The sequence below is a fragment of the Rhipicephalus microplus genome, unplaced genomic scaffold, assembly GCF_043290135.1.
Source record: "Rhipicephalus microplus isolate Deutch F79 unplaced genomic scaffold, USDA_Rmic scaffold_25, whole genome shotgun sequence".
Taxonomy (NCBI): Eukaryota; Metazoa; Arthropoda; class Arachnida; order Ixodida; family Ixodidae; genus Rhipicephalus; species Rhipicephalus microplus.
Window position 1 is genome coordinate 2,006,827 of NW_027464598.1, and position 72,089 is coordinate 2,078,915.

The following is a 72,089-nucleotide window of genomic DNA, read 5'->3' on the forward strand; positions in this document are numbered from 1 at the left end:
AGTGAGCTATTGACAGACAAGCTGTTTAAGGCAGCAATAATTTGGGTGGTCTATCCTGTGTGGCCTGCCAACTGCCGCCTATCAGTTATGTGCCAAATAAATTGGATAAACACCAATGCAGGCTTACCACTGGTCCCCTAACGATGAATACGCCAACAATTAGCACAACAAGTAGGTATTTGTCACCGAAACATTCGCCGTCTATCAGAAAGTTATCATCATGTATGTGGTATGTGCTGGTATGTGCCACATACGTGGGGAACGTCTTGTTGCTCACCACTGGTCAGTTAAAAAAAGGAGGTGATCCTTAGCCCTAAAATAGCAAACGGGAAAGGCAACGGAAACTGTAGAAACACCCCAGAAGCGACAGAAGGCTTACGACAATGAAGGCACAGCGAAAGCCATGTTTAGGCGCCCATGACTTAATTTCTAATGCGCGATCCAGTACCTACAGTGACCGGTTGTGGAGCACAAGCAGTCATTTTTTTATCTGTTTTTACATAATAGACTCTGCCAGTTTCGGCTTTGCGAGGCGAGAGAGGGAGAGGAAAGCGATAGTTTTGAGGGTGCCTTCCTGAGCCCACACGAGATGCGAGCATGCGTAGTGCGAACGGCGCTGCCGCCGATGCCGAGCGCGACATCATGCGACTAAGAAATACTCTGCACTAAAAAAAAAAGTTTTCAACTTATAGAGAGATTGAGAATAATTGATTATATTGAACATTGTACTTATTTAGTTACTTGTGATGAAAGGGTCTTACAGAATGTGAGTCATTTTATAATTTTGGGATGATTCATTCACAAAAAATTCGCCATGTCAAAAATAAGTCTGCATCGCTGTGGCAGGATCGTAAACTAGGAAGCTATAGTTCGCATTAATCTGCAGCGATTCATTTATTCCCAGAACATCAGTAGACTGGAACCGCCTTCCAGGATATGTGGCCATCTTGAGCAATCATCGCTTGTTTTGTTCTGCGCTAACTAGCATTTTATAAACACACTTACTTGTTCTGTTTGTACACAATGCTTATATTTTGTTCTTTATTGTTTGTCATTTATTCATTTTTTTATTATTAGCTAACATTGTATGAGTAAAAAATTATGTTTGACCCTTCTCCACAATGCCTTTGGCCCGGATAGTATTACGAAATAAAGAAATATATAAGGCGAGCAGCTGTTAATAGAAATACAGAAAAAAACAAAGCGTTGGATCTTGCCTCAGTGCTGCAGGTTTCATTCGAAGACGTGTTACGTGCGCGCAACTAGTCGCGAGCGCTCGGAAGTTATTCGCTTGCGCGTGTTGCCTGTTCATGCCCATTATGAGGGATGCTCCTTGCCGTCTTTAGGCTTTACCTAATTTTACAGCGCAAGAAAGCTTTATAGCAGCCATTAGCTGTAAAGCGCCACGTTTTACGTATGCGTGCAGACGTGAAACATCTCAAGTACTGAATTGCGCAACTTAACCGGCTCCTCACGTTAACGTTATATCATCTACCGTATTCACAGGCAAGACGTCGTGCGTGCTCTTCGGGTTTGCAAAGCGTACTCACCGAGTTCTTCAGATTGGGCATCCGCTATCACCCCACTTGATGACTATTCTGTCGTTCCCGACTTCGTTTCACTTGTAGGGTAGCATACTGCTCATAATCTTGTTGGCGTCGTCATTTTTGCTGCATTCCCTCTTTCTCTAGACAGCAGACTCGAAAGATCTGAAGTTGTAATTTATACACGTTGTCACCGTGGCAGCACCTAATCGTTGCCCGATCATTTGAATAAAAGAATCCTCGTGATTTGCAATCTTCGTATCAAACAAGTACCAGAACTGCACACTTCGAATGGCGTTGTACTGTATCATTATAGTGTATCACCACAACTTTATAAAAATAATATTATTTGGGTTTTACTATTCAGAACTGCGACGTCATTTCGAGGGCCGTCGCAGTAAAGGGCTCACGAAATCTGGTCTCTTTGAGTAGATCGGTCATGACCGATCTATACTCAGGGCTGATCGGCCAGGACCGACCAGGTCCGCTTTATTGCGCACTGACATCGCACAATACACGAGCATCTACCTTTTCACCTCCACAGAAATGCGACCGTAGTGGCCAGAATTGAACCCACTACCTTCAGGTGAGCAGCCGACCACCGTAACCACGGCACCACCGCTGCGACCTGCTTGATAGAAATACGTACGACCACATTACTTTTACAGTAACCATAGCTCGTGAAATACAGTGAAATTGAAGTATACGATACGTTGGATTTCTTCACTACTGCTACATGCAGCTACATGAAGCGGGAAAGTGGATTTCTCGTTCGTGCTCGAGCACTGCGCCTTCCACACAATCTATTTGGCGAGGAACCACAGAGCGCGAAAAGAACGGCGCTTTCTTTGGGTTCGTGACTTGGGTGCACGCGTATATAAAGCTGTCGACGCCGCTGCACCATGGGCACTTGTCTCACAGCGAGACGGGACGGGGGGTCCACCCAACTAGGGGACTACAGAACATCCGTGCAGCCACTCAGCTTAAAAAAAGGGGGGGAGGGGGATTCGTGCCATTATTCTACCCTCCCATCTATACACAATGGGGTGAGGGGCACGCGGCGTTTGCGCAGGCGGGATGCTGCCCTTCGGGATGTCCTGTCCTGGCTAACAAGTAACTGTGAATTCTCACTACACCCCCCCCCCCCCAATCTACATGCTTCAGTGCGTATAGCGCCCAGAGGACCCCACACGAACGTCCGGTGTGGGTGCTCCTCGATCATGCCAGCTTTCTCGCTTGCTCTTTGAATTGCTTTTCTTTTCTTTTTGTATTTGTGTTAACTTGCGGGCGTGTGGCGGGTGGAGAATGGAGGGTTATCTCTAGCCATTTCACAATAAACACGAGAACTGAGGGGGACGAGCTGAAAGAGAGCAGAAGAGGTGTTCCACTTTCAGCGAAGTTCTCGACGAACTGATGCGTACCCTTTACTGCCTTTTCAGGCGTACAGCCATGTATCATCGTGACAGGCTCTTTTTCAAATTGTACTTGCAACCTTCAAGGAACCATATATACACAAGAATTTGCTGTTGGACGAGCTGATGATATACCATTTTCAAAAATAGGTGCAACTTCGCGTTCTCCCACTCATATACGCATTCAGACTTGCAGAGTCGCTAGACGACTTTCGAGGGGTGTGCTCGTCAATAGGTGTGTGTGAGAGGGTGGGTGTCGTAAGAAGTGCCAAGTTGGGTCTAATATTCAAGATGTTTACCTACGTGAGCATTAAGACTCACGACCGAACGAGATGTTGCTTCCTTACGTGCGAGGTGTATGTAATGAGACCTCAAGACAAGATTAACACCAAGTTCTATTCTGTACTGCTATTCTGGACGCATAGTCTAGTTAACCTCCCTACCTTTCCTACATTCCTTCTCTTTCTCTTCTCTCTTTTCTGTGAATACGTGGTTGACCAATCCAATGGTGCTCTGCCCAAACTATCACTAGGTTGACCCTTTCGTGAACGATACAAGATAAAATCAAGTCAAACTACCATGGCGACGCTTTCATTCTGCCAGCATATATTCAGCTTTAATCGTTGATTATCTGAAGGAAACAATAGCATACAATTGAGCTTCTTTTGTTCAACTTTTGCGAGTAATTTTGCGTTGGCGAAAAGCAACGCAATTAAAAACATGGCGTCTACGCACTCTTGCCTTTACTACAAGGATAGCGGCTGTTACAGTACACAGAAAATAAAAGACTGGATAAAAAAATGACATAAGCGCCCCTTCGGGGCGCCACTCTTCTTGCTTTTGCTTCGACCTGCAACACAACGAGCGAAGCACAAAACAACTGAGCCTTGTCCTATCGGTGTCTTCACACCAGAGGGCGGGTTGGGCTTCTGTATACCGTTCACTTGTCTCGCTTGTCACGTACCTGCGATGGCTGACACATGCGCCGGCACGAACAGGCCAATTAGCGCTGAGAGCGCGAGGGCCAATCTCGAAACTCCGAAGTGGCACGATGCACGTGATAATAACACAGGCGCGTGCAGCATGCTGCAGGCTTCGTGGCCAGAGCCTTGCGGTTCTCGTTAGCGCTCCTATTGCATTTTCGTTTTATATGCAGGTGCTACATATGTAAAACAGAGCGCACAAGCTTTGGTTACACTGGGCTAAGTGTTTTTAGATTATGCGCAGCAATACACTATTGCGGCAGATGGTGAGCAGTCATATTCTGATGTTCGCCTCATGGCCGGTTCGAACGAAACCGTGCTGCTACCATCATTGCTCGTCAGTGGCGAAAGAGTCGGCATTCTTGGTACTACAGAAAGCGCACACTTTCGAATATTTCTTCGGGTCGCGGACAAATAAATGCGTAAAGCACTGAAAAAGACCAACCCGCTGTAGAGAAACCACGGTGAATCGAGGTTACGCAGAACGTGCCAGGGCACGATCATGCGTGGTGGTGTTCCTCAGTTTAAGGTCACAGATGGCTTTACGTATTCGGTCAAGCTTGCGTCACTAGCGTGACTCAGCACGGTCAAGGAGCAAATGGTGTCGCTAAGGGTACCGTTCATGAACATTACTGTTTCCTAGCACATGCTTCACCTTTCTTTTTATATCTGTATATATTTTAGATGCGCAGCATCTAATACTCGAGGCTTGTAGTGCGGCGCCGTCCGCAAGCTTCCTCCTCCTTCTTCCACCATCTGTGCATCCCTTCCTCCTCTACACACCGCGCGCGCTTCACTCCTCCACCATCTGTGCACCCTTCCTCCTCTACACACCGCGTGCGCTTCTCCTCTTCACGAACGTTCGCTAGCTGTGTAATGTAGCGCGCATGCGCCGTCACGCTTCGAGAAAATCGGCAGCTGACGCGCGCGCATGCGCCGTCGCGCTTCGAGAACATCGGCAGCTGACGCGCGCGCATGCGCCATTGCGCTTCTCCCCCTTCTCGAACATTCGACAGCTGACAGTGCATGCGCCGTCGCGCTGCATATATACTCAAGGTCGGCGCTCACTCGCTCTGTTGCCGCTCGTCGGTTGGTTTGTACGGCGCGTCGACGTCCAAGGTCGCGGTGAAATGAATTCCAACGAATCCACAAACACAATGATCGACGTCCCTTCGACCAGCGCCGCCCTTTCGCATACGTGTGTACGTGTTCACTCATAAAACACCCCCTCCTACAACCACGTTAACCAATTTAGCCATCGACCCAAGTAAGTCGCAATTTAACACCCCATTTCACAACCACGTTAACCAATTTAGCCATCGACCCAAGTAAGTCGCACTTTAACACCCCGTTAACCAATTATATGCTCCGCATCCTCCTCAGTCTTCCCCCGAGGGAAGCTACGGGCAATTTTTTTGCTTACAAACATGGCCTAGCTCTCCGAAGAAGGTTTTCCTTCCATAGTTTGGATTCAAGTGGCGTGTGTATTTTTATGTCTTTTTGAATACAGTATTGTTTCATGGGAGTATACTGAAACAACATGTCTATTTATGCGAATCGGTTGAAATAGGCCCAGTGTCGATTTTGCTCACTTAGTAAACCGGGTGGAATAATAAATTTGTCGAAAACTAAAAAAAAAACAGGAAAAGAAGTTGTTTTCACTCTGTCTTCTCAATTGATTTTTTATATAGCTAGGCAGCTTCAGATGGTTTAGCATAATATTAAGAACACTATTCAGGAAGGTTAAATTTCTTAAATATTTAAATACCGTAGTTAGGATGTTATGTGAAATGGAGAGACTGAAGTTTTTCACGCGAAGAACAGATCGCTGCGTTGAGATATAGAAAAAGCGGCCTCTAACAGTTTTGGGGGCAATGAAATTCAACAAAGTTAAGCGGTGAAACTTAAACAAAAGTGCCAATGAGCGCAACATGCACATTACCCAATAACGTTATTGATCAAGCAAACGATTATAAATGTGTATTTCTTCCATAAGGGCTGAAATTGCAAGCGTAGTCCGCACATCTACGCTCAAAAAATGCGTCCTCGTGATTGCTCTAAGAGGATCATTCTTTTTTGGAAAGCTGCTCCACACTGGTCTAGTGGTTATGGCACACCCGAAGGTCATCGGATCGGGTCCTGGCCGTGGCGGCTGAATTGTCGATGGAGACGGAAATGTGTCAGGCCCTTATACATAGATTTAAGTGAGCGTTAAAGAATTGACGCCATATAGTCGAAATTTCCCGTACCCTGCCGCTACGACGTTTCCCATAATAATATGGTGGCTTTGTTTTGGGACGTTGAACCTCAGGTATTATTATCATTCTTTTTCGACTCTTGGAATAATACAGAAGTTGCGCTTTGGCACGGTTCACTAGAGTATGTTTTTTTTTGAAATCCCAAATATTTGACTGCCTAACTCCACTAATTATAAGCGTAAATTAGCTTAACCTCTTTAATACTGTTGGAAAAAATTTAGTTATTGATTTTAGGATGCCTATGGCTAGATAAAAAATCGTTGTACAGGTATACAACTGAAGTTGCATTTGCCTGATTTTTATATTTCTGAAATTTTTTCAAAAACCTTGCACATAATTCCTAATAGAGATTTACAAGTCCTATTTCAGCCCGTATACAGTTTTTGTTTTGCACCTGTAGTGCTTATTTCTTGCCTAGCAGGCCATTCTTGAGAATTATTAACGCAACACATGGTTCTTATTGGGGCACATGGCACACCATAACTATACGGTTCACTTCCACGAGAAATGAGAGTTTCGCTATCCCGCAACAGTCGTTTTTTTTGTGGAATCGACAACGGAAAGTCTTTAGTTGAATTCCTATCGTCCGTTCTTTATACCACATATAGGCTTGCTTGGTGGGCGGCAGTGTGATTGGTCTGTGTGTAAGAGACCCTCTTATTTCTTCATGCTCTTAAAATAGGATGTAATGAAGAAAATCCCAGCGAACGGATCCCCAGTGTCCCGTTATCAGCAAAGAATGAGAAAAATGTAATGGAAAGAAGCGACGAGGGAAATTCGATTTAATCTCGCAGCTCCAAAGACAAGTGTAGAGGATGAAAGGGGGGAAAGGACGCCCTCTGAAACGCTGGGAAGTTAAGGCCTTTGACACGAACCCCGATGCCGTTCATGACAAGAGCCCACAGGGATTAATCTATGCCCTCGGTGCTCGCATCTACACCCTCCAGGGAGGTGCTCCAACTCTCTATTTTCCCCTCAACCACCACTCGGTGAAGCGCAATATGGGCTTTCAAAGCGCCAAGGGTACTGTTATCTCACGAAAGGTTCGAGTATGAGCACGACACGAAAAGCCCGCTTCAGCTTCGATATTTGGAAGCAGAGATTATGTCGAAAAAGTAATAATGAAAAATCATTTAGAAGCAAGTAAAGAGCAAGGTAAAGAAGCATAGAGGGTATTGACATTAGAGTCATGTTTTGAAGGAGGCCTAATGAAATCATCAACTTTCGCAGATAACTTTGAACCTGTTGTCTCTGTTTACCGAACGACGCGAAATTTCATACAGCCCCACCGCGGTAATCTAGTGACTAAGATCTAGCTGCTGCACCGCAAGTCGCGGCATCGAATCCCGGCTGCGGCGGCTGCATTTTAGATGGAGGCAAAAATGCTGTAGGACAGCGACACTCACACACGTGCTCTGGGGGTGTACAACAACTTCTCCCGATTTTACCTCAAGCAAGTGGGAGAGGTCCCTCAGGAGCTCACTTCTCGCCGACCAGCAATGGGCCGTCCAGCAGGCCCACGAAGCGGCCGCCAGGTACTCCCTGTCGGTCCCTACGTGGGAGACGCCCGCTACGCGCTAAGCGCGTCCTGCAGGAATGAAATAAAGTTTTTTCATTTCATTCCATTCCCCTGTGTTCAGATTTGGGTGCACGTTAAAGAATCCGGGGTGGTCAGAATCCGGGGTGGTCAGCCCTTCACTACGGCGTCTCTAATAATAATACGGTGGTTTTGGGAATTTAAACACCACATATCAATCAATCAATCTATCAATCTAAATTATGCACAAAGGAAGCGAAGGCTTGTGTTGATGTTTATACTAAAACAACAAGAATGTGTGTTTTTTACAAAGAGTTTTTTTGTGTTACTGTAGTCTGTAGTATAGTGTCCCGTGATGTGAATTGTCCAAAACGTGTGGCGGAAAATAATTCGGGTGCGTATGACAGAGAATATTTGCGCATTCTTGATTGATATGTGGGGTTTAACGTCCCAAAACCACTATATGATTATGAGAGACGCCGTAGTGGAGGGCTCCGGAAATTTAGACCATCTGGGGTTCTTTAACGTGCACCCAAATCTGAGCACACGGGCCTACAACATTTCCGCCTCCATCGGAAATGCAGCCGCCGCAGCCGGGATTTGAACCCGCGCCCTGCGGGTCAGCAGCCGAGTACCATAGCCACTAGACCACCGCGGCGGGGCTATTTGCGCATTCTTATAATAGACTTATAGGTAATGTGGCCGAGCCACGGAGAAAGAATTCGAGCTAATACAAATGTATTAAAAACCAACGGCAACTGCATATGCGTGCACACTGCGATTTCGCAGCCAGTTCTGCAGGGATTTTCAAAGGTTGTTCAGAAAGAAAAAAAAGGACTAATTTTGTTCGTGAGCTAGTGTTTAGGAACGACTCAATTGCATGTGTACCGGCAGCTCCGCCCGATCTCCAGCACTTCTCAGAGCACAGAAAAGTATATTTTTACTCCGTGTACATAACGCATTCTCTGCACCAGCATTTAAAAGTGCAGATGGTGCTTGGAGCTTCGTTTAAAAAGAAGGCAACGTTGCCCTGTTTTGAAGGCGAGTATGGCCATTTGGTTTAGCCCAAGGAGCTAAAGTGCGTGCTCGTTCAGTAACCACCCAAAAAGAAGCCCTTAAATAGGCGTCATAAGACACAAATAGCTCCTTCCTCTACAAACAGGTTGTACGCTCCTTCTTATTACTTGGAATAGTAGATTATGCTTTTATATACTCATATATACATGTACCCTGTAACAGTTTGGGCTGTTACAAAAATGAAAAGGCGATGCCGACCCACATGATCCACAAGAACCGTGTTTTTTTTTGTTTATTGACACTCTTGGAGAGTCACGGCTTGCACCTTCTGCACGTGCTTCCTTTTGAACAGATAAACATCCCTACATGCTGATTCTCTGCTGCTGCAGTCTTTTCGAGGGTGAGCGGGCACTCCATAAAGAGAAGGGCAAAACAAAACAAAAAAAAACATTGGGGTACTCTTAAGCTTCCCCTTCAAAAGTTGAACGTGATAGCAAAATCTGGCCCCTAGTGCGCCCTTCAACCGCTAAGTGCATACTTAATAATAGGTATTGTTGCGCGCGCGCGTGTACGCACGCACACACACACACACACACACACACACGCACACACACACGCACGCACGCACGCACACACACACGCACGCACGCACGCACACACACACGCACGCACGCACGCACACACAAAAGCGTGCGCGCACGCGCGCACGCAGTATATTGTTCCTGCGCGCGCGTGCGAATGATACATACAGGTTTTTGACCTAAATCAAAACTCGCATGGCCTTCAAGATAAACGCCGCGCGCTTGCCATAAAGGGTCTCACAATGCCTAACACAAGACAGCACATTATATAGCGTTTGCTGTTTGCTTGATCAATGCCTCCGGAGAGGCACGATATGTTTTTTCGCTAGATGGACATAGTTGTCCAGTTTAAGTGCTCTTTGAAAGTTCCTGTGTGTCTTTAGCGGCGATGGCTGCAATATCCCGACTTTTTTCGACGTAGTTTGATGACCTCACAAATGCGCCTACCAATCGCCGAATAGGCTCGTTTTCTTGGTGACACCTGTCGAACAAAGTGCTTTAAGGAGACTCCTTCCACTACATGGCATTTAAGTAGTGCTGTTTACCGAAGAAGCTCAAAACAGCATTGTGGTCTTGTGGTAGGACACCTGCAGGCCGCGCGAACAGCCCGGGTTTGATCCACAATAGGACCAAAATTTTTATTATATTTACTTCTTTCTCAATTTTGTGCTCACGGACGATTTTCTGCTCACAACGAACGTAGCCGACGCCGACGGTGGGATTTCTTCGACACGAGCTCTCTAACGGTATCGCGTTAATACTGTTATAGGTTTTGGAGTTTGGCCTCTGCCGATAGCACATGATCGAATGACACGATTCCAATATGAAGGACGGAGCTCAAGAAATACGGCAGACATGAATTTAATTAATAGCAATCCGAAAAGAGAGAAAGACCGCTTAATCACTTGCGTTACACGAGTTGAAATGTTACCGGAAGAAAAAACAACTCATACGTATCATATATGAGCGACGAAAAACTGTAACGTAAGAGTGATGGTTTTTTTTCAGCTAACACTGTTGATCACCTGCTCACTGAGCATTATTTTCAATTTCCATGAGGTCATGCTTATCCCTTAATAATAATATCTAGGGTTTTACATACTGAAACAACGATTGCTGAAATTAGTTTTTTGCGCCATCTTGCGGGTGATGTAAATCCGCTAAAATCGAGCACCACTAAAACTCAAAGGTGTACATTTAGGGCCGTTAGAAAGTTGGCAGATGTGTACATGCTAAAGCGGCTAAGCGCATGGAGCCGTGGAAAAAGGGATAGCAGGTTCAAAATCCTGGTCGCACTTGACCTGATTTTTTTTACTTTTCTATAAGGATCTACCTGGAAGTTTTGGTCACGGACAATGCTGATTTTTCGCTCACAAAGAAGGGCAGCGACTCTAATGATTGGCGTGGGTGTATAGAATAGGCGGCAACTTTAATGATTGACGTTGGTGTATCGTAATAGTCCTCGCCCGCAGGCGATTACGCAACCTTGTGTATTCTTGAAAAGAATAAATGTCAGGGCCCCAGAAGGAATTGAACCGACGCATTTTGCGCTGTAATCAAGCATTTTACCGCAGAGCCACGCGAGGTCTCGGAACTATTTTTCAAACAGGAGTTCGTGGAACGTGAACTGTTTCTTGCCGTGCTGGCTATTCAATTTTGGATGCATTACATAAGTACACCTACGAGAAAGCCGGGACGTTTAGTTAGCAATAATTGTAGTTGGGTATCCGTGCTCTGAAGTTTATTTGTGTAGCAGAGTCCAGGTCTACCATCCTCGCGAGCACCAGCACTTCACATCAGCTTATCACTTCCGGTGTTGCTGAAAGTTATGTTCCTGTTGGCATCGTTGCGCAAGTGCAAATGACTCGTTATGTAAACATCTGCAACTCTTCAAGAGATGTCTGAACATGTAATATATTTACACTTATAGTCGTGTCGCTATGTAAAATTTATAACATGGTCACCTTCCCTCCACATGCTTCGTTTAACACCGATTCCCAAGGTATGTGGGATCTGCCGAATTTATTTTCTGAAATATCTATCCTCATCAACGCCGCAGACCCACCTCTTTACAACTTCTCAATAAAACAATCAAAATCTTCATGGAAGAATCATCTGCAGAATCGCCAAATTGAATGTCTCGACTTATGCCACACAGTTGGTCGAATATGTATCAGTGAAGTGTTACACCGGAAACAATAACATGTGACGCAGCTTATAGCTGACTTCAATCCAGTGTGCGGCGTCCCAAGCACTGCCAGAACGCGCCCACGCGATAGCGTGTTCTGGCCTTTGTAAAGGGCTGGGTAAGACGCGGTGGCCTCTCCCCCGCACACTCTTTCAGCAATCATGTGATGGCGTCAGAAAGCGAGATTCTGCAGACGCGCGTTGAACGCATGTTCTCCCGCGTGGCGTGGCGATGAACCCACCTAGTGAGCTACAACAAGAGTACGGGACGAGTAACAGCCCAGCCGCGGTGGTCTAGTGGCTAAGGTACTCGGCTGCTGACCCGCAGGTCGCAGGATCGAGTCCCGGCTGCAGCGGCTGCATTTCCGATGGAGGCGCAAATGTTGTAGGCCCGTGTGCTCATATTTGGGGGCACGTTAAAAAACCCCAGGTGGTCCAAATTTCCGGAGCTCTTCATTACGGCGTCTCTCATAATGATATGGTGGTTTTGGACGTTAAGCCCCACATATCAATCATCAATCGGGACGAGTAATAGCAGCAGAAACTACAGTGAATTCATGGTGTGTTCCACTTTGAAAGACGCGTTAACATCGTGCAAACAGCGCGTTATAAACGGTACTTCATGTCTACCTAGGCCTGTTTGCTCAGATTTGGGTGCACGTTAAAGAACTCCAGGTGGTCGAAATTTGTGGAGCCCTCCACTACGGCGTCTCTCATAATGATATGGTGGTTTTGGGACGTCAAACCCCATATATCAATCAATCAATTAAGTCTACCTATGCGTTGCTTCACATGCTACTCATGGTTACTTTTATTGGGAATGGGGTTTTTTCTCCTGATGTGCATATTGATTTCTTCTCTCGCAGGGCCAACTACTACGTCCATGGGCGACAAGTGCGTGGCTACCACGTGGTCAACGTTGCCCTGCACTGCGCATGCTCAGTGTTGGTGGCCGTCGTCGCGCACCGTGTGATGAGGATAACTGCCCTCCATGCGTGCCTGTCCTCGATGCTGTTCGCTGCACATCCAGTGCACACCGAGGCAGTGAGTGTTCGCTGTGACGTTTAAGACTCGGAAAGTTTGAGCACGCCCTGATTCGCGTTACGAATATCGCATGCACTTCAGGTACTTGTATCGATTCTCGCACCAGTAAGGCTGTGTTCTAGAACAGCCAACCAGTTTGTTACCTTCATATTTAAAGAAAATAAATATGAGATTTGCCATATATTAAATGACTAAAAAATTGATCATTGTAAATCACGAAATATTGAAAAGAAATAAAAGGCTCTGTTTTTTTTTTTGTGGGACAAAACCTAGCGATACGAGCAGGTGACGAAGTGAAAGAACGCATAAGGTACATTACTTGTAGTCCATCTTCGGTGTGGCAATAATGGCATAAAATATGTAATTAAATAGGCGTACATGAAAACTCAATTTGCCGTCGGTATATGAATCGAAGTTAAAAGCTTAAGGTAACACGCCCTATACATTAACAGTTCAGGCATGGCGGCTGTCATTCTGCCGTCTACAGGTATATATAAATATATATATATATATATATAAATATATATATATATATATATATATATATATATATATATATATATATATATATATATATATATATATATATATATATATATATATGCGTGTAAACATGGCAGAGTTAGCCAGCGCCTCGTGTAAAGAGTGAGTAGTTTTAATATTTTTCTAAAAGCATCAATATTACTGCTATACACCGAAACCGACATGTCCAGTCCCTGGAAAAACACTTCAGTATCAACTCAATTACTTATGTGTTCTTCTCCAACATATATTGTTATCACATTTCCATTATCGTATAAAAAATATAAGATTGTAAGCCAGATCTGCAGAGTAATATTATGAGTGAACAGAGCAATGATCTCTTGAGAGTAAGCAAAGCCTCGTGTGAATCTGTGCAAGAAATTTTACTTTTTCGTGCGATAACGGATAGTCAATCTCTGTGGCGTTCTAAAAGATCAGTCAGAATCAATGCAATCTACGACCGCGTGTGTGCAGGTGGCAAAGCAACGTTAACCTATTATCCCGCCTCGCTTTTTCAGCCCCATTGAGTGTATTACGAAGTCATGCAGTTGAAACAATTTGTATGCCAGATACACAAAATATTTACATTTCACGCTAAGCCACACTTAAGGTTGAAACTATTTTTAGGGCAAGTGTCAAAATGACGATAGTTTATAACACAAACTAGTGGGGTTTGATGGTGACAATGAGATTCTTGGACAGTCAGATGGGCTATGTACAATCGGCCTATTTCTATCTGCCACCCTGTCGCAGGTGTCCAGCATAGTTGGCCGTGCCGAAGTGCTCTGCTGCCTCTTCTTTCTGCTGTCGTTCCTCTGCTACCACCGGTAAGACGACGTACAAAGGCCGAGAAGTCGGGCATTTGTATGAATGATAGTGATGCGCATGGTTAGTCTGCTACTGTAACGTTAGGCGATGCCATGATATCATTTATTCTACAATCAAAGACACATACATTTCAAAAGCATGTATGTTTTTGTCGTATCGAAAAGTGTTGAATATCAAAAAGGAGGAGCTTTATCTATATTGCAAAGACTTTGCCCGAACACACTTGCTTGTGCTCAGTTACACAGAATATCTCTTTTTCTTTTCGCAAGATAAGGATTCCTGGTGTTCGTGGGATTAAATTTCTCACGCAAGAAATTTAAGTGAGTTCAGCTGATGATGCTGCACGAAAAAAAAGCTCCTTGCCCGGTATGTTGACGCATGACGTAACCTGTACTCAAAAGTTCCAGTGGTGAACCTGTTGATAAGAAACACTTTGAAAGTCTACAGTGAACAGCAGCAAAAATAAAAAACAACACTGATGGTGAATTGTAGCCGATTAAGTGAGCACGTTCAGTGAAGTGTCTTAGGAAACTTCATGTTTCTGCCTATTACGCAGCATAAATACAAACAAAAATTTCCTTGGAAGAAAATAATAAAATTAATCTGGTACTTTTGCCCCGCCGCGGTGGTCCAGTGGCTAATGTACTCGGCTGCTGACCCGCAGGTCGCAGGATCGAATCCCGGCTGCGGCGGCTGCATTTCCAATGGAGGCGGAAATTTTGTAGGCCCGTGTGCTCAGATTTGGGTGCACGCTAAAGAACCCCAGGTGGTCGAAATTTCCGGAGCCCTCCACTGCGGCGTCTCTCATCATAATGTGGTGGTTTTGGGATGTAAAATGCCACGTATCAATCAATTATCAATCTTCTACTTTTCGGAGCGTTTTATGGTATTCGTTATTCTTTATTTCTATTCTAAGTTGCGGAGATCTGGTACATATTTCCTAGAATCAGTCGTTACGCAGCTGACTTAGCTTGTATTAGTGATTAAAAAGAACGCGTGCTTGAGACGTCTTTCTGTAGAAACGTTCAAGTCCAGCTTTAATAAATGAACTTCTTAGCCAATCTTTTACTGCAATCCGAAACCTGAACGTTTCAGGTTGAAAATGGTTCAGAATAGAATTGCGAAACCACTTTTAAATTGCTCTTGGAATTGCTTTAAGTCAACATGGTGTTGCTCAATGGCTTTTCAGTGTATTGCCGCAATATAAATGCCGTTTCTATGGATGTGCAGTTTAAGTGACAGATTTACTTACGGAAAGAATAAAACTCAAACGAGACAAACTTAAAAAGAGACGTTGACTTACTCTTCGCAAATTGTCCGAGTCTCTATGGCACAGTTATGGTAGAAATAAAGAAAAGACGATCAGTCTTTGATGCGGGCACTGTTTATATACTACGCAACTGATAAAAGATAATGCCCAATTTTTTCGCTATTCTTTGTAAGTCAAAATGCGCAGGCGTAAACCATCTGGTCGTACATCACTATAATAGGCAGTCGTCCCCGTTTTTGGTATTATTTTGGGAAAAAGGAAATTCTCTATTATCGATTTCCGATAGCCCATTGCGTGATAAAATTTTGCAGTGTAGGCCGTAGCCTTTTCTTGTGTTAACATTCTAAAAACTGTTTCCTGAAGTAAGCGCTAGATCAACGTAAAAAAAAGTGTAGTTGCTCATTTGTCTCACCAAAACATTTTTATTTCTAACGTTGGAACGTTTTGTGACTTGAAGTCTTCGTTTATGCGGAGAAATGAGCGAGTGAAAAATGGCTCGTTTAAGCCAACAGCAAAACATGTAGGGAAAATATTGATTCTCACAACCTATTGCTCAATAGATAGTTGTTAGGCATAAAACATTTCCCGATTTGATTTCATTTTAGAAGGATAATTAGAAAAAGTGTTTCCATAATACATCATTACCAATGTTAATTCAAAAATGCATAAAATATGCGTACTTTATAAAAGAGGTGACTACTAAAGCACGCGTATATTTCCAAGTATTTTTTGGTATCCCGCTAAATAAAATCTAGTTTATTGCTTTATACCCTTTTAATTGATTGTCACTCAACTTCAGCAGTTTTAATGATGTTGTTGAACCATTGCGCTACTGCTTGGCAGGCTTACTACACAAAAAGAGGGCAATGGATGTTATCAAGTTGTGCGCCTAAGACGTCCAATTTTTTATAAGAGTGCGACAGCCCAAGATGCCTGATGAGAAGGCAGAATTTTACTGCAACAAAATGTCGTCATTTCGCCCGTAACTGGGAAGAATAAATGTTAGTTCACAAATTACAATGGACTCAACCGAATTCAATTGAATTCAATTTCCGCACTGGGAATTGAATTCAAATCCCTGTTCGGTTGAACTAAAAGAAAAATTGCGTCACCGAGAGCGTCACTGTCAACATCACTGCAGTGGTAGCTTGGCCTTTTGCGTGAGAGGCAACACGCTATCACTGAAACAATTGTGCACGCCACTACTAATTTCATTTGAAAACTACGGTACGATTACGAGGGGTGCCCTAGAGGACTTTGTATATTTCCACTACACAGGGTTTTTTAACATCCAGCTAAATTCCAGCTCATGGGCATCACGCATTTTCCGCCTCCTACGAAAATAAGGCTGCCGCAACCTTCGGTTCAGCATTCGAGCACCATAGACAGACTTCCGAGGAGGGTTGGGATGCGTGTCTCAGAAGTTGCTTCTAATGTCTTTGTGAAACTGACTGGGCATGCGCATGTGTGCAACGTCACCCTCATTGAGGTCGTTCCGTTCGTTTATCTTTTTTTTTCTTCTCATATTTGCTTAATTTTTCATCACTATACTCATTCTACCAAACGGAAATTTAAATTCAAATTCCACGCGAAATGTTGATAATAACGTCTGACTTAGCTTCTGTAACGGGATGTATAATGACCATATGAGATTAAGAATATGAAATAGCGAGCGCAAGCCTTGCACCAAAACGCATTGTGGTGATTTCACCTTAAGTTTTAAGTGTTGGTCAAGCCCTTGCATTTGCGAACTGAATGCGAGTTGAGTGTACACACGTTTGTTAGCATTTAACTCGGGAAGTACGAACTGCCATAATGTAATCGAGCGACTTAGCGTTACTAACCTTATTAGTGTGGCTTTGCAGCTGTCAGCCAACAAGAAACTACGAAAGAAAACGTTAAGTGATAGCGTTCGCATATATATGCCTACGTGAAAATGCTTTCAAATGTTTGCATCAGCTGTGGCCTCATTGACGCGCTTTTGATCGCGGCGTAGTCCTCACAAGGCGTGGTATTGAAGGCGTACTCAGCATTAGGAGGACGATTGCCCAGCTACAATGTTGCCGATGTGAGCATACGTTTGTTTCGGAAAAAAAAAAAAGGTTACTGGCTTGCATGAGAGCTGCCTAGGCGCATGCTCTCTTAGCAGTCTTGTTAGTTGGCTGTAGAGGCTGACGCGCCACTTCACGCATTAGCGTTTACTTTTTGCGTTAAGTACAACTGATTTGTGGGAACACTCGGCGGGTACAGTGCAGTGCTCGTTAGCAACTGTAGATGTCGTGAGTATCGAAACCTAATCACCGCCTTTATTTAGAAAAGATACTTTCGGTTTCTAATAAGTGCCAAATCTTCAAAGTGTGTTATGAGTATTTTGCGAAAAAATAATAGTTAGCCGTTTACTCATTTGTTTTTTTGTCAAGACATAGTGATAGAGAGACGGATATGTGTAGGATAAGTATTAAGCTGGTCTGCTGTGATGCTTGAGATATCTACGTTTTATACTTCTGCACAAAAAATATCATAGCACTCGGAATAAGCTAACATCAAAATACTGGGAAGGGTCATGGGTTTTCATAAGTAGCCATTAGCATGATTAGCACAGTGGTACGGATGTTGGTGATTCGTGGTAATAAATGTTGCTGATGAAAATAAACATTGGCAATAGCTGTGTTCACATTTTTAATGACAGTCTATCGTTAGAGGACTCAATTTTCGACAATTACAACAAAACAGATTCTTCCCTGGCAGACTGCATGAACGCGCGAAAATTCTGAATTGCTGAAATTTGAACAGGCGACGTTAACCTGAGACTCTCAGAAATTCTATTTCCGATATAGTGTCTGCTTACGTTTTCCTTTCAAGTGTAAACAGGGTAGTTTCGGCGTTTTATCATCTTTCTGAACTTTGCTACGTGATTCTCAATTTTGCACTGCTAAAACGCTCTCCACACGGCATCTTGCTCTTGTTAAGCCATGTGGGTAGCGAAGCAAGTGAAGCTACATATATTGCATTTTTCATTGTCATCCTCACCCCCCCCCCCCCCCCCTAATTACTAAATGTTCGCTTTCCTACAAATGTACCTACGTGGGGAAAATAAACCAATTCTTAAATCTCATAGGTTAGGTGGTTGAGTTGTCCCGCAAACTTCTCCTCACAATTTGCATGTAGACAGCGTGCTGTTAACAAACTGTTTTGAAATACTCGTGTTGTTCTCGCAAACAGATATGATAGGGCAGAATATGAGGCAGTTTAGAGAAGTGCGCTCTATTTTATTTTTTCACCGCAACAGCTGCCAACTTTCTCGTGATGTCCAAGGGAGTCATGGACAGTCAAAGTGGCTCGCAGCTAGTGGTCTACTATCCTTATGTGCGCTGCTTTCCAAAGAGCAAGGCATCACAGTTCTGCCGCTGTGCATGGCTCTCAGGATAAGCACATTAGTGCGTGAATCTATGCACCCAGTAAAAGAGATGCAACGCCGCAAAGCTGGATGCTCGACGTGGTAAGTTCTTTCACTATTTACAGTTTCTTGCACTGAAATACTTCATGATGCTTTCTTTACCACATATAGCGCACTGTGATTACTAGTTGGTCATTTGCTACGCTCAAGCATGCAACCTTAATTACGGTATTCATAGCTTCACGAAATTTTGTACAAATCATTCGCTGCTCCTTAACTAACTCGTGCATTCAATCAAGTGTTCAGAGTTCACCTATAATTGACAGAAAAAAAATTTTTACGTATGAGAGATGACAGAAAAACCTTCAAAAGAATGCATTAGTGTTAGTGGGGTTCCAATTTGGAACTGAATCAAACAGCGCATCAGAGAACGTTCGGAAAAGGCAGCAAGGTGAGACTAATTGACGAGGTCGTTCTCCCTTTTGTCCTATCTGATGCACTGCTTGATTAAGCTTTATCACAAAGCTTAGCATAATGTTTTCAGTGCTGTTTTCGCACTGTGGTAGCTATATTCTTGGGCAACAGAACACAACCCTCGTGTTTTTGTAGCTTTGTTTCAGAGCTGTAAAAACAGATTAGTTGCCTTTGTTTCATACTGAACAGGCAGGCCTAAACTTCTGGTTGGCAGATTTTGCAGCCTCATGTTTTATGGAGATAAATCGCGTTTCCGTCAAACCCTCGACTTCAAGGCAAGCCAGTAGTACTTCCAATCGAAGTAGATATAATTGGTGATCTCAAACAGTGTTGTTGAATTGCATTACACCAGCGCCATTGAGCGTATCTTTGAGAAAGTGCAAGACATGTACGTATAAAATTTAACGACCACACTTTCGGAACCTGAAAAATACGTGTAACTGACTTTCAGGCCAGTCTGCAGGTACTGCATACGAGGTATTGCCTACCGATGCATCACCGATTCAGAGCTTATGGCTCTCACGACACTGGTAAGTGATCCATTGCTTCACATTTACCTGCGTGGTATAAAAGTTCTCAACGTAGATATCTGGACATCTGTAAATATGTGGTAACTATCAAACTAGCTAAGAGACATTTTGAAGTGTTCGACGAAAGACCATTACGCTTTTCTTGCCTTACACTTGAAAAACGTGAAAAGTTTTATCTATATTTACAACTGACATATCCAATGAAGTGCTGAAGGTTATAGGTCAAGTGAAGCATACCCATATTACTTGTGCCTATAACTAGTTCGTGCGTGGAGTGGTGTACTTGCAGCTATGGTGCAGAAAAATATGTAGTATAAACGTGTGCACGCGAGCACTGCTAGACAATACGAAGACGTTGAAACCATGAACGGCGTTTGGTCTGGTTTCTTTGCCGATCGATAGGTTTTTTTACTGTGTGGTGCCGAAACCGGGGACCACAGTGGGACGGCAAGAAAAAACGGATTGAGCAACACAAGCTATCAGCGTTTCGAAATCTACCTCACGTAAAGTATGAAAGTGGCGTACACGGCCTCCGGCCACTTTACGATATCACTCAGCTCAACGTATGCTTTCTCACTGCGCTAAACGTACCAACGGTCACTTTTTCTTGCTCATTGACATTCTAAGAGAATCTTCGCTACATGATATTGTACTGGCGTGCACACGAGCAAAGCGCGGCCACGCTTTAAGACACGAGCCTTCTACGAATGCCTTAGACGCAGCACTAACAGCTGCAACCTCTAATTCAAAATTGAAAGAGCTGCTTACCTTCACACGCATTGAAACAGATAGAAAGCCGGATCAGTGTCAGCCATTTTCAGAATGACCTCTCATTGACCACACTCTTAGTCATCATAAAGGTCGAGGTGGCAGCACCGCTTCGGTACCGCACAGCACATCAAACAGCTAGAGCTAGTGTTTTTTCTGCAAATCGAAAAAAAAAAACACGGCAAACGCGCCTATGATGTGAACCATTCGCTCGACTCTAAGAAAGGAATACTGACGAAAGACAACCGCTGCTATCAATCCACGTCCCGAGGCCATCAGGCACGTTCTTTTCCACGTCCAACTTACGTGCTCAGCTTGTCACAGAAGGCGCACATCGAGTAAGTGGGACCCTCACTGCGTAAGTAAATTGGCTACAGTAGAAACGTCGTTACAAGCAGAGGTTTCAGGATGCACGAGAGGGACGTCACACTCAGTGATGCTATGCGACAAGAATTCTTCAAGTGGTTGCGCGAAGACAGACATAGGAGTGCACCGGTAGATCTTTCACGTCTTTGTCGTCAACGGTAACACATGCAGCTACATCCGAGAGATTCTCGTTGGAGGAAGCTAGAGATCATACATCATCGAAGTTCTAGCTGAAAAAAATGCAACTCAATCTGCCTGGAAAAACTAGATCTTTATTTAACACGTTTGACATCGTTTCTACAACTTCTGCGGGGCAAAAAAATATTTTTTAAGTTCCCTTGCGTAGCCTACACCATTCTCAAAGACACACCATTCGGGTTATTGTCGTACCGTTTATCTGTGACGACATTATTTTGCCGACATGTGATGGCTACCTAACACAGAAGTCGCGTCACGAAGAAAAACGTATTGCTGATAAAAATAACTCAACTGAGGCGGAGACAGTGACTGGCATCAGCTTGTTCATTGGAGCTGACCACCTGTGGATAATGATTACAGGAGAAAAAATTAGAAGCAAGGATATTCCAGGATTTTCGACAATAAGCACGGCACTTGGCTGAAAAATTAATGCAAGGGCCCAGTCATCAAGGTACCTCTCTTAGTGATTCGATTTCATATGTGGGGCTCAACGTCCCAAAACCACCAAATAATGATGAGAGACGCTGTAGTGGACGGCTCCGGAAATTTCGAAAACCAGGGTTCTTTAACGTGCACTCAAACCTGAGCACACGGGCCTATAGCCTTTTCGCCTCCACTGAAAATGCAGCTGCCGTAGCCAGGATTCAATCCCATTACCTGCAGGTCAGCAGCCGAGTACCTTAGGCACTAGACCACCGAGGTGGGAAAAGTACCAGTTTTGACGGTGACACTAAACCTGTAGTCTGTGTATTAAGAGTCGAAACGATCAGCGTCAATGAATCAATATCACTGATTCCTCGATAATTCTGGCAGCTTGTAGCAGTGGGCATCAGAGATCCTGGAGAACGACACTGATAATAGCTCACTGCAGGCATCAAAAATGACCTGCACAGAAAAAGTGTCCCAGTTTAGCCAAAAAGGGCAAACCAATGGATGTGATAGCAACACATTGAAATGTTTTACGAAGCTAGGCTAGCATTTTCAGGAGCAATAATATTTGTAGCAAACATGCGCTTGCCAAGTAACCAAGTTTCTTGCGGCGTGGTCACAGTAGATGATCTCAACAAGAACCACGCGTAGTGACGGCATTGGCGAGAAGCGCCTCCCGTGGGCAGCGCATGCTGGCACTAAGGGCGATACGTCGCGTGTCACCGCTGGTGGCAGTTTGTTATGTGCCGGGCGCACCTTTATGTGAACGGCCACTCCTGGTACACTCTTGGCACCGTTGTTTCGTGTTGATCAAGGTGGACGATTGAACCAGTTGGTGATACATAATCTAAGAGTACTACGTGGTAGAAAACACGGACGGTAAAAAGACGCTTGTCCTTGTATTTTTCCCGTCCGTGTTTTCTACCGCGCAGTACTCTTATTTCGTGTTGATAGCAGGAGCTCCGGCCTACTGTGGGAGAAAGAGCGGCGTGCTGTTCACAGTTATTACTGAGAGGAACAGTGCAAAAAACGGGATGAAGAAAGATTAAACACACGACACAGCGCTTGTGTCGTGTGTTCAAATTTTCTCCATCCCGTTTTTCGCGCTGTTTTCTTCAGTATCATGTACCAACTCGCCCTTCAAGAAAAGCCCTTCTGCAAACAGTTGTTATGTGAAAGCGCATCTATTTTCATACCTATAACCTTGCCGCAACACCGAAGTTATTCCTCTGCATATAAGCCTTATATATATATATATATATATATATATATATATATATATATATATATATATATATATATATATAAGGGAGAGAAGTGTATAACTAAGGGCTCGTATTTCCGTGTTTCAACACAATATTAATGAGATATAACAGACAGTAATGCCAAGGAATGTACAGGGGAAGTTATTAGAACCAATGGAATGTAAATAAGAAGAAAGAAGAAAGAAAAGTGGATGAAACAATTACCAGCTGTGAGCAGGAATCAAACCTACGACCTTTGAATAACGCGTTCGATGCTCTAACCACTGAGCTATCACAGCGGCCGTCCCTTCATCCACTTTTTTGGGTTTATATGTGAATTTAGAAGTAGAAGTGACAGTCAGCGCCATCTATAAGCCAAACAACGAGTGTGAAAACACTTTATTCGCATGTTTGGCGTCACGTAGCACGTGAACTTATTATGAGCGGGCAGCTGATTAATTGTCCCTCTTATACAACCTAAACACACCAAGTCTGCCAGTACGAGACCCTCGTTCAATGAAATAAAGGAGAGAAGTGTATACCTAAGGGCTCGTATTTCCGTGTTTTAACACAATATTAATGAGATATAACAGACAGTAATGCCAAGGAATGTACAGGGGAAGTTATTAGAACCAATGGATGGTAATAAGAAGAAAGAAGAAAGAAAAGTGGATGAAACAATTACCAGCTGTGAGCAGGAATCGAACCTACGACCTTCGAATAACGCGTTCGATGCTCCAACCACTGAGCTATCACAGCGGCCGTCCCTCCATCCACTTTTTTGGGTTTATATGTGAATTTAGAACTAGAAGTGACAGTCAGCGCCATCTATAAGCCAAACAACGAGTGTGAAAACACTCTTATTCGCATGTTTGGCGTCACGTAGCACGTGAACTTATTATGAGCTGGCAGCTGATTAATTGTCCCTCTTATACAACCTAAACACACCAAGTCTGCCAGTACAAGACCCTCGTTCAATGAAATAAGGGAGAGAAGTGTATACCTAAGGGCTCGTATTTCCGTGTTTTAACACAATATTAATGAGATATACGAAACAGTAATGCCAAGGAATGTACAATGGAAGTTATTTGAACCAATGGAATGTAAATAGGAAGAAAGAAGAAAGAAAAGTGGATGAAACAATTACCACACTCGTTGTTTGGCTTATAGATGGCGCTGACTGTCACTTCTACTTCTAAATTCACATATAAACCCAAAAAAGTGGATGGAGGGACGGCCGCTGTGATAGCTCAGTGGTTAGAGCATCGAACGCGTTATGCGAAGGTCGTAGGTTCGATTCCTGCTCACAGCTGGTAATTGTTTCATCCACTTTTCTTTCTTCTTTCTTCTTATTTACATTCCATTGTCCATTGGTTCTAATAACTTCCCCTGTACATTCCTTGGCATTACTGTCTGTTATATCTCATATATATATATATATATATATATATATATATATATGTATATATATATATGTATATATATATATATATATATATATATATATATATATATATATATATATTTATATATATATATATATATATATATATATATATCTTTATATATATATATGCGTGGATGATGGTGGTGGCAGCGGCGGAAAAATTGAGCCGAGACAGTCCATTTAATCGCTATTGCAATAAAATGGGTGTACTGTGGAACTACCTCGAATAGACAGCTCGAAACAGCCACTTGAAACAAATTATGTTGGCATGCTCAGACGTCCCCAAAAACTGGCAGATCGAGTGGTTATTCATGGAAGGACTATTGGTGCAACAGGACACAGCCCTTCGGCAATATTTCAAGTTAAGACATGCTGAAGTGGTGCCTGAGAACGCTTTAATTGATCATGCTATATTTTATATGCTACATCGCAGAGTTATAGGAGAACAATCTCTGACTATGAAGTTCAACGTTATGGTCGACACATCGTCACAAGTTCAAGGCATCCGATTCGTCAAAGACTACCTTGATAAAAGGCTGATTCTTAATTTAAAGTTTGACGTTTCCGTCAGTGTGAACCTGAAAGCTCACGGAAAATTTTAACCTACCGAAACAGTGTACTATGAATTGTCAAGTGGGGTTTCTGCCAACGCCTTCTGGTTGCCACTGCGCAGTACAAATACGCCTGCTATGCTGTGCTTTAATCAAGCACTCCTACCTGAAGCAGGAGCAATATATTTCCAATACATTCAGAGTTGCCAACGATCTCTCAATTTGCATATTTTACTGATTGTGACGCATCGTAAAGATTTGAAGACTACTTGATACACCTTGCTAAGATCGTTGGTGGAACAAACTCTTCCAATCCAAGTCATTCTTAAGCAAGGGGCTGGGAAAATGAAAGTTCAAAAGTAATACAACTAGGACTGTACAACTGGTGGACGACTTCGCAGCTCCAAGTGCGCAGACTGCTCGACGTGACAGGAAGAAGCTGAGTTACCGTCAAAAGTAGCTAGATCACCGATGTATGGTGGAAAAAAAACAATGCCCACTGGTATTCATCTTTGCTCAGCATATCCTAAAGCGGCCTTCAAGCGTATCGTGTGGTGATAATCGAGGAGTCTGGCAGTTATACAAGTTTATGGTCTCTAGTCTAGTCTCTCTGGACTTCGGTTGAGGTGGAATTATCCAAGCTTGACGATGACAACTAGAGCACGCATGTTTTTTTAGGAGACCCATACATTTTACAAGCTATAGTTGTGACTGGGAGGAGGGAGTATTTTTAAAAATATGTAGTAGTATAAACGTGGGCAGACGTGCACTAGCTGCTAGCGAAGAAATTGAAACCATGAACGGCGTTTGGTCTAATTTCGTCGCCGATCGATAGCTTAAATTACAAGTGGTATGGGAAACACGCAAATTATCATCGCTCTACCACTATAAGGATTATATTTGAAGATGAAATATATATATATATATATATATATATATATATATATATATATATATGTATATATATATTTATATATATATATATATAGATTATGAAGAGGCAATGTTCTTTTCCGAGTCAATTGATTTGTGGGGTTTAACGTCCCAAAACCACCATTTTTCCGAGTCAATAGTATGGGCCCCGAGACTGTAATTGATGGAATAGTCTTGCCGATGTCTCAAGCAGGAACGCACTTATTTGCAGTTCACTTGCCGAATCGACAAGAAGTTAATTGAAAGGTGTGTCGATTTGTGGCAACTCAGTCCTTTAAGAGCCAGCCTTGTGTTACTCTCACGTTGATTTGAAAGGAAAATATCTCTAAATCTTGCTTCATAGGCTGTAAACCTATTTCATTACACGTCTTATTCCAATGATAACGATGACATTATGGGAGTAAAAAAGCTTTATATGAAGCCACCATTGGCGCTATGTATGATCATTGCCAGGACATATTTTTAGCGTATTGAGAACTTGTAATCTCTTCCACATGCATATACAAAATGATGAAACCGACAATTTATCCTGGCGCGTATGGACTTATCATTCTCACAACTCTCTGTTCAGTATGAATGTCATATGTTGAATTTTACGAGCGAGATCTACGAAATGAATGAGTCACGTTGAGCTCTGAAAGTTTCGATCATCTGGTGTTCATTTATATGGAACTGACATCACACAGTTGCCTATGCAGGTGCCAGGCGATTCGCCTGCATTGAACTGTGACGTTTCAGCCAGGATTGATCTTTCGTGTTAGCAGCCAATCTCTGTAATCCCTGTACAACCAAGAGAAATGTAATTACTTGTCACCAATACTAGCTAACAAACGCTACTCCCTAGCGTAGTACAAAAGGAATAGGTCCCGTGGCAGTGCCTGTGCCGATTACAACCAGGCAAAATGTCTTTACTGGTCATTATTACTGGCTAAAAAACTCTACTCAGTAGCCTAGTACAAAAGGAATAGGACCCCTGGCAGTGAGTATGACGATTTCTTATCGCGCATATGGCCTACACGCTTTTCTAAAGCAACGAATGGCGATCGATAAACGGCGCAGTTTGGAACCATCCGCGAGTAGATCTGCCTCGCATCAGAACAATAGCGTTGCCATGCTGTGCAGGAGTGATAGAACAAAGCGAAACAGTCGCTATTGTTTTAGTCAAGCTTCCCTCGATGAGTAAACGTCCACGCGTACTTGTATGCTCTGGATCTTGCTTTCTTGTATGGCCAGTATGCGCTAGTGATGCGTAGTCACTTCCTGAAATTTGTAAGAATAGCATGGCGATATCACAATTCTCGATCCTGTCTAGCTCGCCATATTTTCCCGTGTTTGCTCACTTTCCATTAACTCTACAGCGGGAACAAGATTGTTTCGCATGAAATTCCGTGTGTTGCCGGCGTCAATAGTTATAAAAAAACCGTGTTTTCTGGTAATGAAAACTTCAGAAAGATGCAGGTGAACGAAACAATGAAAATAATGATAATCACAGTGATTCCTATACACGTGCTGCCTCATAAAGTGCAATGTTGTCACAACCAAAATGTGACTGAAGTATCGGCTAATAGACGTAGAAGGTTTACTGTTTTTTTTGTTCTTTAAAAGAAATTATTAGGTTCTCTCAAAAAGAAATTAAGTATACCAGCAAGCAAACAATTTCTGCCGTATAACTCATGGCTTCCGACCGAATAGCGTCAACAAACCAAGGCTCTGTACCTTTATTTGTTCCTTCACATGACATATATTTATCAACTGCCCACCTTTTCAATGTGAGAAATGTCTACTAGTTTAGTCCATAGACTGGCGCAACTCCCCGGTGGATGGAAATTGTTGTCTTGAATGAACCCAGGAAATTTATGACGTTTTCGGAGCAATCACTGGCAGAAACTAAAGCAAGGAAAGCACTAGACAATAACATCTATTGCGCTAATATATTGTTTTTTTTATTTCTATGTGCAGACGATATTGCTCCTATGCTTCAGGATATGCATTTTGCGAGGAAGCTTTCCTGATTTTTCTGAGATGGACAACCCTGCAGCCTTCTCCTCGATGCGTACAATCAGGTGAACGTACCTTTCAAATGCGGCTAGTGGTAGTAAGAAAGTATCCTGAATCATTATGTGTTATTACAAATGCTATACCGGCTTATAACTATTATTATACCCTTTTATTATCAGCAAGTGCACTTTTCCGCACTGTACATACCCTCAACTAGTGCCGGCATCTTTCTGGTCGAGACTAACTCCTAGTTGCACGCGCTGGAGCTTGTCGGTAACGCCTTATTATATCAAGAGAGGAAAGTCAATATTTTTGATGTCCTAGCGCAATTAAACTTTGCACGAAGAACCTTTGTGCAGTAACTGCCTATCCACCATTAGTTTTGATAGCTTGCTTTACAGTTATGAAAAGTGTCTATTGTATCACCGTATTGCAGACCCATCGCTTAGCAAAATATATCTGAGATCGGCGGTCTTTATTAGGGGGCAAGCGGTTCCTTGTATAGAAAAGAACAAGATTGCATTAGTGTCAATAGTCGAAAACTAAATTCTTACAATGTTTTCGCTCGTAGTCATTATAAAATCCCGTATCCTGTATCTCGAACATTTAGAATATATAAAAAACTTGCGATAAGTCACAGAGATAAAGTTAAGATTTTGAAATGCAAGTCTTGCGTTACTTAGTATAAGATGTTACTTTGAAATGATAGAGAGGGACAGCATTATCAAAATACAAGCATTTTGAATTGCGCATCTTGAATCATTCTTCAATAGTCCACTGTTGATTCCAGGATGGCGAACGTGATGCTTCATAATAAAAAAATCAGAGAGAAAAAGTCACGCAAAAAACCAAACAAACAAAATCGGGGATGGAGGAACGCGATGAAAATTGAGTGCAGAACATTTATGTATGTTTAAATATTAACTGCAGAGTTCCGAGTAATATTTAATTCTCCAGTAAACATTTTTATATATGCTGCAGTTTTTATAACTTCACTAATGTATATGTCTGTGTATAGATAGAGCTTTGTGTAGTAAAAATACTTAAGAGTTTTTTTGGTTACTACCAACTCCAAAAAACAATACTCCAGCACAACGGTATACTCAATTATTGGCACCTACATAAAAAAATTGAGCACCTGCTAACATCCTAAATTCACTTCACAGAGAGTAGGGAGCGTATTGACAGCACTGCACAAACAATATTAGGTGACGACGCTCATTTTAGGATAAGCCTTGCAAATGCATGTCGCCCATCCTGATCCCTTCCTTTTCTTTACGACAGGCTACTGACTTACAGCTACTTGTGTGCCTTCAATGCCTGGCTCTTGCTGTGTCCGCGCACCCTGTCATATGATTGGCAGATGGGCAGTATACCTCTCGTGACATCGCCGTGCGACTGCAGAAATCTGGCTACACTGGCGTTACTCACTTCGCTATTGGCTCTTGGCTGGCGGATTTTGACGAGATTGAAAAGAAAAAGCAGCGTGAGTTGCCATTACGTTTTATGATTCTCATTCTGTGGCCCTTGCCTAGAAACGGAGTAGCAATGAGTTAACTTCAATTTCATGTATGTTTTGTTTTGGGGGGGGGGGCACTAGAATGGCAATTTTTGTGATGATCTTGGTGCTACTAAGATCATGCCTTCACCTAACGATTGTTCTATATGTCCTCCATGAAAACGTTTAATTATTATGTTTGTTTCGCTAGGTCGAACAAACCGAAATTTCAAATACGTAAAGCACTATATGGCGTCGGTTTACGAGAAACCATCACGAGATCAACCACCATTACCATCACGAGGTCAACGTGTATACGGTCTTGTAGCGAGCGTGTAGCCAACATGCATTCAGTCCAGCTGGCCAGTTTGCTTATTCTGCTCACAACTGAGGGCAGTGGCGTTTAAGCCTGCTTGCGCGAACTTCCTGTATGATATGTTCCAGGGAAGCTCGACATTGCTATATTTATTCGCAGATGGTTCTTCGATACTTGTCCTTCTAGAGGGTCACGAGATAAATCGTCCATTAGCTGGGTTTTTTGTACAACCGGCCAACAAGTTTCCCCATGACTGGACCAGTAGGTTCAAGAGTACATTTATACACTGCTTCATTCTTCTGTCTTGAAGAAAATAAATGAATGAAGGTGAATGGCTATGCACATACATTTGTAATGGGGCGAACTTTCGTTTCCTTATGTTCTTCACTATTTTATGTCCTGTACGATAAAAAAATTGAAGTCACAGAATTTTCTCAAAAATATTATATTGGCCGTTTTGGCAGTAAGACAGTCAGTGATTTCAATAACACCGATTAAACATTCACAATCATAAACTTATAGCAGGCTTGCTCATCATAAAAGCAAGAACAACACCTTTACTACCTGAGATGAAAGCAACATTTAAGGGCAAAAGTAATTATGAAGGCAGAGTGTGCAAATAAAAACACAAATAAAGGAAACAAGACAACACAAACGCCGTCTGATTCCTTCTGTTGCTTCCCAGTCTGCACGTGTTACCTTTTCTGTGATAAGTCCTTACTGATTAGTTCGACTTTCTGCCACTTTGAGTATTACCTTTATCATATGTACACGTGTGCGTGAGTGTATTTGTGTTCTTGCATGTGTGTGTCTTCAGGCGAAACATTTAAGGGGCGAAGCCCCTTAAGGCGTGTTTAGCTCGTCACCTGTATGTATGCATGTATGTAGTAACCACCTCAAAGCATATCCACGAAGTGAATGATGATGAGTCGGGTGAAGCTTCGGGGGGTTTCATCGGCAAACAGTAAATCATCCGCCACCTGCGTCTGTCCGTCGTCTGTCTGTCTGACACACGGAGGAGCACACGCACGGATTAATGCACGGATGGAGGGATGGACGGACGCAAGGACGAACACACGGATGAACGCACAGCCACATGGACAGATGGATAAATGGACGTACGGACGGACGCGCGGACAGACAGACGCACGGATAGACGAATTAATGCATGGACAGACGCATTGACGGACGGATGCAAGAACGAACGGATGGACGCGAGCGCTGACAAGCTGACGGACGCTTCGCCCCACTCGTCATCATTCACTCCGTGTATATGGTGTGATTTTTTGTAACCATAAACTAAGCGCAATTGTCATCGACATCAGCATGATAGAATTGTTTGAGAACTTTAAGCGATTGGTATCATTTTATGTGACGCATGAAGCCTGCCAGTGGATCAAGAGAACAACAATGTTACTACAACAACACTGAGCACCCGCGCGACCCTTCATTAAGACTACTGGTGCCCCTGCTCCTGACTGTGCTGCCATTCCTTCCGGCGTCCAACCTGTTCGTGACCGTCGGCTTCGTCGTAGCTGAGAGAGTCCTCTACATTCCTAGGTACGCAATACTTTTTAACAGCGCACATGATAGTAATCGTATGTGTACCTATGATAGCTGATAACGAATGGTGTTCAAAAAGCGGAATGATACGATTGAATCTGATATGTAAAAAATAACTTTTATATATGAATTGAACCGTGCAAAACGTCTTTCAAGAAGACGTTGCAGCCTTTACCTAGTGGCGAAAAGCTGCAACTATCAGTGAAACTGCTTTTTTACCAAGCTTATGCTAGTAATGCCAAATATTTGCGAGATATCCTATGTTTTCGCTAGAAGTAATAACTATGCCCAGACATGCCTAGACATGTCCCGTTCCTATCTGTTACCTGATGTGATTTTAGTAAGGTCACTCTACTGTTATGCGGTCTATGAAGCTAACATGCCACGTGAGTAGCGATTACGAGTTTTATATATGACGGCAACATGAGACGTAACTGGCTGTGATGCGATGCAGCCTGATATCAGCCACCCGACTATTTGCTACGTCTTTTTAGTCATGCGACTAGGCATAGCACAATTTTCGGTGACGCGAGTGTTTTTCAATAAGTGTTGACAAAGAGAGGTGACGTGAGCGTTATATGATGTTCAGTCATGTGACTTTGTTCCGTGGTTACAGTTAGGTGAGCGAGCTTTACGTGATGTTACGCAATTTTAGTCACGTGACAGATTATATTGTGAAGGTATATAATATTCAGTCGCTTAACAGACTCGCCCGTCTTAGGTTTTGCATTCCACATCAGAAAAAAAAGAAACTCAGCGATCGTGCTATGGGAGCGAAGCGAAAGTTGAAAGATATTGAGCAAGCGTGTACCTGCTCAGAGTGATCATTCCTGTTTGCACTATTTGGACAAGGAAAAGCTTAAAGAGCTCCACGCTGGGAAATATAAAGTATGTTTGTGAACAGTCCACTTTCATTTTTGACGTAGTCACCGCACTCTGTGAAGAATTTGGCACCGCATTCACTAAAAAGCGCGCGGATAATAGCGAAGCATAAAACAATAATTAGAATAAATAGCGGAATCAAAACTTTATAACTCTGGCAAGTGGGTTCATTTCATGCGGTGTGCGTACGCCATCGCCGGTGGGCAATTTATTTAATTCCTATATACCTTCAAAAAGGCTTTTCGGGCAGTGGGTACCTTTGCCACATTAACTCTAAATATACAACGAAGCACCCTTTACAGGCAACTCCACAACGATCACAATTATAGAGAAAGCTGGTGAACAAGTAGAAACACTGAACTGTTGTCATATTAGTCTCACGCGAAAGAGCCAAGTAACAGTTTAACATGGCTTCTTTATTCGTGAAAAAAATTAGGAATGCGGCAACGTTTACTTCAACACAACAGACGAACAAAATAACCATCCTCAATCTTAATCACCGCTTTGATGCATTGCTGGACTCAAGCGTAATTCGCGTTCCGTATGAAACTGACATTTTAATTGAATAATTTTTAATACCTATGCAAACATATTGTTGTTTATTTCGTTTTTCATTTAATAATATTTTTTCGTCTGGGTGTGCAACTGTTTTTTACGGGCAGCTGACGCAAGATTTTCCTGCTCTCTTCTCGCAATACGATGCTTCTCATGATCAAGCAAACAAAATGAGGAACGTAGCGTTTGTCTCCTGTGAACAAGCTTGTTGGCCTACTTGCGTTATATATGAGCTTCCATGTTTCTAAAACTTCACAACATAGTTCCCAACCTATGTGTCTGCGTTGATGCCTTGTACCCCGCGTTAATTTCAACAGCGCAAGTTAAAAACACACGTACATATCAGTTGCAAGATGTCTAAACAGTAAGTATCACTGCAGCGATACCTCCTGTTCAAGGACTCTTTCATCGCTTTAAGTTACCATGTTGCCCTGTACCTCTAAAGCTCAGAGCAGCTTGGGAACTTTGCATGTTCACGGGAGGTGTGTGTTTCGGAGGCATTTGAATCGCCTCTGTTGGAGGTACTCAAGAGGAAGCTTGCTCTAACATACAGACAAGCACTTGTAAATGTTTCTGTGTCTTCAGTCGAACTACTGTCATACGAAGAACTGCAACGCACCTTATTTTTTAACGCCAGATTACCCGTCTTGGTTCCTACATCGATATCACGTAAACTTCACGAGCACGAACTGTGCTAAATTTTATTCCGCGGTTTTCTGTGAGCATATTAGAATTTTCGATACGTTCTTTGACGTGGTCGTGTTTCTCCATTCTGTACGACGTTCACCCAGCAATTTCACTGCCGCGTTTTGTTGTGAACACGCACGCACAAGTAGCTTCGTAGTTTCTTCAAACATAGAGAAAATGCAAACGGCTCTTTCACTAAAAAATATATCAAGAAGGAAAAAAGCAGATAGACCTTTTTTTTACGTGATGTCAATTCCTAGGTAATTGCATTCTCAGCTGTTTTAGTAAATTCCCGGTATGGTCGTTCGGCGCCGTCACTGTCATTCTCTTTTTTCTGGCGAGTTCCTGCTTACGTATTTTTGGGACAATTATTTTCTACTCTGTGCAGTAAGATATTCGCTTACTGCAGTTTCATTATTACTGAGACTCTTCAGCAGCGTTCCACGCAGATGGTATTTTGCTGTCTCGAACCAACTTGCGCTTGCGTTGCCAACAAAAGCATACAATACACAGCTCAGTACCTATTCTTGGGGCTTCGGAAAAAGGCGCTTAACACTTCAGAGTATATTCTCGGTACTCTACTATGGGCGAGCTGAAAGCCGTTCCTTCAGCATCACCACCTTAATGAGAGTGCGGAGATATTTCGCCGCATATTCGATTGCAGTTAGTATTGTGTGTGTATTCACATATTCTTTTCGCAGATTTCTGTTATTTTGCGTATACAGCCTTCGAACCGATTACTGCCCTTACTCTCCCTTGTTGGTCCTAATGACTCCAATGTCTCCTGCTTGCTAATTGCTATAAAAATCACTGATGGCTTCGCTTGGTTGTTGGGCGATCTGAGAAAAACGCAAGAATGTTCAGATTTTTATTTAGCTATTTAGTTCATTTTTTTTACTTCACCGATTCCGTATTCTTTGCGCTAATGCCTCAAACACAGAGATTATTTTTTTTTCATTTTTAGATACAACGTGAATGTGTAGCGAACATAAGTGTAAGGCGGTAACATGAAAATAAAAACATGCATGTCACGCACTGCGTGACTTACTTTCCTCGCGCATGGTGCGCTTGCGATTAGTTGGCTACACTGATGTACAACAAAAATGGTATTCTGTGACGCGACTACAAGCCAAATGTAACTGACTGGTGGTAACATGAAAAAAGTCATATGCATGTCATGAACAACATTTAGATGACACGCCTACGGTGTGCTTGTGACCGGTTAGCTAGCTTGATATGCTCTAAAATTGTTATTACCTGACGCGTTTGTGAGACGAACATAAATAACAAGTTCTAACATAAAATTCATGCCACGTTTATTATGTATGGCATGACTTGCGTCGCAGTATATTGGTGCGTTTTTCGGAGTTGTGTTACCAGGATATATATATAAAAGTTGGTATGGCATAACATCAGTGCACGACGAACGTAAGCGGCCGGTCATGCATGACCAGGTCATCTACGTACGTTCATATGGGTTTTTGTTCCATTGTGTTGTATTATAACTGTTTTGCTGTGGAGAGTTTGAGGTGCATATTGCCTTGGCTCCTTCATATCAACAAGTTCTGCAGCAAAAAAAATTAAAAAAATAAATACTTAACAATACCCGAAAGTGAACAATCAGCAAAAAAAAAACAAAAAACGCATATTAGCATGTTTAAACTAGTTGAAATAACGTGTGAATGAACTGTGTTGTTGCAGCAGTTCACACTGTCATAAAAGGTTCCAACGCAAATTTTTCCAATTCTACTCTCAGTTAATATACTAATAGATCATTTCATAAATAACAACCCCTGGACCATCACAAACGCTCATCCAGCCCGGTTCCCACTAAGAAGTCTGTCAGGACCTATAGGTTTCATTCGCGTGGTGTATATATTATGTTTCTCATGCATTTGGGCATGACAAACATGTGATATGCCGAGTGTTCAAATTCAAGCTTAATGGTTTTTTTTTTAAATTCAGCTCTAGGAAGAACATAAAATCTATTTTCGCAGATACGTTACGCATCCAGGGGGACACAAATTGATACAATAGTGGTGGGTGTCAGTGGAAAAATTATTTGGATTCAATAATTAACTTTTCAGGGATCGCATTGAGTGAACAATTTTGTATTTAGAAGTGAGAGACGGTTGCGTTTCTACAAAATTACACGTTGTAAAAATTCTTCTAGCATGCCTGTGCTCCGAGATATTGCGTGGAAACCTAGTTTTGCTTAGCGTGACTACACGTGCAAGACAGTCAGCACTGGCGCGAACCTACTTTCCGAAGGGCCACGGTAGTTACGTGCATCGTTTATTCTGACAATAAGTCGAGGGCATTGGTAAAGATGATAACGGTTGCCCTTCTACTACAGGTTGGCGACACCAAGCTACGGCTGTTTGTCACATCGGTAAAAAAACATTCCACTAATATTCACCGCCCTGCATGCTAATGATGCAAAGTACAATTGAACCTTACCGCGGAATACCTCGGAGCACAGATATGCTAGAGGAATTCTTCCACGTGTAAATGTTTCGAAACGCAACTGCCTCAAATGTTTCAATACAAAACTCTCTGCTTACTGTAGTCATTGAAAAGCTAATTACTAATGGCAACTTCGGGAAAGCACACCGGTTCACACCAGTGCGTCTGTACACATTCGATTAATTGCACCGGTGCGCACCAACCATTTTCGGCAACCGAAACGCACCTTGTTCGGGAACTTTTTTTTGTTGCTCCGAGGTCTTCCGAAAAAATTTGTGGAGTGACGCTGTGTAATCCCAGCCTTCGTTGAGTGCCACGCGCGTAGCAGACGATCAGCAGACGACGCGCAACGGCTGGTATGGCGACAGCAAGAAAGATAGCACGACTCGAATTTATGGAGGCTTGTTTGCTCAGTTCATTTGATGACGACAGTAAAGATGAAATTTTGCTAAGCTTGGTGACCAGGCACACCGATGAAGTACTGAAAGTTCGCAATTTCATGGGGGAAACCGTCATGCTCTAGTCCGACGTCGACGTGAGTAATTTTATACATACATATACTTTAAAAGTGTGTGGACTGGAGAATATTGGCCCTATTCATAGCGGAAAAAAGCACTCACTGTGTAGCAGACGATGCAAAAAGCAAGACGGAGCACAGGAAGGCGCAAATTCAAAGCGCGCGCGTTACACTAGGTGGCGCTAGCAGTGCGCACCAAAGTGGTCCATTTTGTCTTCGGTATTTCCATTTGCCCCTCCACAGAACTGGGGCGTTCTGCCTTTTTCGGTTTTGGGGAAATTATAGACTGCTCCGGGGCACGATTCCGAAGATGCTGTAGATCCTAGCTGATTGGGACATTGAGAGCTACCATTATTGTCTATAGAACCCCCTGGATACATAAGTGTTCTCCGAAGGCGGTTTTCATGTTCTTCCTTGGGCTGAAATTTAAGAAAACCATAAAGCAAAACTTCGAACACCCGGATTAGGGAACTAGATCTCAAAACACGAATGACTTCATTTGCAACCAAATACGAAATAAGCAATGTATGGGACTCTGTACTGGCTGCTTCCCATCACATTGATTCCCAGACGGTTCTTTTTTTACACAAAACGCTGCGTATGATTCAGCTTTTCGCGTTGCGCTCGGCTCGTCAAGCAATCAGTATGTTTTAGAGACATCAATGTGAGCTTCTCATATTACGAAGTTGGCATAGATATGACACAACTGTTGACTTTTATTCGTTTGCCATCGTAATGTGTGGTTTCTTCTTTGATGTTCCATTTAAATATTAGATACTGCAGAGTTTGCTGCACTGGAATTCTCCTTATTACAGCATCGGCATGTCCTTGTTGGTTGCCGAAGGGCTGGGCCGCCTTCACATGCGGTGCTCTAGAGTGCTCCGGTGGTGCTCTACGAGCATCTGCTTCATTCTGGTGCTGCTGTTCGCGGCCCGTACCTGGAACAGGAATAGCGTGTGGGCATCCAGGGAGGCCCTGTTCGAGTGGGTGAAATTCATTTTGATTTCACGTGCAGTTCATTTTTGTTTCACATCCATTGTTCGCTAATTGTAGAACGCGAATTAACCTTGCACACTTTCTTTTTTTTCGTTCAGCATATGTACATTAGGTGAATGATGCATTCTGCTTGTTCCAGATCTGGTGTAAGGGACCTTCCAGGAAACGCAAAGGTGCATTACAATTACGCTAATCTGCAGAAGGACATTGGTAACTCGGATATGGCCATCAAGCACTACCGGCTGGCAATTGCGTGAGTTCTCGGTCGCTGTAAACTTTGCTCAACGTTTCTTATATACAGTGTTTTTATCAGGAAGCATTCTTCAGTTGGGGCTTATTCTTTTTTTTATGCATGAAGTGGTTCTCGCTCTTTTTGTCAGCAAACGTCGCGTGATATTGAGAAGAAAAAGAGAGCACCACAAACCGAGTACTCAAACGATACCACCCGAACCATAAAATGAGGCATGCAGGTTCTTACACGACGTAATACGGGCATTCGCACGAGGTCTACCGGCCAAAGAGGCTATTTCTTCAATATGGTCTGTGGCCAATAATCCTTTCAACAGGATTGCATTACTTGCTCTTGTTGAGGCCCTCACAAACGAGAAAAATATTTATTTTTACTGCGATTCCTGAAGCCTTTGCTTGCGCTGCTGAGGACGCAGAATAGTTTACCACGCAATAGGGCGTAAGGCGACACGGTGATCTCTAAACAATTCTTCCGCTTCCCGCAGGTTGTGGCCAAATCACGCCAGTGCTCACAATAACTTGGGCACTGTGCTGACGTCAGCGGAGGAATCTGAACACCACTTCCGGTACGCCTTGCACGTCAATGCAAACCACCCAGGGGCTCATTTCAACCTGGCGAATATCTACAGGTACGTGTGGATTTCGTAGCAAGGTGTGGGTGTAGAGAGGTTAAAAACGGAGAGGAAAGAGGCGCACTTGCAACGAAACATTAATTTTTGTTGATTGTACATATAAAATCATGAAACCAAATTCACAGCATATCCACGGAATGCGTGATGAAGAGTGGGGCGAAGCATCCATCAATCCGTCCGTGCTTCCGTCCGTGTGTCCATCCGTCCGTACGTGCGCCAGTTCGTGCACACGTTCGTGCGTCAGTCCGTGCGTCAGTCAATCCGTTCGAGTGTTCTTCGTCCGTCCCGTTCGTCCCGTCCGTCTGTCTGTCTGTCTGCCTGCCTGCCCGCCTGCCTGCCTGCACGCCCGCCCGCCTGCCTGCCTGCCTGCCTGCCTGCCTGCCTGCCTGCCTGCCGGCCTGCCTGCCTGCCGGCCTGCCTGCCTGCCGGCCTGCCTGCCTGCCTGTCCATCCGTCCGTGCGGTCGTCCGTCCATCTAGTAAACACTTCAAGTACCGCCATCTCGCTTCTTTTTATCATATATTCATCATATACAATTAGCGCCATCCAGCAGACAATTCAACGACTAAACGATAGTATGTATCACATTTCTGCTGTCAGAGCTTTGTTAACACCGAGCGCGTGATGACGACGCCGTGCTACGTTTTTCGTAACATGTAAACATGCGTATATGTGCCCGAGGGCGGGTATGTGCCACTGATATGCGGGTATGTCAACGAAGATAATCCTCCTTGGGGTATGTGCCACAGGTTACGTACTACCACAACAGAATGCACAAGCCATGCCATAAGGAGCTTCGCCCCTAAAACACTTCTTCATACAGCAAAAAAATGACCGCGTATTTGCCTGCTTCATAACGGTGTCGAAAGAGAATAGTCCTCTGCTTGCCTTGCTACATGAATCTTGGTCTCAATCTTGGCTACCCATGATCCTCTGTTCTTGTACCATTTCTGTACGGCTTCGGTATTGCTCCAGCTAAGGTGCGCAATAGGCTGACGCGCACTTTATTCTTTAATGAAGGGCCGAGTTGCTTCATGTGTCACTATTTAACGTACGCTTACGTTCATTCTGACGCTTGTTCAGGTGCCGTCTAGTTTGACGTACACCAGTCACGCAGTGTGCGTCAACCGACTGCACACGGAAGCTGGAGAAGACGCCAGAGCTTTGAAGATATGGCAAATAGACAAAAACGAGAGTTGTTTGCAATTATTGCTTCAATAAATTGGGCAGAAAACACACCGGCAAGCCGCCTGTTGCTTTATTGTACTGTGAGATAGACTATCTTCACGACTAGTGCGATGCGTTGGTATGTTTTTTGTTTTTTTTTCGCTATGTGCAATGTTATTGGTAACACGTGATGTTTCCGTTGCTTTATGTTGGCAATTCACTGAAAGTGTGGTCAAGTTAAAGTCAAATAAAACAGAGGAGTGCCCGGTCCCCGCCTCGAAAAATGAAGCCCGAACAGGGTCAACCCGCTTGTGGCACTGCGGTCGGTAGTCTGCGTTGTGTCATCGTCTTAACAGTTGCGGGTGGATCCGAAGGGGTAAAGTGTCCGCTTCCCACTTGAAATGTCCGAGTTGAACTCGCAACTGTAGATGGAGCAATTTTATTCTTAGTGTCACTTGTACAGCTATATTGATTTGGCTTTGTTTCTTGAATGCTATTTTAGTGCGCTACGCATTGCAAAAAAAAAACTGCGCAAAATTTTAGGTAATGAAAATGATGGTGATAAGTGGAGTTTAACGTCCTGGAACCACCATATGGTTCAGAGAGACGCCGTAGTGTAGGTCTCCGAAAATTCTGACCACCTGGGTTTCTTTAACGTGCACCCAAATCTGAGCACACGGGTCTGCATCATTTTTGCCTCCATCGAAACTGCTGTCACCACTGCCGGGATTCATTCCTGCAACCTGCAGGTCAGCAGCCGAGTACCTTAGTCACTGGACCACCATGCTGTGGCGAAAAAAGGAGAAACTTGATAGTTAGCGTTCTTTACCCACGTGCAGCAAGCAAGGCCAAAAGGACGTCGCAAGAGCCCTGCTGGAACGTGCGGTGGAGCTTGATCCAGACTTCTGCGAGGCGTACTCGTCGCTTGCGGCCCTCATGGCTGAGAAAGGTGACCTGGCTGAAGCAGAGAGGTTGCACCAGATGGCGTTGCGCAGTGGTGACCGAAATGCGGATGCCCGCAACAACTACGGCACATTCCTTCAGTCACATGGTGAGGCCTGCTGTACTGTGACTTCTATTCATTTATAATAAATTCATAGTCATGCTATGCATAAATTAATAGCTAAATCACTGGTAACTCGTCTTGTAAACTGTATCTAAGCCAAATCAGCCAAACACTTTAAAATTGTTAATGCAACGTATCACAAGATTTGATATTGATTTGTATGTGTGGTTTAACGTCCCAAAACCACCATATGGTTTAGAGAGACGCCGCAGCGTAGCCCTCCGAAAATTCCGACCACCTGGGGTTCTTTAACGTGCACCCAAATCTGAACACACAGGCCTACACATTTTTCGCTTCCATTGAAAATGCATTCACTGTTGCCGGGATTTAATCCTGCGACCTGTAGGTCAGCATCCGAGTACGTTAGCCACTAGACCACCGCAGTGAGGCAACGTATGACAAGTTTCCTGAGGTCCCATTTCAACGTACAGGTGACAATTATACCCTAGCGCAGGGTAGCCAGCCAGTCTAATAACTGGCTAACCTCCCTGTCTTTCCGCTTAAACTTTCTTCCTCCTCCTTTTTCCTAATAGGACGGCTGGACGCATTTCCTGATTCAATATTCAGACGTTATATTTTTACCACGTCCTCCGACCTTTCTAACGGTATAAACATGATATGGTGCAGGAGCGGTAAAATAATGTAGCGTTTGGAGGCGCTGCTACATGGCACGTTTGTCGATAATAATTTCAAACAGCGAACTTGGAAATTCCAAGCGAGCAGAAATTGCTGAAAAGACAGATTGTAGAGTTGTTCAACGAAAACGGCTGCTGGTACTGAAGTATATACCTGCCGCTTCGCACAAATGACACCCTGGTTTTATAATTTTTCATTTCTAATATAATTCAGATTACTTGTAGCGATATTCTGTCTTTTGATGTTTTTATTCAAGTAATCATGGATATGCTTTTTTGTGCAGGTCGTGCTGAGGAGGCCATGGCACAGTATGAGCAAGCTCTCGACATCCAGCAAAACCACACCGTGGCACTATTGAACGCAGCTAGAAGCCTTCACAGCATGAACCTCAACATGCAGGCCGAGAGTCTCTACAAGAGGTCAGACAGTATACCAACAGCCGACCTTGGTGCATAGAACTACATTAACTTATCAATTTCCCGGTTGTTGTGACAACATACTGACCACATGTCATAACAGCTGACCTAAAAAGAGGATCAATTGATTAAATTTCCTGGCCGGTTCTTTTGCAACATATACATATTACTGATGCCACTGAACCATCAGAACCACGCCCAGTGCCTCAAATCAATAGTTTCTTACGTTTTCGATTCAGCGGGCCAAGCCGCGGTAGAACTTTAAGAAAGGTGAGCGTTGGTTGAAAACGTCGCAAGCCAAATATTCTCAGCATAGACCGATGTTATTGAAGGCCACTAGCTGGTCCATGTTGTTAGAGGGAAAATCTGAACAAGATACCGTCACTGAGCGTTCGTGTTCCAGTGATGGCTTCCTTACGAGACGCTTCCTCGTAGTTAACATAATGTAATGTATTACTCGTGTTTTACGTAATACTTTCCTTGACTTGTCTTTGTAGGAACTGCGCATCGATGATCCCTAGTGCTTTCTAGCCTTTCAGATAGCACTAGTGTTACAATTAGTGCTTCAGATGTATTTAGTAGGTAACACTGATGTTGCCTTAATATTCACGTTGTCAATTTGAATAAATGAGCTGCTGAGTGACATCTACCATAGCATGACATCACGAGTATCAGGGAGTGAGATTTCCAACCATGTTTCAAAACCTTGGCTTCCTACAAAATAACTTTTGACACACCGTTTCAGAGTTGTTTTTCATCGTATATACCAATGATGGTGTAGAGCAAATGTGGGACGGTCGCTTTTAAGAAAAACTGGTGATTTCATCGGAAGAAGCCTCACTAAACGTACGTTGCCGTGAAGCCAGCACCATGCACACTATATGTGAATTTGGCATACTGGTCGAATTTTTGCAGTTTCAGCTTCTCTGATAACATTTGTTCATCTTTAACGGACAGGGCCCTCGCTGTTGAGCCGGATCCACAGGTTATGGACAACCTGGCTGTGTTCTACGTCAACGCCGGCCGCCTGGCCGAAGCAAGAGAGCTGTTCGAGGATATTCACAGGCGTTTCCCGGAGCACCGTGAAAGCAAGGTTCACCATGTGAGTCACGGACGCCAAGCGAAACTTCAATTCTACCAATTAAATATTTGTAGCACTTGTATGTGGCATCGTTAGGCAACGCGCACTGCTCCTTTTCACATAAGGGAAACGTAAGACTGGAAATGGCAGACCATTTCCGTTCTATTCTTACTACTAACTTACTTACATAAGTGATTTTGTCTTTCCTCTTGCTGTTTACTGTGAGGCGGAATGACTGTAATAAAAAATAAGCACAGTTTTTAAGTACAGGCAATAGTTCAATGGCACTTAAACACGAGCCGCCAGAATCGTAAACTTATTTCGAGTAAACTGACCCAACGTTCACTGTTGATGTCTGCGGCATACCGCGTACGGCTGACAGCATTTGTATTTGTAGCGCGACTTTCATGCAAAATCCTATTTTAGAAAGCTACTGACATAGCACCAGGTATAAAATATCATCATCAAACGCCGGAAGAAGAAGAAAGAAGACTGCTGCCTGCAGCGAGCGCGCGCTACTTCACTTCTTCCAATAAACCGAATTCGTTCGAAGCAGTCCCTGGTCTTGATCGTCCTAATACTGGTGCCGTGAACCAGGATACTACCTCCTCGCCGGCAAGAAAGGTCAACCTGCCACGGAGCAGCAGAGAAGAAAACGGCGGAGGAGCAGAGGATTGACCTGGATCGAGCGACGAGACCACGGTGGACAGTACGAGCATCAGAACGAACGATTGACAAGTAAGGAGTCATTGTTAACCGCCTCAATATGAGCAAAGAAGTGATAACGAAGAAAAGGAAAGCGCTTCGCTCCCAGATCACGCGACTGATTAACGCAGCCGAGCAGCAAATTAATGATGGAGCTAACCGGGAGCAGCTGCTTACAACGCAAGCGCAGATTAAAGCAATAAGCGACAGTCTCAAGAGCGCGAACGAGCAAATGGAAAAGTTTCTAACAGAAGACAACGCCGAAGCTGAATTCGAAAGCGTCATAGACTACGACATGAAATTAACGACGATCTTATCTGCAATTGAAGTGAGACTTCGACCGCCTGAACAATCGGATTCAACCGATAGGACAAGGCAGGTGACGCACTCAAGTACGGGACAAGAAGCAACGGAACTAGTTAAGCTACCAAAACTCGAAATGATAAAGTTTGTGGGAAAAACTTTGGAGTGGAACCGTTTTCGGTCTCAGTACGAGTCGGCAGTTCACCTGAGACCGAACATGAGCAAGGGACAGAAGTTCAATTACTTGTTAGCATCACTAACCGGAAAAGCTGCGGCTGCTATTGAAGGACTTCAGTACTCGGTAGAGGAAAATTATGATAACGCAATCAAAATACTGCAAAAAACGTTCGGAAATCGAGAACATTCCATTGAAATGCACATGAATGAGCTATTGAGTTTGAAGAAAGTGAGGTCTGTTCAAGATACCGATGACTTAAATAGGCTAGTACAGAGAGTGCAAGTTAACATATTGGCACTCAAGTCACTAAAAGTAGAAACTGGGAGCTATGCGCCGATGTTATTACCGGTATTAAAAAGAGCAATTCCACCAGAATTATCAGTGCAGTTCAAGTCAAAAGAGGCTATGAGAAACAGCTCAGCTTCAGAAAACAGCGAGCAAAACAACGCAACGGGAAAGGAGTGCGAGGAAAAGCTGGACAGGCTTATGTTATTCTTAAGAGAGCAAGCGGCTTTTCGTGAAGAAACACAACGTGAACAAGAAAGGATAAATGCAAAACCAAGAGAGAACCGCGGACAGATGCGCACAACTTCAAGCTTCTATAGCTCAGTGGACAGAATATGCTTATTCTGCAAGCAGAAATCACACGCAACCGAAAACTGTCGTAGGAGCATTCCAATGGATGAAAAAAAAAGCTATGCTTACCGAAAATAGAGCATGCTTCCGATGCACGCGACCAAACCACACTGCACGCATTTGCAAGGCCCAAGTAAAATGCAATCAATGCAAGGGACGACATGCCACGTCAGTATGTAGAACGGTGATGCAGAAAACAAGGGCAGAGCTGGTCTCAACAGCGCAAGCCGAAGCGACGACGTCTACGCTACAAGCAACCGAAAATATCAAGCATAAGTTTGTTATTTTGCAGATGGCTGTAGCGTGCGTAGAAGGAGAAACATGTGGCCGACATTGCCGTTTGTTATTAGACAGCGGAAGTCAACGTTCATTTATTGAAGCGAGATTAGCGAAAGAAATCGGTGCGAAGGTGTTGCGACAGGAAAGGCTGACGATTGGTTCATTTGGAGGAGACGAAAAGGTCAAACTAATGAACGTGGTGCAAGTGACTGTAGGATCACGAGAAACAAGCACGACAACAGTGATTGAAGCGTTACAAGTCGACGTTATCTCGCACAGTTGTATACCCACTCCAACTAAGAAACTCAGCGAGAAAATGAAACAGCTAAATATGCAAGTGGCTGATCACAGGACCGAGACGACTGCAACAGATTCTGTAGAACTACTGATTGGCTCAGACTATTATTGGGAATTCTTTACTGGTAGAACTCAAAGAATCGAGGACAAACTGATGGCTGTAGAAACTATACTGGGATGGGTACTGCAAGGGCCGTCAGAGCAAAGCAAGACAAAACTAACGCATAATCAAGCAGTCATGGTTCTGAAGGTCGAAGCTGCGGAGACAGAACTACAGCAAGAGCTACAGAAGTTCTGGAGCCTGGAGTCAATGGGGATCACAAGAAATAGTTTGGATAACACCGGAAATGAAGTGGTCGAAGAATTCGAGCGCAAGATTGTACAACAAAACGGTCGCTATCAAGTCAGCTTGCCATGGAAACAGAACGTAAACTTGGAAAGCAACAAGGAAAATGCGATAAAAAGACTACAGCAACTGACTAAAATGCTGCAAAAAAAATGAAGGCATGCTGTATCGCTACGACAAAGCTATATCAGAGTACATGGCATTAGGAGTCGCAGAGGAGGTCCAAGAGCCATCAGAACAGCCAAATGCACTTTGCTACTACATGCCACATCATGCGATCATTAGAGAAGACCGAGCCACAACAAAGGTTCGAGTAGTGTTTGACGCCTCATCACATTCTAGAAAAGGCATGTCTCTAAACGAGAACCTAGAGGCAGGACCCAATTTGAATGAGGACATGCTATCGCTGCTCATTAATTTCCGAAAAGAAAAGGTGGCGTTAGTTGGAGATGTTGAAAAGGCATTTCTACAAATCTCTATACATGAAGAGGATAGAGATGCAATGAGATTTCTGTGGTGGAAGCATGACGCTGAAGGAAGGTTAACGAATGAAGTGCAAACATGGCGCATGACAAGAGTAACGTTCGGAACAACACCAAGCACATTTATACTGGCAGCTACAATTAAACATCATTTGAAACAAGTGGAAGATCAGTTTCCTGATACGACAAGGACACTGCAGAAAGCGATCTACGTGGATGATGTCATTTTGGGAGCAGCAACGCTTGATGAAGCAGTTAAGTTGTACAAAGAGGCAAAGCAAGTGTTCAGAGAGGCAGCGATGAATTTGAGAAAATGGACATCCAATGAAGAGCGATTAAACAAAATAATTGATGAAAACGAAAGAGACGATTCTCACATAGATATTCGATCTAGAGGATTCACAATGCTTCTGGGCTTGATATGGAAACACTCAAAGGACATGATTTGCTTCCCTATTGAAAAGTGGAATTTATTAACAGATACAACGCACATGACAAAAAGGGCTGTGTTACAAACCACAGCGAAGATATTTGACCCACTCGGTTTGTTGTCGCCATTCACAGTACGCGCGAAAATAGGACTGCAGAGACTGTGGAAAATGAACGTCACGTGGGACGACCAGCTCCCTAAAGATGAATGCGACAAATGGAAGAACCTTATGTCTGAAGCGGAGGACTTTCGAGTTCTAGAAATCCCTCGATGCTACGCAAGCAAGAATCAACCAGTACAAGCATACAAGCTGCATGTATTTGCCGACGCGAGCCCATTAGCATACGGAGCGGCAGCATACTTGATAGCAGTATACCAAGATGGAAACAAAGAGTCAAGGCTAGTAACAGCAAAAAGCCGCGTAGCTCCAATTAAAGAGCTGACATTGGCGCGACTTGAACTGATGGCAGCGGTGGTAGCTTCAACATTATGCGACTACATCAAAAGTCACTTCAACGAAAGTTTTCAGGAAATACACTGCTGGACGGACTCGATGATTGTTCTGCACTGGATCAAGGGAACAAGCAAAAGAGATCCGTTTGTTGCCAACAGAATCGCAGAAATTAGAGAAAAAACACTTCAAGCAAGCTGGTCATTTGCTCAAAGTGAAGACAACCCTGCTGACCTACTTACACGAGGAATAAGCGCAAAGGCATAGATAACGTCAAAGTTATGGTGGAATGGTCCCGAATGGATAACATCACTGGAAAAAAACTTAGTAAGCATAATTGGAACAAATACAGACGTAGAAGAGCAGCATAAAACACAATGTCACCAATACATGGGAAGATCCGAAATTGCGCCAATCTTGAAAATCGAAAGGTATTCATCATACGGACGGCTTATAAGAGTGACAGCATGGGTGTTCAGATTCATAAACAACACAAGAAAGGAAAATCACAAAGGGCCGTTGACAGGAAAAGAGGTAACAAATGCAGAGAAATACTGGATAAGACAGGCCCAAATATTACTGAGACAAACAAAGGGTGAGGTCTTTTCAAACAATCGATCATTTGAAATTAATGGACATGAAGTCTACCTTGATGACGATGGAATCATCAGACAGAAAGGACGATTGCAGTGCAGCCAAGAATGCAACAAGCACGTAATAGTAATTCCAAAGGATGAGCATTTCACGGAACTGCTAATACGTCATGTGCATAAAATGGTATCACACGGAGGAGTTCAAGTGACGCTAGCGCAACTTCGAACTAAGTTCTGGATATTGCAGGGTAGACAAGCAGTGAAAAGAGTTCTAAACAAATGTGTCGTCTGCAAGAGGCATAACTCCAGACCGGCAACTCAAGACATACCTCCACTTCCGGCAGACAGAGTCACTGAAGCAGAGCCATTCAAAGTTACGGGAGTTGACTTCACAGGACCTCTTTACGCAAAGGACAAGTACCAGATTGTGAAGCAATATGTACTGATATTCACCTGCGCGGTAACAAGAGGAGTACACTTGGAAGTTACCAACGATTTGTCATCGTCGAGTTTTCTACAAGCATTCCGACGATTTACAGCTCGACGGGGAATACCAGCCGTAATATACTCGGACAACGCCAAAACATTTATAAAAGCTGGAAAGGAAATCAACAGAATGCTCGAAACAATTAACAACGAGGTCTTAAAGAATTATTGCAGTGGCCAACAAATTAAAAGGAAAACCATAGCCGAGTGCGCGCCATGGTGGGAAGGATTTTACGAGCGCCTCATAAGAAGCTTGAAGACGTCGATGCGAAAAATAATATAGAAAAGCACAGCTTCGGTAGAGGAGCTACGAACTATTGTAGCAGAAGTTGAAGGAACACTCAACAATCGACCATTGACTTACGTATATGGAGAGCCTGACGAGCCAATGCCACTAACGCCGGCAGACATCATAGGTGGACGGCGACAGCTTCAAGGCGGACAAAAGGGACTATACAAAGGTGACATTGAAGACGCATGGCGACGCAGATGCAAACTCGTGCGCATGGAAAGATGGCATCAAGAATATATCAAGGAAATAGGAGCTACGGTCAAAGCCAAGACACGGCAAGCAAAACCACTCTCACAGGGTGACATAGTGTTGGTTGAGGACAAGGCTCCAAGAACATTTTGGAAAATGTGCCGGATTGAAAAGCTCTACCCTGGGCGAGACGGAATAACAAGAGCTTGTCTCCTTCGCACAGGCAAAAAAGAGCTTCTAAGAAGATCGGTGAACCACATATACCCAATGGAAGGTTGTTTCAAATAGCCCGCGAGAGCTTATCACATTTCAACTTGGGCGGGCGGGAACCTATAAAATATCATCATCAAACGCCGGAAGAAGAAGAAAGAAGACTGCTGCCTGCAGCGAGCGCGCGCTACTTCACTTCTTCCAATAAACCGAATTCGTTCGAAGCAGTCCCTGGTCTCGATCGTCTTAATACCAGCCAAGGTGGTACAAGAGTACCAGGCACATGTGCATGCATTTAAATCAACTTACATTCTCGCAAGGTGCGTGTTGAGAAAGAAGATTAATGAATTCTTTAAAATATAGAAGACATTCTCAAGAGTGTGTGCAATAATAGAAGGTGTATAATTGTGAATGCGTGAGGTTGACGTTAAATTAATCTTGAATTATATATGTTACGGCAGGTGAAAGGCGTGCTGACGTTCATTGCTACAGTAGCTGTTTATGCACTGCTGCATTCATATGTGTTAAATATCTGCCTTCCTATGAGATAACGTGTTTGTATTCATGCTTCAATATGCAAAGGCATTAAATAAGGATTGTTCTAGATTCAGCGTGCTGTGGAAAACAGCTTACGGTGTATTACTTTAACTTTATTTTCAGGCTCAGCTCCTGATTCAGCTCAGAAGCTTTCGAGCAGCTGAAGACCTCCTACTGGATGTGATTGAACACAACAGCACCGACAGAGGAGCGTTGCACACGGCTGCCCTTTTACACAATCACATCAACCGCACAGTCGAGGTACTTGTTACCTTATACCAAATTAGACAACCAATTTGTTTTGTTTGTGTGCGAACCAAGCATTTGTTTCTGCGCGGGATATCCCTTGCTTGTCAATGTTTTCCTTGCGTGTGCATACTTAAAACCATCGCTCTTTATTTGTCCCTTAGCATTTTCCACAGAAACATGTCACTGGCCTTCGTCCGTTATATTATTTCACCTAATGTAATTGCGCGGATAATCTGCACTCCCTGTAGTAATGTTTCCCGTCATCCCTATAACTCAGGTAACTTGATATTTCTGCGAGAAATTAATGGTTCCATTTCTTGCACAACATCACTGTAAAGAAAATGGCGAGCAAGCATGCTATTTTGTTTTTATTGTCAAATATGCTTCAGACAGCAAGCAGTAACTGGTGATTAACATCTCAGGATTATTTAAGTGCCTAGCAAGAAGCCAAATTGTGTGCTGGGGTGTGCAGTGGCCAAGTTTCGTATCTAGACGTCGAATCGAGATGTGGTTCAGTACTTTTCGCAGAACTGCTTACCAATTATTTGTAGAAGGCGACTTGTTGGTCGTTAAATTACATTGCAAATTCCACACATGCTACTCTATAACTAGGTACTGTTGAAGAGACCGTAAAAAGCGCCCAAATTGAAATTAACGCCAGAAAAATACGTAAATAATTTGTGTGATTTTACAAGCAATTGTCTTATACATCTTTATTTAACCTAAATAAACAATGTTTCAATTGTATACAGCAAATTAAGTTGCCCACGCTGTCTTGAATACAATTAGTGATTGTCCGAACTGCTATGCATTCTCGCACTGACGTTTATGATCAGTGGATTAGTCATCACGTTGTTTATATTTTCCTCTAATATTTCAGGCACTGGACTACATTTTGAAGGCTCTAAAGCTATGCGATGTTGATGACCTTCGTTGTGCGAAAATACACAGCGATCACGGTGACATACTCAAGGACTTGGGCGACCTCAGCTCGTCAGCAAAGGTTGGTTCTTTGAATGAGGTATTTTTTACTGAATTTGCATATGTTTCTAACTCGAACTGGCTTGAACTAATTAATTCTGTTGAGAAAGCTTTATGTTTTTAATATGTCTGAGATTTCGTTTCAGTAAGTTCAGCCAAAGTTGACAGTTATGCGGTAATTTGAAGATATTTTTGCGTGGGCAGAAAGGTGTGCATACAAAGTAACAAAATTAGCAAAAAATATTGTAAAAGTATAGTTTAAGGTTAAGAAGCAGCTGTTTCACAGAAACGGTGTTTTTTTTTAAATCGGGCCACCTTTTCACTCGGAGCTAATAAACATTTTAGAGATTACAGTGTGAAAACGTTTCAACCCAAATCAAACAGTAACATATTGCAATATCGCTGTATAAAGCTATAATACTACTCATACATTTTTGGTTTTTATGAATACAAAAATATCTTATCCATGAACAAACATTCTATAAGGTTACGTCTTTGATCGTTCACTCAATATTGTTGTTCATTTATTATCTATAGATGGGCTGTGTCGTCAAGGGCAGAATTAAAGCTGAAAAATTTTCTGTGCAAACGTTTCAGGGAAAATAAAAAATGAGTGCCACAGAATTGTGGATTTCTTATGAATTGTTTTCCTAGGAGACAGTCGTAAGGCATGCATCTAAAGATGGCCACTTCATTTATGTTGTTATTTCGCCCCCTACGTGTTCTTCATATAATAACATAGATAAAAACAGAAAAAGCCATTTTGTTTTCTGTTTCAGAGTTACGAAGTGGCCATTCGTCTGGATTCCGGTCTTGCTCACGCTCATCTGAATCTCGCTGTGATCAGACACTTGAAGGTGAGCATTGAAGTTGCGATATTTGGTAGAACGTTTCGAAAATTTGTTTTTTCATGCTTCAATAGTCATTTTATTTGCCAAAACACACAAAACGTGATTACTAATTCCTTGCGTTTTTTCTTACAAGAGCTGCACTTGTGCATAAACAACTGATTATTCGAAGCAAAAAACTTCCTGTGCGATCTACTGGCTAACATTTTATGTTAACCAATGTCTCACAGAGTGACTACCAAGGTGCCTTTCGACACTATCAAGTTGCCCACTCATTAGACCCAGAGAACAAGCTCATTACAGACAACATGGCCAAGTTGAGGCGACGAATCACCAGGCGACTCACGCCTTTCCACGACTGTGTATAGGGTGGATACTTCAAGCCGGAGTGCGGTTACCGTGCAGCTTTTCGGCATATGGACATTGACGCTTTGGGCGGTGCCTCTTGAACTGTAATCACGATGTTGCGCTTTGTAGATTCCGAAAACTTTGCCAGTGAGCATGCAGATGTTCTCGGACTAATAATTAGTAATTAAAGCGTAATAGGTGTATTTATTTTATCAACTGTGCTTCAAACATTACGTTCTCTTTCACAGTGCTGAGATGTCCCTTCCTCCCAAATTGTGACATTTCATATTTGTAATAGAAGGGCTGATAACTATTGAACGGGATTTTTTTTTTCATTATACATAGTGCAATTTTTTCAAATTGACGAGGCTTAATGCAGTACTTACCCTCCATGAATGTCCACAGTGTCACACAGTGATTTTCATGGAGTGATTATGGCTTCACCACACCATGTTTATTTGCAATGTTTATGCGTTAATTAAATTGATTGATTGATATATCGGGTTTCACGTCCCAAAGCCAGCATATGATTATGAAAGACGCTGTTGTGAAGGGCTCTGTAAATTTAGACCACCTGGAATTCTCCAGTGTGCACCCATATCTGAGCACTTGTGCCTACAGCATTTGCCCCTCCATCGAACATTTAGCTCCCGCAGCCCGGATTCAGTAGCCGGGTACCTTAGTTACTATACCAGTTCGGCGGGGCTACGTTAATCAGATTGCTCCTGCTTTCATAGATGATTGCAGAAATACTCCCATTCAATCTGGTTTTTTTTTGCTTGCAAAACAGATAAACCTGCACAGGAGTTTTGCACACAAATTTTCTATACACGAAAACTTCTTAACTGTTTTTGTGGAATTTTAAAATTGACACGAACAAAAGTGAATGACGACTATAATTTTTTGTCACGTATTTCGGTCTTTACACCATTTCAAAAAGACATTAAAAAACAAGAACCTTGATTACCAATTGTGCCGGCTGTGCCAAATCTATTTATCTTCCGCCTTCTTGTCAGTACTTCTTCTGTAATTTGCTGTCGTGAAACGTACCAATTCTTTGAGCAGTGTCACAAAACTATGCAACAACGTGCCTATATTTCCGACTGTCAGTGTTGCTGGTGGGGGAGCCATTGCAACGTAACTCTCTCAAAGTGCGACAGATTTGCTCACGCCTTGTTGCTCTGACTGGATCGTCATGTGCGTCGTCAATCACGGAGTCTTACGAATTGAGCGAAGTCCGAATGCAGCAGTGGCAGGACACAAGCAAATTTCGCGCAAAAAGTCTGACGTCATCACCAGATTGCAGCGCGCGTATACATTGATCTTGTTTGTGTGACCTACAACGAGTGTGCAAAATCTGTGTATGTCCTGCTTTACAGGACGCAATGCAGACGAACGTCCTTAGCTGCTGAGTGTCTGTTAGTGTAAATTGGTAGTTGTTCTTTTTTATTGTGCTGAGAACAACAGAGAGTTAAACTGGTTGATGAGCATTTACGATAACCGAAATGGAAGCATGTACACACGAACACAAAGAAGCGATCAAGACAACACAAACACCGTGTTCCTGTTGCCTTTGCCTGTTCTGTCGTCACATTGCTCCTTTTGCCACCGAGTTGTTGCCTCGTGAAGGATCTCCGTAGAATAACAATTATTTTACGCATATTTTCGTAACATTTACAAATTCGCAGTAGACTATTTCTTGGTGTGTTTGCATTATTTTCAGGTCAGTGAAAACAGGGTGGCACAGAAGCAGACGCACATCAAAATGTTGCGAGTTCATCTGTTCCCGAGTTCCTTCGGCCTTCTTCATAGGACAGCAGTGCCACACTCGCTGAATACTGTTCGTAACGCTCAACGCTATCTATCCACCACCGTAGCAGTGGTAGTAGCGCATACGCAGTCTGTTTTTCAGCGGCAGCATACAGTTGTGTGATAGCGTGCAACAACAGCTGTTAAATCGTGGTAAAGCTTGAAGCAACGCAAAGGACTGAGTACGTATGATGAAAGAAGGTGTATAAAATCGCCGTCACCACAAGGAGAAGTGAACGATTGCTCAAGGTCATAGGTGTGATACGAATGGAGTAATAACCCCCCCTCCTGCCCCTTATGCCGCTAATTTTTGGTCAGTTGCTCCTAAGGATCGTAATAAAGTGCAATGTCTCTTAGTCTATCTGCACCAGAGACAATGCGAATGACATTTCTCGTGTGATTGCGAGACAATTGGGACCTGCGTTACTTTATCAGCGTAATTATGTGCACGTGGCTTACGTAGAAAGTAAAAATGCTGTCGAAGAATAGAGGTGAGCTTTAAGTGGCTTTCGCACAGCTCACGGGGCAGTAACCGAAAGTGGGTGTTGATGGCGTACCATAGGTGTTAATCGCATCCAAAACGGTTCAAACGCTGAATATGTTGCCTTCCTTCCACTATAGCTGCATAACGAAGTCCTAAAGGCCCGATGACATTGCAGGAGCCGTTATTTGCGTCGCCTTACTTCACCAGAGCCTGGCAAAGGTAGATCGTTTTCCAGGAAGCTGTCTTGCTCTGTGAATAATCCTGTGAATGCTAGCATGTTCTCGGCGTTCATCGATATTATTGCCCACTGAAGTGCAATGATCCGAATTGATGTGTTCATATAGTCCACGATAAGTGATGTCATCGAGCTGTGGGAGTTTTCATGTATAGCTGTGGTCTGAGAGATAAGTCAAAGTTTTTCTTAACGCCGAATAACTTAATCTACGTTTCGTAGACCTATTTTCAATATTGCCCATTGGGAAAAATTTGCACACTCGTTTGTCCCATGTGTGCGCTTGTTTGTCACCGCATGTAATAGAGTGTCATTGTTAGAATTGTTATCTCATGCCTGTCTGACTGAGTGTTTTCATCCGTAGCAAGCTTGTAAAAAACTTCATGTTGTCATGTCTCACACTAAAAAAATGTGATGTTTTCATGAAACTCTGTCTCTTTTTCAATGAGTATTCTGATAACCGTATTGTTTTATTTTTTGTTTCGCAAGAGCGCGCGTCATCACATTTAGTCCAGCCCTCTGTCTGTACACGGCCTCGAAATTCACCTCTACTGCACGCTCTTCTACATATTCTGTGTAGATTAACCAGCCTGTCACGATTAATAACTGTGACTTCATTACAGTGATCTCGAAAAACACTTATGAAGATAAGCGCTGATGATGTAAACATGAAACTGATGGTGTCGAAAAAAAAACTAGACACAATTAAACTAGGTCATGGTGCGTGATCATTCGGCCACACATGTTCAGTTGTACGGTATTCGCACTTTTTAGACCTTCAGCACCCGTTTTATTTAGCGTATTTCCACACTAACGTGCCACAGGTACAATAGGCACAATAAAAACATTGCTGAATCGCCTTCTCACATGCAATCAGTGCTCAAAGACAAGGCAGCCTCGTTATCAATCGCGCAAAAACGGAGGAAACAAACTACAGTAAATTAAGAATCTCAATTGTCCAAAAAAATCAGATGACCTATGATATGAATACGTCTTACTTTTTTTCTGTTATTTATCTGGCCTGTTGCACACTTAAAAAATAGAAACACTGGCATCAGCAAATCACCTAACCTCGCCATGAACACTAAGGTGTGGATGAACAAGCGGGAGCCGTGGTAGGCGATGCCTCAAGTCGAAGAACATCCTGGGTAATGGGGTACTAAATCAGTTGACTACAATGGCAGCTGTAACGCGCGCAGTGCTTTCCCATGGGCTGTTGCTACAGCTTCAGACGAACAATCCTCCGGGTATTCCAATTACGCGCCCCACTCAACCTCTTCCGTTTTCACATTTCCCTATTACGAACCATCGCAGTATTCCCATACGTATACCAGCAACAACAATACCTTGCCTCGTGTATGAGCAGGAGCCGAAAAAAGAAACATAAAAATCCTGACACGGGAAAGCAGCGAAGCGAGCAGAAGGTAGATTACCACATTCTTAGGCCCCTTTCTTTGGTCTCCAGAGGGAGCACACGCTGCAGACTCGTCTATTCTTTTCCGAGAAACCACTTTCACTGCACCACTTTTCTTCCGATTTGATCTTTCCGGCAATCTTGATTTTCTGGGGACGATAGCAGTTATACTGACACTCTTGACGAGATTTTGACATTAGTGTCACAGTCATGTTCTCTATTAGGTTGTATCGATAACATCAACGACGTATCGACTGTTCTATACCCGTGGGTAAAAGCACGTGAGCAGGGGTGATGAAGGTTGCTAAAGCAGAGAAGAAATGTGACCAGCCCATCTTTGTCGCATGGAGAGCGAACGGCAAACGTCATCCATAGTTCGAATCATACCATCGATCGGTACTCAAGCAGACAACAAAGGGCCCACTCATCTAGAAGGTGCACGAACAAACTACAGGAGAGGGGAGTGACTAGAGCAGCTGAAAACTTTGATTCGAAAGCCGAAGTCGCCATCACTGCCACGTGCGCTAGCTCGGCTAGCATCAGCGTACGGCTATCACTAAGTGCGGCGTATCATTACGTGTGCTGCGCTGTCAACCGGAAGAGACGCTAACTCCTTTAAGTGGCCGTATCTTCTTACACCAAGGTTTCGTGGAGTTACGCGAGTGTTGATCTAAATTAGTTCACGGCCAGCCCTGCTTCTTGAAATAATTTCTTATCATCGCATGCATTCATTTGCTCTCGCAGGGAAGCGTTGTTCTTTCACTGCTCACATGCGACTGCGGTGAACTCCGAGCCATTGTCTATCATCTTCCCCATCTCGAGATTGTAGTTTTTGACATTCTGGATGTATTATGGAATCCAAGCTCCATCAGCTGGATGCACGGCCACTTACAGAAGAGAAGATGCTGGCACCTTGGCCGACGGTCTCCCATGCACGCAAAGCCACGAAAACCCTCTTGCACTTCTTAAGAACCACCCGACTTCACGACCATTTGTGAAAGAACAGTGTGACACCATGCTGTGTAGTCTCGAGCTGACCATTCATCGTTCTCTTTCTTACTCCTCTTCTTTTCTATCTCTTTCCTTTCTATTATTCTCTCTTTCCACCACCCCAAGTGTAGGGTAGCCAACAGAACCAAGCTTGGTTAACCTCCCTGCTTTTCCTCTCTATTTATCTCGCTCTCACTCTCTTTCTCTCTTGACATTCTCTGCATGATCTATTTGAAATCTGAGGTATTTGGGCTGCACGTGGCAGATGCTGCGTGTTTTAGCTGTACAGCCTTATAAAGATTCTTGTAGCACGTTTCTTTTCCAAATACGTAAAGAACGAGAAAAAGAAAGGCATCACCTTGCCCAATGTCATAGCGGAAGCCTAATGCGGGCATCGCTCGGAAAGATATTGCGGAGTTATTGGCAGGTACTACAAAAATATACTAAGGCGCTTTCTTTGTTTTCTGCTCTAATGGCGTAAACCGTAAGTGGAAGTGGCGAAGTCCAAATAGCGAAACTTCAAATAAAATATACTTCATTCTGTGTGCACACGAAGGCATTGTACAGGATATAGGAATAGTTGGCAAGATCCGATGCAGTGACCACAGAATGGTAAGAGCTCGTATTTACCTAGATTTTAAAAAAGCAAAGACAAAAACTGGTACGAAAAAAATTGGTTCCAAATCTGCATGTTACACCACAAATTTCGTCGAAAGACGATAGTCTTGTGTCTGAAGAGAGTGAACAAAACGTTTATTTGATGTTCTGCGCAAGAAAATTGGTGAGTGGTATTCTGGAGGCTCTGCGTTAGAGTGCCTCGAGCATGTAGCCGAGGCGAACGAGCGCATCGAGGCACGTGACACACAAGCGCGATCTGGCAGTTATCTTCGAAAACGAAGGCGTGCAGCCCGCGGAGAAAGATGCGCGCCAGTCTCGGAGGTGATAAGTTGTAGAACACCGAGCGATGGGCAGGTGCCACCACCCTGACGTCGTAGCAAAGCGTTGGAAACATCTTTCTGAGCATCGCGTTGAACTGTCAGCGCAGCGCGATAAAACGCAACATTCCTTCAAGTTACTTGTGTGTGCCTTTTCCAGCATAAAGGCAGACATATAAAATACCGAAGCGTTGTTGTGGCGCCTCAGATATGCGCAATAATTGCTTTTTAATTGACAATCACAGAGCTATGAACGCAAAACCTTGAGCAATATTTGTGGGCGCTGCAGATGGGGTTGGCCGTTTGGTGCCGTTTGAGGTATCAATAGGACGGACAAACAGACAAATGTACAGACCAAGAGACAGAACAAAAATTTTTCGTTGAAGGTCCCCAAGAAAGACTATCGTCTTTAAAAAGCCAATTAATGAACTAGCTGTGAAAGCGAAAGTAAGGAAATTCAGAGTTTCACTACAGAATAGATTGGAGGCACTGAACGAGGTAACCGACCTTAGGGTTGACACCATGAACGATAATCTTACTAGTATCATCAAATATTGTGCAATGCAAGTTGAAGGTACAGCCGTTAGACAGGACACTGGCAAGCTATCTCAGGAGACGAAAAAACTTACGAAGAGACGACAAATCACGAATTCCCCAAATGCAACCGACAAAATAGAGCTAGTGGAGCTTTCGAACTTAATCAACAGACGCAAGGTAGGCGACGTCAGAAGGTACAACATGTAGAGAATTGAGCAGGCTGTAAAAAATGGCATAAGCCTAAAAGCTTTGGCATAGACAAAAATCAGATATATACATTAAGGAACAAGGAAGGCAGTGCCGCAACCAATATAAATGGGATGGTGGAGGTGCCGGAGCAGTTCTACAGACAGCTGTACCGAAGAAAAACAGCCAGGAAGATGTTGTGAGAAACAATAATAGTCCGGAGGAATTTGACATCCTACCAGTAACCACAGAAAAAGTACGGAAAGCCCTAAAGATAATTCAAAGAGAAAAGGCCGCTGGTGAGGATAAGGTACCAATTGACATCCTGAAAGATGGCGGAGAAATTTATTAGAAAAAATTGGCAGATCCCACGCACAGAAGGAAAGGGTCATATGCGAAGCACGAATGAGAAATGTTGATAAGTCACTTTAAAATCCGCACAAAGTTACTGGGTGGACGTACATAATGCCATACATAACTTCCGTGTCATGATTATCGTGTTTGGATGTGTCGTTTACCTTCGTCATCAATTCACGTCACGTAATACCAAATTTATTATATGTGGAGTTAGCAAAATGGCCGCGAGCGCGCTGTGAGCGTGGCATGTTGTAATGTTCTTACATGACACGTGTGTCAGTAGTATCAAGTTTACACCAGTCAAATATTTCGTTATGTATTGACATCACGTATACAGGCACCATAGAGTTTCATACAATAATACCTAGAGGAGAATCTGGCGCTAGTGTCTACGTGGACCCCAATGGGAATTATGGGAAGTACAGGCTTCAGATGCGCTTTGGATGGATTACGTTCTTGAAATTTGCGACGCTTATTTTTTGTGGTGTAAAACAAAATGATATGAGCCCAAATTTAATTTAAACTTGCTTCAGTTATTTGCGCGAGAACTTTATTGCAAGAGGTTTTTGTGACCAGATGGCAAAAGTGAAACCTGGGCGAATTCAACCATGGGGGTTTGCATCGCTGTGCCATGGCGTTTCAGATTTGGCATCAAGGCTTAATGAAGTAATTTTTTACAACACTTGAAAACAATCATGTTTTTTTTCTCAAAAGTATGTAATATCTATTTATGGAAATAACAGTACAGTATTAAGTGTGAAACACTTATCATTTCGTCTTCTGCACCGCTTGGTGCGTCTGTCCCAGTGGTGCCAGTGGTATGCCCTCAACGCACCTCTGGTTTTGTTGTGAAGTCGAGCAACGCACTTGTGAGAACCATAAACTCGAGGCAATATCCTGCATTTGCATGAGATGCTACATCTATGTGCAGCGGTGAGTGGACGATGCTGCGTTTACACTGTCAAATACGAGTCGTAAAGTTCCAACATCGCAGCGAATCAGGAGATCCAGTGGACGTCAGCCTCTTAGAAAAACTAAGGCACTGTTTCAGCTTCTTTCACCGCACCCCAATACCCGCGCTGCGCGAAGAACGATATTGAAACTGTAGAAAAAAGTCTAAGACACTTCGCCAGTTCACCCTATCCAATCCGAAGCCAGTACTTTCCATGATTCCCATGAATGTTCCCGATCGCAGCGCCAGATTCCTCCCTAGTTATTGTTTGAAACTCTAGGATAGGCACCATTCAGTCGAGTTTTTGAGTCTGGCTACAGCGCCAGATTACATAGTCTAGCGGGTAAAAAAAAAATGACAGCACATCCACGAAGTGAATGATGATTGGTGGGCGAAGCGTTAGTCAGTCAATCCATGGTTCCGTTCGTCCATTCATTCTTGTTTCCGTCCGTCCATGCGTCCGTCCATGCGTCCGTCCATGCGTCCGTCCATGCGTCCGCAAATGTGTTCGTTAATCCGTGTGACCATAGGTGCGTCCGGTCGTCCGTGCTTCCGTGCGTCTGTTCTTGCATCTGTCTGTCCGTTGGTCTGCCTGTCCATCTCTCCGTCCGCCCATGCGTCTATTCGCGTGGCCGTCCCTTTGTCTGTCCATCCATCCATTCGTCCGTCCGTGCGTCCGCCCCCATGTCTGTCTTTCCATTCATACATCTGTATGTCCGTCCGTCCGTTCATTTAGTTACCTCTCAAAGTACCTCCATCTCACATCTTTTCATCATCTATTCATCATATACAGGTACCGCCATCCAGCGGACATTCCAAGGACCACTCTTTCGGTTATGTGCCACCGGTGGTTACGCACTACGACGAGGGACGCACAAGCCACGCTTAAGGAGCTTCGCCCCTAAAATCCCTTGAGACGGCATCGGTGACAATGGAACGCGACGCGCGCGTTTTGCGCACTGTATCTGTCAGCGGATTGTGCCCGGGATAGATTTGGGACATGAGCACGCGTCTCTTTTCTTCGTGCCCCTAACGGCTAATGTTAGACACTTTGAGATGGGGCAGTGTGAGCAACTAAGATCCCTCTGGTCACTGTGCGGTGCTTATATGTGGAGCTAGCGAAACAGCCACGATCACATCATGAGTGGTGCATGTAGTCATGTTGTTGCATGATACGCTTCTCATGCTTAATATATTTGCATCAGTATCATACGTTCTGCCATTCACGTCCCGTAATACTAAAGTTCGTATAAGTGAAGCTAGCGAAATGGCCACCAGTGCGTCACAAGCGTGGCATGTAGTCATGTTGTTACATGACACGCATCTAATGATTATCACGTTCGCACCAGTCACATACCTTCGTCACGTACCGTAATACCAAATTTGGTACATGTGATGCTAGCGAAACGGCCGCGAGCGCATCATGAACGTGGAATATATTCATGTTGTTACATGACACGCATGTCATGACTTTCATGTTAGGGTTTGTCGCTTGTGTCCGCCATGCAATCATATCATATCATACCACTTTTGCATTATGCCATGTGAACGAAACCACCGCAAGAGCTGGAGGACTATGAAATGTAGATCATGACAATCATGACATACATTTCATGATTTTCATGTCATGACTAGTCATAGAGTCGTGACTAGCCATAGAGCCATGTCATGTTCTTCATAGAGTCGTGTTATGTCATACCATGTATGGTATCGATACCATTATCGAAACGGCCAGGAAAGCTAAATGTCGTAGGCGGCCAGAGAGATAGATAGATACGCTCATAATTGCCGAAGTTCGCTAAGAAATGCTTCGCATTTAAAAGGCAATTATTTTTAAAATACAGTTTCTAAAAATTGCTAAACCGTTTACGTCAGGGAAGGTTAACGTGTTTTAATTGTCACTTGTATGTACACAGAATAGCTCTAGAGTATGCTTCAATTTGATTTGGGCATCTGGTCATGTAGTAAAATGTTTGGTTGTGTAAACCATTTATTCGCCATATCTAAAGTTCAATAACGCGTTTATTGATTCTTCATTAAAACCACTTTTTCTATTGACTCCTGACAAAAAAGAAGAGAGGGGGGGTGGCAGCTGCCTAGAAAAGTTCTGTAAACAAGCGTGCAATAAACGTCGGTTCCTTGTTGTGAATGAGATGCCAGTGGTGATTTTTTGAGAAACTTAACCACTAGAAAGATTTCCATTCAAAACTGCGCAACAACATTCTAGAAACACTCGCACAACGTTTGATCTGTACAATGAATGAGTAACAGAACGCATATATTAGTAATGGCGTATCAAGCTTGACAACTGCTCCAATTCCCTGTCCGGAACTCGCTTTTGGTCCTTTTCCACGAAACGTCGCATACACGACGCGCCACTGCTGCGCTAAACGCACAATCTATAATAATCGGGCTCTGAGAAATTCGGGAAAAAATTGGCGTATCGCCAAGACCAGCGATCCGGGACAACCGTCAAGCTGTCGCCATCTCGACGGCTATACACGTCCCAGCGGCTTTGTGTCTGCCGCGTCTACGCGCCTTTTTATGGGCTTTGTTGTCTTCCGGCCCTGCCAGAAAACATCACACGCCGGATCGTCTTCTATAAAGGAGGCGCGTTGCCTCGACAGCGGCTGCCGTGGCGATGGAAATAATTGTCGAGCTCCCATAGCAAACTTGTCAACGACATATTGGTAATCGTTTCGAAGTTCTCGTCAACAAAGCACTTCCTCCTTCATTACTCAACGACATTTGCTTTTCAACTTTGTGAAAGGAACTTTTCTCGACGTGTTCTTTATCGAGATTCTCTATACGACTAATTGCGTTTGTTTCTCTACGACACCATTATTTCTTTAGACTCCACAATCTTCTGCTGACTGAAACGCCATGCGTCTAAGCTCCCACAAAACTAGCACCAGAGTTCCCTCTAGAGTATTTACAGGAAACTTTTATCGTTTGTTGGTGTGTCGCCTGGAATGACGTCAGACAGTTGCACGGATGCTGGATTGAGACTGCGTGCGCCTTTTCATCCGGTGGCCGTGGCTGTTGCGTGGCAACGATTATTTTCGGCTGTCTGTCTGCGACAGTGCGGTCACTTAGTTTTCTGTGAACGTGCGTAAGTTCGCTCAAATAAAGCTTTTCCTTTTGTCGCTGCTCTCAAGCTACTCGTGCCTGCTTCCTGAAACCATTTACTGGTATGTGAAGATATTGTTACAACCCATGATGAACAACAAAGAATGCTTAATAAACACAATGAAGATGACAATTAGAAAAGAGATCGTGTTTCTTCTCTGACATTTTGGCCGATGGACTGCGTACTCTTTGTACTATCTGTAAATATAGTGCTTTGTGCATTTTGGTTTCTCTCAACTCGTCTCAATAAGTTTCTCGAATGATTTCCATGAACACAGCGCATATTCATTGCAGTGACGCGCGGACTATACTCATTAGGCATTTGAATAGTGTTGTGAAGGCAAAATCATATGTAGTCAATAGATTTGATTGAATAGACTTGGCTCTGGTATATGACATTTTTGCAGCCACAAACCTTCACATTACAACATCACAGCTGTTTAATGTTGCAAACGTGCCTTTCACTGTTCTCCATATGTAAATCTTTATATACGTGGCTTACACGTTTATTAGGTACGCTGCCCAACTAACGATCTTTCAGAATGAGACCTTCGGCTTCCTTGATTACAGTCATCAGAAGAAAGATAGGGAAAAACAAGTCCTAGTGCATTGTTCTAATCGCATAGCGCAAATAGATGGAGGGCCGTGGCTTTACGCATATATATACGTTTCTGGGGGTGCCCCGTATTCGGACTGAGTGGGGTTGAATGCTGGCTGCCATTAACTCCACCAGATGTGGCCCATTAGCATTTAACGTGCGGACGCAGTGACCAGTAGATGTACGAGGCAAATGGTGCCGGAGGCTGTACTGCCGAAATACCAGAGGTAGCCGAGTGACGATGCCGCCACCGGAGTTGCCTTCTGCAGTCCATTTTTTCAACTACTGGGTTATATTTGCGCCAGCTAAGATGCCGTGTGTATCTAGTTGAGCTTACTGATATTGGCTGTTACTATTAGTTTATGTACACTTTACTTCATCAGTGAACACATATCAGCACTTTTGAAGTGAACTCTGATGATCTCATTGAATGAAGTTGCAGTTTGCACTTTCGTAAGTGGCAGTGCAAACTCGCTACTGGGCCGTATGGACACGCCTCTGTATTAGCCCTATTGGTGTCTGTCTCACCAGATAATCATAAGGTGCGTGCTATGAAAGCAGCCACCCAGCAAATGCTGCTGTGGAAGAACATCAGTGGAAGAGAAAGGTACCCAATAAGCCCATCTAAATGTTCATTGCTCATTATTTATGTGTACCCTCTATGCAATTATTTGCCTAGATACGTGGAAGGGGATCACTCACTGTTTAATATTCATTCGAGGGTGAGGAGGACTAAGTGAGGGCACGAGAGGAGAGCGCACACATTGAATTGAATGCTTTTTTAGCACGAACGTGTTCTTCATCTGTCGGACTTATTAGGCCTTCGTTTTGCTACACACTACTGGCGAAGACACTTCTATTCTACACGTACTATCGCATATATTGCGTCTTCTGTAGCTCAGTACGGTAAGTGGAGAATAATTATTGCAAATGTAGATTTCAAGTGGAAGACAGGAATTCGCGCTAAAACAACCACCTTGAACTTTATCTCTTTTTCAAAAAACGCATCAATACCGAGGTAAATTCATGCTTTCATAAGGGCATCGTGAGCCACGATATTTACAAAAAAATGCACAATATCAGCTTAGTTCTTGCGCACATGCTTATTCACCGAAAAGTTCCATTACACAATGTCAATGACAGCAGACAGAAGCAGAGAACAATTGTATTCCTCGCGGTGCTTACTCTCGAGGTTTGCGCTTTTGTGAGCGCCGTTAGAGAAGCCTAATATGACCTCATTCTTAGTTGTCATTATTCCTATAAGAGGCATTTAACGTCTTCAAACCACCATATGATTATGAGAGACGCCATAGTGGAGAAATCCGCAAAATTTAGACCAACTGAGGTTCTTTACAGTGCACCGAAATGTGAGCATACGAACCTACAGCATTTTCGCCTTCATCAAAAATGCAGCCGACGCCGCCGGAATTTGATTCCGCGGCCTTCGAGTCAGCAGTGGAGTACCCCAGCCACTAGTCCACCGCGGCGGGGCCTTATTTGTCTAAATCGCAACTACATTCAATGGGTTATTGGAGGTGTAAGAAAGCAAGAAGGGTAGAAGGGTCAACCTGTAAACGTACATTCTTATTGAGAAAACCATACGGCATTCCGTGGAATAATGCTTTCAGCTGAAATCCACCCTGCATCTTTTCTTGTTGTTTCTGGAGTTCGTTGGCATCCGCAACGGTCCAACGAGAGGTGCATCTCGCAACCACTGAAAGTCGCCTTTAGCATTAGGCTTTCACAAATTAGAAGTTTTCTTGGTGCACTCGACATTCGTGTTGGGTGTGCGTCGTGCTACCAGGGTCTATTAAAGATGATAGTCTTTCTTGCGGACCTTCGACGCAAAAACTTTGGTTGGTCTGCGTGTACATTTGTCTGTGTGTCTGCCCTTAACGGTACCCTAAGCGCCACCAAAATGACCAAGTGATACTCCAAACGGCTCACCCCATCCGCAGCGCCCAAAATCTTGCTCGGGACGCGCGGCATACCGAACTACTTCTCATAGTGGTACTTATCAAAAGCTTCGCTCTCGTAGCTTTCCTTTCGTTGCATATAAATGTTCTCCGCGAGTTTATTATTATGGAAGCATTCAGTGAATGCCAGCTAGCCCAAATAAATGCATTACCGTGTCATGTGAAGGTTGGACTAGTCGTATCTTATGGAACACCACCGCGGAGCTTGGCAAAAGATATCGGTTAATAATGTACTAATATTAAATGCGAAGCATTTCTTACCGAACTTCGGCGACATTGAACGTATCTATCTATCTATCTATCTATCTATCTATCTATCTATCTATCTATCTATCTATCTATCTATCTATCTATCTATCTATCTATCTATCTATCTATCTATCTATCTATCTATCTATCTATCTATCTATCTATCTATCTATCTATCTATCTATCTATCTATCTATCTATCTATCTATCTATCTATCTATCTATCTATCTATCTATCTATCTATCTATCTATCTATCTTGCTGCCTACGACTTTTAGCTGTCCTGGCTGTTTGGATAATGATATCAATACCAAATTTGCCATTAACATGACTGTATTGCGAGCATATTTGACTAGTCATAACATGAAAATCATTACATGTATGTCATGAATATTATGATTTACAATTCATGTTCTTGCTACTCTTGCGGTGGTTTCGTTAACATGAAATGTTGCAAAACTAGTGTGATATGGCATGATTGCATGGCGAACACAAGCGACAGACCCTAACATGAAAATCATGATATGCGTGTCATGTAACAACATGACTGCATACCACGCTCACAATACGCTGGTGGCCGTTTCGTTAGCTTCACTTATACCAAATTTAGCATTACGGGACGTGAATGGATGACAAAGGTATGAGACTGGCGCGAACATGACAAACATGAGATGCGTATCATGTAACAACATTTCTAGATGTTACGCTCATGATGCGCTCGCGGCCTTTTCGCTAGCTTCACATGTGCCAAATTCGGTATTACGTGACGCGAACGGGCGACATAGGTGAATAACACATCCAAACACGATAATCACGACATTTGTGTGATGTAACAACATGACTACATGCTACACTGATGATGCGCTCGCGGTCGTTTCACTAGCTCCACATATGTGAAACTTGCTATACGTGACGTCAACGGATGACGAAGGTATGTGACTGGTGCAAACATGACAATCACGAGATGCGTTTGATGTGACAACATGACCACATGCCACAGTCGAGGCACCAATACAATTCGACATAAAACGGCGCGCGTGCGTGCCGGCGTTCGTTTCGTCGCATCACGCCGGCGTTGCCACGCGAGGCGTCCGTCCTGCCTTACACTCGCAGGCACGCGCCGCGCTGCGTTGCTCTGACCCATGCGCGCTTCGGCACGTTCGGCGTCCCTCCGTCACGAAAAGAGGCTGATGCAGTGCCCTCTGGGTAACGCATTGGCGCGAAATGCAGCATGTCACTTTCTGCGCCGGTTGCCGTCGGGCCGCGCCGGTCGCGCCTGGCGTCACACTATGAATTTCTCGCGTTTTGCTACCGTATAACGTCTCTCTGCCCAGCGTGTGCACGCGTCAACGTTACGTTGGAGTATATTGGGCCCTTCTTGATGCACTCGCGGCCATTTCGCTAGCTCCACTTACACCAAGTTTGTTGTTACTTGACTTCAAGTGATGACAAAGGTATATGACTTGTGCAAACTTGATAATCCTGACACACGTGTCATGTAAGATTATGACAACATACCACGTTAATAGCGTGCTCACGGGCATTTCACTAGCTTTACATATACTAAATTTGGCATCACGTGACGTGAATAGATGACCAAGGTAAACGACACACCCAAACACGATAATCATGACACGGAAGTCGTGTACGGCATAATTTACCTCCACCTTGTAACGTTGTGGTGATTTGAAAGTGACATATCAACCTTCCTCATTCATTCTTCGCATATCGTCGATTGCCGCTGCACGTGGGTTCTGCCTTTTTTTTATTTAACCCTTGCACAAAGCAATAGCATTCTACATTTATTTTGATTTCGCCGAAACTACGCATTTGGGTATTATTCAAGTATACCTAAACGAGAGTCGATATGCCTCCTGAAACAGAAAGTGTCACCACTGGTGGCGTCAACTTGAAGAGATGCGAAAAATCCTCGTTTGATTACGTCCTGAATTTTCACGTTACGGCATCCCAGCCTCACGTAGGGACTGGGATGTCGTGTAATGTATTGTGTACTTGTGGAATCAAGTACACAATAGTATAAAAGAATAAGGGCGTTGGTGAAATAAATATAAAGGGCGCGAAAGGCAAACTGTGGCGCCTAAAGCCAAAGGGAATGTGAAACCCTTTCATGGGATTTGTGTGCATGCCGGGTTGTCACCGTCGAAGATGAGCCCATTAAGGTGAGACCATATATTAGCGGCTGCAAAGGAACTTGGGGGCTTCACCCAAAGAAATGCGGCTCTTTTCGTTGCCTGAAGGGTAGACAGGGCAGAAGAAATGTGATGTGTTTACGAAGGAAATCAAAAGTATTTAAGCAACGCCATTTCTCATCCCTGTGAGTCCAAGGATCAGGGTGCAGCGGCGATAGAGACAAGCTCCACCATGCTGACTTGTTTCTATTGCTTGTGCGCCTCGAAGCGCGCAGCCGACGTAAGGGCCCGTAAGGTGAGCGTAAAGGTATACGTGCGTTCGCACAGCTACGGGCCGCAAAGAACAGCTATACGTCGGTGTTGTGGCAAGGTCTACACTGGCCAGATAGGGTGCCGCTTTGATGACCGACTCAAGAAAGACAAAAGAAATCTGAATAATAAGAAGAGCGGTCACCTCGTTAACTGCTGCATGGCGTCCTCGCATTATGAACCACGATTCCAATTCGCGACAATCCAGGCCAGAAGTAGAAAAAGAATAGCTCGCGAAATGATGGAAGCATTTTTCTTTAAGAAAGCCAGTGCGAAGGCCGTGAGCGACATTTCATTTGCACTAAACAGTGCTAAAACTTGATTCCTTTCACACCTTATATAAACGTTTAAGAAATAAAAAAAAGGCCGCGTTACGCTGTGTTGAAGTAATCCCGCCTTCGAAACGAGAAGTTTCTATTACCTGCAACTCCAAACTCGAACAACAGTTATGGGCTATCCAACGTGCCCACAATGCTGAAGAGAGACTTTATCGTTTTGTACTGACGTGGTAGCGTTCTGCCACGTGCTTTAATGCGCGTTAAGGTGGACCTAATAAAGTTCATTCGTTCATCATCCGTCCACTTCCTAATCGTTTTGACAGTTCGTCTTCACGGCTTGTTGATGTATAACGCTTCTGATCTACCTTCAATAAAATCGGTTGTTAGCGTGTGCCTGTGCTCGTCTGTTCCTTCTTATGTGTCCTGTTTAGCTGCGCAACTCTCGATTTTTTACCATGTTGTCAATAGAATACGATAACGGTGAAACCATCTTGTTGTAGGCCCGAACTAAAGATAATTTAGTTCAGCAAGCGCCTCTGTGACGTCCTGTTGAGGCGAAGGAGTGGGCACTTTAGCCTTTAGAGGTACCGCAGGCGCAAGGGTCCAGAATAGACGTGCTTCGCTACACTGCACGATCTACAAGCCGGGTAAGCTACGTTGTGTGCCTTGAAAGAACGAATGCAGCAATCCTACATCGGCGCTCTTTGCTCGGCTGTTCTCCTGCAGCTAGCTGACGCAATGCTCGGTGTGCATTTGAGCCGCCATACAGTAACGTTTTCAGACCCCGAATTCGAGACTTTCCTAGAATGGCGGCATAGCTCCGTATGTGCGAGGAGTTTTCGAGGAGATGACAGCATTGCCCAAGCGGGGAAAAAAAACACCAGGCCCGCGCGGAAACCACAGTACTGTCACAACGAAAGCTGGAACAGCGGCCTTTTAGAGTCTTCTTCAAACACTTTTTGGGCAGCTGCTGCGAGTACGCTCGCAGGGTACCCACTAAGCCAACGCTGTGTAGAAGGCAGGCATTCAATACGCCGTCCTTCGTAAATCTTCAGAGACGCGTGGTACCTGCTGACCGGTTGCAAGGTAGTCCGTGCAATTTTTTTTTTTGCGCTGTGCTTGACGACGATGAAGAATTATGGCAGAAAAGTTTGTAAGCCCCACAATCCCCTACAGTGGGTATGCGCCACTGTAATATGTGAGCAATATCGAGCTTTAAGTTTAGCGAGCGTTGAGCCGCAGTGCCATGAATACAATGAACTTGTATATACCATGAATGAACTCAAGGTGGTTGAAAATGGGAAGTAGATACGAAGCGCAACCCGTAAGAAAGTAAAAGCCGAATTCTCCGCCTCTCATTTCCCATTAGCAGCCATTGACATGTACATTGAGCACTATCTGACAGAAAAAGTTTGTTATGTCATACTCGTTGGCCTCACCTCTTTGGTTTTCGAAAGGTTTAGCGAGCGTACGGCCGCAGTGCCATGAATACAGTGAACTAGTATATACCATGAACTCGAGGTGGTTAAAGGTGGGAAGTGGACCCGAAGCGCAAGCCGTAAGAAAGTGTGCGTGTGTCACCTCTCGTTTTGTCCTTGGAATGTCCACTGGATAGCGGTGCTTCTATATGTGGAATATATGATAAAAAGATGCGAGATGGTGGGACTTGGAGTGTTGAATAGATAGACGAACGGACACATAGACGGATGCATGGATGGTAGCATGAACGGACACAGGGGCGGCTTCATGGACGAATGCAGGGACGGATGCACGAACAGACGCACGCACGGACGGGCTGATGGACGCATGGACGGTCACACTGACGGACGCATGGACGGACCGAAGCAAGAACGAATGGACGGACGAATTCTTCACCCCACTCTCCACCATTCACTCCGTATATGTGCTGCCATTTTTTTTTCTATATTTCGGAGATCAAGTACTCAGCAGAAATTTTAAGTGCAGCATAATATTGTGAATAAAGTCGTAGCGCGTCGAAGGTTCCAGTTTACTAAGATATTAAGGTATTAACAGGCGGGGAAGGTAACTACGGTTGAAATGGTAATTTCAAGTATCACGCAATGAGAAATTAAAGCACGCGAAATGTTACGAATCCTCTGTTTCAAGGCGGTATCCGCGTGACGGGTGAAAAAAGAATTTCTTAAGTGCCACCCGAAAAAATTTACACGTGCAGCACTGGCCCCGAGAAACAGGGACATATTTTGGAAGAGGCCGTCAACGCTGGCTCCGCGAATCTGTCAACAGTGACGTCGCAGGTGTAACACGTAGTTCATTCTGTGTTCGAGAGAAAATTGTCACCGACCTTGTTACATCACCCATGGACGGCGCACTTCAGCTTGTTTTGACACAAATAAGAAGCTGCAGTCTACATTTTGAAACACGTCCCAGCTCACTTCCGACGTAATATAATAGCAAGATTTTCGGGTCCTGTATGATATCGCGATATGATCGATACATCGTAGAAGTATTTTACTACCGAGATGCAAATGCATTTTTTTTCAAATGTATCTCGATATAGAATTACCGATACTGAAAATATTTCTGAAATACTACCATAATTCTCTTGTATTGTGCCTCGCCGTGTTGGTCCAGTGGCTAAGGTACTCGGCTGCTGACCCGCAGGTCACGGGATCAAACCTCACAGGCGGCGGCTGCATTTTCGATGGAGGCGAAAATGCTGTAGGCCCGTGTGTTCAGATTTGCGCGCACGTTAAAGAGCCCCATGTGGTAGAAAAATACGGAGCCCTCTACTACGGCGTCTCTCATAATCATAGGGTTGTTTTGGGAACTTAAACCCCACATATTCATCAATTACTCTTGTACTGCGATACTGCCAAGCCCTACAAAGCGCTATTTTTATCTTTCCTCTAAGGAAGCCCAGCATCCGACACCCACACCTGATAGCAAACTTTACTTGCGAAAAAAAAAGTTGCATGAAAAATAAGCACAAAAGTTGAACGCATTTATGGTGCACGCTTTCAGGCTGTCATTGATGGAATGATGTTGTCGACGTCTCCACGTGGAACGCTTCAATGTGAAGATGGCGTGCTGAGTCGACACGCAGCCAGATCATAGAGTATCGATTGCAATAACCTAGGAAGGACTGCGACTCTATGTAGCGCACTCGTTATTTTATTCGGTTGTAAATATGAACGTTCTCTCGAACAATATGTTGAAAGTCTCCACTATGCCTTCAGGAGGCTATGAGAGAAGGCTCAGCGCATCATTGTTATGAGTTCTATATAGTACTCTCCGTCACTGTGCGGTAGTATCTATTATTGAGTAGGGCCTTTGTTATGAGGACTTCATGTAGTGTCATTATGTTACATCGCCTTCGTATATATCGATAGCCGCTGTCAGGCTATGTTTCCCAACACGTACCGATCCACTACACGGGTATGATCACAATAAAAAACAACTGAATATATATGTATATATATATATATATATATATATATATATATATATATATATATATATATATATATATTATCATTCGAATGTACTGACTTTCTTTCTCAAGTTTGTGTATTGTGTGTTTACAAGAAGAAAAATGTCAGTACCGGCCACGCTGAATAGAATGTTGATCTGTGCTATAGAACACGCTCCAGTTCCTTTTGACGGGTGGAGACTACACGTTTTCATAAGAAATGAATGCCAAACAATACGCTTTTTTGAAACAGCTTTGAACAGTGAAATTGCTTTGTGAGAGAACACCTTATGGCACGCTAGCGGCCTGGCTTTGATTCGAGCGTGTAGCGATCATTTTTAATATTTATCTATTTGAATCTTTCCCGACATTTCATTCATGGACAAAATAACATTTTTTTAGCTCACAACCAACGACGTCGACACCAAGGCCGATAGCTGAACTTCTGAGAAACGAGCTCTTTAGTACTGTTGTGGGAAAACAATACTGATTATTGTCATTTTTGTACTGCAGACAGATGTAATTACATGTTGATTGATTGATATGGGGGTTTAACGTCCCAAAACCACCATATTAGTATGAGCTACGCCGTAGAGGAGGGCTCCGGAAATTTAGACCACTTGGGGTTATTTAACGTGCACCCAAATCTGAGCACACGGGCCTACATTTCTGCCTCCATCAGAATTGCAGCCGCCGCAGCCGGGACTCGAACCTGCGACGTGCGGGTCAGCAGTCGAGTACCATAGCCACTGGACCACCGCGGCGGGGCTATAAAACATTTTAATAAAATATATTGAGGACAGCACAGCCCAATCTTAATATTAAGCCTAACTATATGTATCCACAGGTTCACACAGCGCAATAACGCTATTAGTTACAGAGTAACAAACGGAAGGAAGATACATGGGCAAGAAAGTGCGCTGACTTCAACAAAAACTGCTTTATTTAAAAAAATGCTGATTCGAAATC

General features: G+C 43.6%; 1 protein-coding gene across 1 annotated transcript; it reads left to right on the forward strand.

Moving 5' to 3' along the window:
* The first annotated feature begins 12,392 nt into the window (after window positions 1-12,392).
* On the forward strand, window positions 12,393-51,235 carry LOC119184768 (protein O-mannosyl-transferase TMTC1). Its single transcript, XM_075884258.1, has 17 exons — window positions 12,393-12,563; window positions 13,839-13,912; window positions 18,473-18,682; window positions 19,506-19,584; window positions 27,480-27,583; window positions 28,803-29,004; window positions 30,717-30,892; window positions 36,818-36,985; window positions 37,138-37,251; window positions 37,733-37,876; window positions 39,885-40,096; window positions 41,031-41,166; window positions 42,121-42,265; window positions 48,782-48,919; window positions 49,788-49,910; window positions 50,668-50,745; window positions 50,967-51,235. Exons 1-17 carry the CDS (start codon window positions 12,492-12,494, stop codon window positions 51,102-51,104), a joined length of 2,313 nt encoding a protein of 770 aa, XP_075740373.1. The 5' UTR covers window positions 12,393-12,491; the 3' UTR covers window positions 51,105-51,235.
* The last annotated feature ends 20,854 nt before the right edge of the window (window positions 51,236-72,089 follow it).

Bases quoted from the DNA above. Each gene is read 5' to 3' on its own strand.
- LOC119184768 (XM_075884258.1), top strand. From the start codon at position 12,492: ATGAGGATAACTGCCCTCCATGCGTGCCTGTCCTCGATGCTGTTCGCT. The intron at 29,005-30,716 runs GTGAGTTGCCAT...TGACGCATGAAG, and splicing joins GATTGAAAAGAAAAAGCAGC to CCTGCCAGTGGATCAAGAGA. The intron at 49,911-50,667 runs GTTGGTTCTTTG...TTTCTGTTTCAG, and splicing joins ACCTCAGCTCGTCAGCAAAG to AGTTACGAAGTGGCCATTCG.